The following is a 63,094-nucleotide window of genomic DNA, read 5'->3' as shown; positions in this document are numbered from 1 at the left end:
AACCAGTATTGTTGGCCTTTATAACAGATTCATATAATGCTGCAATATTTGGTTCTCATCTTGTACCAATAATGTTCGAAGTAGCTCAAAAGATTGACTTAAAATCTAACTGGTTGTTTTGTCTTTATTTTTCCTTTTTAAAGTCTCTTTGTAAAGCACTTTAATTTCTCTTGATTTGATTGAAAACAGTTACATAAATAAAGTAGGATTGATCGAGTGATCGGGGCAACATTTATATTAAAACAGTTTCATATTTTGTCGACTTTTTTTGTCAATTGGGGTAAAACATCAGAAAGATCTCTTTAAATACAGTCTTAACATTTTTTTACATCATGAAAATCTGCATAAATGAAAAAGAATGAATGTAATGTTAGATTGTCTGCTCGTCCCAGCCACTCATGCTCTTATTGTAAGCCTGGTTGCATCTCTTCAAAGACTCTGAGTCTGTAATTAACATGTATGGGAGTTACTAATTATGTCCAAACTTTCTTGAATAAACTTTTGTTCAGTTCTAGTCAGACTTTTTCTCACTGATGTCCTTCATGCAGTTGATATGAGTCACTGGACCTGCATACCTGTGTGTGACTCATTTCAGCAGTTATCACTTGAGGGGCGGGTCATTGTGTGTGGATGGGTCTATATATTCTCTTTACACTACTGTTCGGGGGCAGAGTGAAGCACACAGAGAGCTTTCCCCTTCAGTAGTGATCAGAAGTCACAGGTTTGCACACGTGAACACACCTTCCCCTCTCCTAATCCCTCTAAGTAGTTAATCTGTGCAGTTAGCCAGAGCTGTGCTCAAACACAAACATGAAGGTGTGACACAAGTGTTCATCACATGGTCGATGTGTCTCCGTCTGCAGTCCTGTCCTACCACTATAGTTGTTCTGATAACATCACCAGTATCAAATAATTCCTCCAATGCAGCCTGTGATGCAGTATTAGACATCTGCTACTCAATGTACTAATCTGATTCAGTGATTCATCAGCCCTCCTCTTAAACTGCATCATGTTTCCTCTTCTCTAAAACCTATAGAAGCACTGAGCAGACATGCACACAAAATGAAGGTGTTGAAAAACAAAGCAAAAGCACAAGTGCAAAAAATCTGCAGTTCCTCCAGTGTCCACTCGAGGCTCCAAAAGACAAGAAGACCCCATAAAGCTGCCTCTTTAAAACACTCATTTGACACAAAATTAAACATGTTTATAGCTTCATACAACATAGAACAACAACTCTGGTCCCTTTACCTCATTTCTTTATTCATGAACACTGTACAAGGGGGTCATCATATTTTAAAACTTGTCTGTGGATTATTCAAAGGCTGATCAATGCAAATATTTGCATCTTTAGGGGCTGATTTGACAGCAGGTTGGTGTGCTGTAGTTGTTTACCCAAAGGCTTAAAGCACACTTCAGCTTCACCTTTTTGCAGGTATCTAGATTAAGGCTGTGTTAACATTTCCAATATGATAACCACCATCGTTCAGCTTCATAAAACCTCTTCAGAAACCAAGGGCAGCATTACTCAGACTACTTTTACACAGTTCATTTTAGTTGCTTCCTCAAGATCTTGGCTTTCTTGTTATCTTGGGATAACAAAGCTGGATTTATCCAAAAAATGGATTAATGTACACTACCAGTCAAAAGTTTGTTAACATCTTCTCATTCAAGGGTTTGTATTTATTTTAATTATTTGAAAATCATTATTAGATTAATACCAAAGACTTCAAAACTATGAAAGAACATATATGGAATTATTTATTGAACAAAAAAGTGTTAAACAAAGCAGAATATGTTTTATATTTTAGATTCTGTGAAGTAGCCCCCTTTTTCCTTCATGACAGCTTTGCACACTCTTGGTATTCTCTCAGTCTGCTTCATGAAGTGGTCTCCTGGAATGGTCTCTAATTAACACGAGCCTTGTCAAGAGTTCATTTGTAGAATGACTTGCCTTCTTAATGTGTTTGAGACCATTAGTTATGTTGTTCAGAGGTAGGGTTAGTACACAATGGCTAGCCCTATTTGACTACTGTTGTAATCCAGATTATGGCAAAACCAGATTATTTCATAGTTTTCATGTCTTCAGTATTAATCTACAATTCCGAAAATGATTAAAATATATAAAAAACACTGAATGAGAAGTTGTGTCCAAACTTTTGACTGGTAGTCTATGTCTTTATCTTGAGGAAACAAAGCTTATCTTCCCTGGCGACAACACACTGGTTACTGATAGTTATAGGCCAGGCTGCCATTGCCCACATCAGTGCCTGAAGTAAAGTGTATTTCTAGGTCTGTTTTGTGCCTTTTCAACTCTGGGGATGCTTGTTATGATCATCTGCTGGTGGTGCAAGTAAATTAAAAAAAAACTAGTCTGAGATAACTAGATAAAGAAGTTGAGATCTCATGAAAACATCCAGAATATAATTTGTTATTATGAGTAAATACAAAATGTATGGCTGCATGTCCACTAAGGGCTTCTGCAGCCTACACAGCAGCAAATTATTTTATTGCTACGAGGAACTATTGTTTCAGAGCAGCAAAGAAAAACTGATTCATGTTTTACATGAGCAATCCACAGCAATAAGGTTCCAGCACAGAGAGTAACTAAAGATGATCACTCAAAATACCAGCAGTGATTTCACATCTTTCAGTTTAATGTGTTTGTATTTGAAATTCTCAGCTTCTATTATTAGAATCAGCAAATCCCAATATGGAGGAGTTTCAAATTAAAAATCAATGCTTCACAAGAACACAGCTCAGCTTTTTTCTAAATGTTAAACTTTTGATTATTTTTGCATGGGATTTGTTTGGAGTATTGGCTCAGGCCTTGAAAAACAAGGCAAAACCCTAGTACAAAGACCAGATGGCTCAGACCACAGACAGTTTAAAATCAAGTACGGCACAGCAGCTTTCCCCAGATGGAGTCGACATTTTAGAGCTGCCCCTGGTGGCCTGCTACAGTGTAGGTCAACAATCCTGCCTCCTCTTTTATAACCATAGACTATAATTAATTGACGTAGTATCCATGATGACACCCATCTGTTTCTGAAGTGCTGTTTTGAAGCCAATTGGAATAATACAATTCCAATTTTGGAAATGCTGAACTCAACCTAACTTCTGTCAAGCTAGTGTGAGGTAAAGAGGCGGGCTTTGAGCCGCCTCGCTAACAGCTACATTGTTTCTGCCTGTCAGTCAAGTCAGTCATGTCCTTAAACGGGCAAAACTCGTAATCTCAATCCATCTAGTAATCTTCATAATTGTCGCATTATAAAAAATAATTCAGCCCTCATATAGTGTGTGCCGATAGAGAAATGAGCTCTTCAGACTGAAGATGTTTTTTGTTCCAGGCTGTAAACATGTTTATTTCTGCTGCAAAGATTGTGTTTTTTTTTAATTAGTGTGTGTGTGGTTTCTATTTCTGCAGCCAGCCTCAAGCGGATACTCAATGAACTGCATTTTTTTAACATTTCCGCATGGGCTTCATATTTTGAGACCAGAGGTTGCCGCTTGGTAAGAACCCAGGGAACAAGAAAAATATATTTAAAAAATGACATGCTGACATTTTCTTTTCTCAAACGTGTTTTCAGTCAAAGCTGTTAATTATTTTCATACTGATTTTATGTGCAAGTGTTTGTTTTTTTTAGAAAAGCTTAGTATGTTTGTTAATTGATGTTAAAGAGAGAGGATATAACATCATGATTGACAGCTAAGTTGACAAATTATTACCAGAGTTTCTGACACTTAACATCAGAGTAGAGGAGGAACAGAGAGACAAAAGGTAATGCTGACACAACAGTCGATAAACTTTCCCGAGCGTCTGCTTTAAATCAACACAAGAATCTGTTCTGCTGTGGACCGTGCTGACCTGAGGGATCTTTAACATCGTATCTGCAAGTGAAATGTGTGTTTTGGTTAGAGTGAGGGGTGTGACGTCAGTCTCCTGGCTCCACCAGCCAGATCACTCCTGCACATGCCTTCAGCGCAATATGTCAGAGATGTTTCGGCTTCACATCACATCATATTAATATACCACAAATGGTTCAGACGTAAACTCTCTTAGAGGTAGGATAGAAAACAGAGCCTGTTCTCACAGTTTTCGGAGGGTGTCGGGTGTAAACGTGATAAAGAAAGGAGACAGAATCCAGCAGTGGCAGCTCTCATGTTTAACACAAATCAATACAGATAAACAGTTCTGCACAAACAAAGCATAATAAAATACACAAAGTCCAATTTCAATTAATAATTACATCAACATCTCACAAATCACTGTGCTCTAATTAACAGGATCATCTTTTAGAATTGATAAAGCACCTGTCCAATTTTTAAATGATGTAAAAATATATTACTTTAGTGATAGTGCCTCAAACAGCCCCTCGTGCTCCCTACAGAGGCCTGGTGGTGAAATAAAACAGCTGCACAGGTAACCTGTTAAATCAGATACTGCAAGGAGATCATCAGTTTCCTCTGAGTGCGATGCTAAGAGTCATCAACAGTTAATACAGTAGAATAACATCCATCTGGCAGTCAAATTTGGAGAGTTTAGATACATGACGTATTTCTGATCAGAGGATTTAGTGTAAGGCATCTCAGTGGTGCAAACAATAATCAGCATTCTGACAAAAAAATCAAAGAGGAGCTGCACAGACATGTTTCAATTGAAAATATAAACAGAAACCCAACATTGGTTTAAAAAATATATGCAACGGACCAATTCATGTTGATAAAAATACATATGAACTGTGTATAAAAAAGTCCCTGCAAGTTAGTTGTCCCAAAAATAACTGAAACTAGGATGTGTACTAGTGTTACGGAGTAGTGTTAAGGTAACATAACGATGTACAACACCTACTGGAGTAAACATACAGAGAGAGAGAGAGAGCCTGCTGCAGTCTGAACACAGGCTCACATAAAGAAGACTACCTCAAACCTCAAACAGCAACCAACGTGATATTCATCCGCATACAGTGTGTATTGTTTTTCCCAGCAAGTAAAGCATCATCAAGTCAAAGTGTGTCGGTACTGCACGATCCAGAAGGTAAACAGGAGTGTGTGAGTGTCAGTGGAGGAGAGGTAAGAGCTTGGGTTTCAGATGTCTCAGAAAAGAGAGTGAATCTTCAACAAATTTACAGTTTTCAGGCTGATGTGTGAATCATGTTTACAGTTACAGTACTTTCTATTTGTGCTACAGCACGAACACTGACAGGTTGCGCCATTCAAAAGGAACCTGGGACACTGGTTTCTTTTATACGTATGTTTTTTCAAATGAAGCACAGATGATTTCAGAGACGAAAATTAGAAAACACAAACAATCAGGCCGCCATTGTTGTTTACATTGCTGGGTCTGAGTAGTCAGGTCATACTCTTTCCCAGCATCAGATACTTGCCATCCCTTAAGCCAGCTGTGTTAAATACTTGATTCTGATTGGTCAGAACTGAAGAAGTTACAGAAAGGGGAAACAATCTGAGGGTGAGAGTGGTGATGGTGTTTGTACAGTAACTGCTCGTCAGTGCAAAGCAGGAAATATTAGGGCCATGGGATCGAGGAAAGACATCAAGATTTCAAGAATGAAGTTGGCTGGCTGCACTCCCAATAGTCTCCTGTATGTTATTTTACATAAAGATCAACTTAAGCCTGTAATTACAACTTATCTCCATGAAACTACAACTTAACTCTCATAAGAGTATTACTTTCTCATTCAATTACAAGATTTATCTCAGCATTTTACTTTTGCTTTTAAACTTACAAACTATTCTTTTACTTTATTACAAGTTTATTCTAATTTCCTGTCGTAAGAATACGAGAGCGTTTGCTGTAATGAACTCAAGAATGCAATGCAGTGTAAACAACAATGGCAGCCTACAAGTAAAGGCTTCCTTCAAATGTCCTGCAGAAGTTTGGAGGGTTTTGTTTGTTGACATACATATAAAAGACTCCAGTGTTAACCCAATAAGGTCAACACGCGTTACCCTGCTGGGTTCCTTTTAAGAGGAGTGTGCCCTCGCAGGACCCGGCCATACGTCTGCTCCCACAGCCTCTGGATGTTGCTCAAGTTGCAATGCTTTCTTTCAGTGAATGTGAGGGTGATCTGATTCTGACTTGTGCTTGGTCTTTCCTGATGGGGGAATCAGTTCAGATACTAACATAATCATTTCATCACGAAATGGCTTCCTGAGGGGTTGGCATAAAGGGAGGACAGTGCTGCTGTGGAGGCAAACGCACTTCAGGCCGGCTGTTCTAAAAACAAATGCACGCAGTATTTCCTGTTCTTAGTAGTGTGCCCGTGTGTAGTTTGTATTTGAGCTTGGTGTTGCAGGAGGAGGTTAATGACAATAAAAAAAGACAGTGTTGCAGGTTAGGGAGAAGGAGAAGGTTTTTTTTCTGACTTCCATTTGTTTCCATTTTTGCAGGTTAACATAAGAGACCAATGTTGGGCACAAAGCGTTGCTGTGGGTGCAGAGCTGGGCTTAAGGTTCCTCAGTGATGTGCCTAAGGCTCGGGGGCTCCTCCTTCCTCCATGGTGGCTGGTGGGTTTGGATCCTTGTGGAAAGGAGTCTCCTTGTAAATAAACCAGCAGTTACCGCCCCACAGGATCAAGTTCAAGAAGCCAAAGATCTGTGGAAACAGGACAACATGAGATGTTTACAGAGTATTTTTCAGTCTAACAGGTTTCACGAGTATGTTTGTGTTTCGGATTGAAACTCTCTCTTCTGCTGTGTAGACTTCAGAGGGTATTATTACCCAGCCTCCATGTTTACAGAGCTGAGCACAGGACTGTAAATCCATTAATCATGAATTATCGGCGTTACTATTTGTATTGAATTTTTATACGGATATTAAAATCATTATTTTTCTCTCTCCGTTTGAAAATAAAAAAATCCTGTCCACACATATAATCCCTGATTTTAAAGAACTTTTACATTTTCTTAAGTGCAGCATTGACAGCACAGGCTTGTAGGCAGATTACGCTTTTTTATGACATTCTAAATGAAACATAATAAAAAAATAGATACAAAAAAATATATATGTACACTACCAGTCAAAATGTTGGACACCTTCTCATTCAGTGGTTTTTGTTTATTCTAATTATTTTCAACATTGTAGATTAATACTGAAGACATCAAAACTATGAAATAATCTGGTTTTGCCATAATCTGGATTACAACAGTAGTCAAATAGGGCTATCCATTGTGTACTAACCCTACCTCTGAACAACACAACTGATGGTCTCAAACACATTAAGAAGGCAAGTCATTCTACAAATGAACTCTTGACAAGGCTCATGTTAATTAGAAACCATTCCAGGAGACCACTTCATGAAGCAGACTGAGAGAATACCAAGAGTGTGCAAAGCTGTCATGAAGGAAAAAGGGGGCTACTTTACAGAATCTAAAATATAAAACATATTCTGCTTTGTTTAACACTTTTTTGTTCATTAAATAATTCCATGTATGTTCTTTCATAGTTTTGATGTCTTTGGTATTAATCTACAGTGTTTCAAATAATTAAAATACAAACCTTGAATGAGAAGGTGTTTCCAAACTTTTGACTGGTAGTGTATATATTAAAAAAACATGATGCAACATCTGAAATGAATCCTCGCCAAGCGCCAATGGGAGCAGCTTTTCTTATTGGGCAGACAAATTTCAGCAATATTTGTGCCGAAATAATCACGTGATTAAAAAACGATGATGGATTTATACTGTCTTTTGCATGCTGTGTGGGATGCACTCTAGTTTTTCGGTCTGTGTGGGGACCTTAAATTTGAATTACCTTTAGTTCTGTACCAAACTGTTTCAGTATGCATCTGAACTGAAAGTGCCGCATTGAAACAGCTTTGCAATGCTTTTTAATCTGGCACTAATCCTTTAACATTTAATGTTCTTCAGTGACCGTGTACATAACTCATTAAACATAGTTAGACCCACACTGCTGCAGCAAAGAGTGAAACCATCTGATCAGAGAAGTGTATGTCCATTTTCATTTTGAACACCAGATGGCACTGTTTGAGCTCATGTGCAAAAAAAAATCAACAACGAGCCTCCCTCCAGATTTAAGTGGCATATCTTAAATTGGTTTTAAAAACGAATCTGTTAAAAATATATATTTTATCAAGGCAACAACTGTGATCTTCCTGAAAACAGAGTCAGATACGAGCATCAAAAAATGGAGGGCGGAGCTCTTCCTGGGTTAAAGAAGGTGTGAGTTTAAGGTGCTCTTTAGAGAGGAAAAACAGGAACCATTCTAAGCCTCTCTCTTTTGAACAGCTACGATGCTCTTTTCATGTCTTCATCGGGAAGTCAATTTTCACCTCTTGATGAAGGCTCGATGCCGAAACACGTGGAATTTGTTGTTAAGGTCTAAATGTCAAAATACAGCTTCATATATTTCACACCAAAAGTAAACAATCAACTGCAACTCTTCTTTTTCCAGAAGACATCAACAACAGAACATTCGGCTGAATGCAGCCTCACTTTAAAATCACTTACCACAGAGGCGTTGAGGCGGCCCATGGAGGGAAACGATCCCGGGGTACAGACTTCCTTGCAGTGCTCCACTAGGTGATCCGGGTTGACGGCCCATTTGACATCCGTCAGGCCTTTTCCCCAGGCCGCAGAGGACACAAACCACAGGAAGGCAAAGGCAGCAGTCACCACCAGGTCCTGGGGAAGGAGACACAGCAGACATGGAGGATGTTTGCATACTCTCATTGCATTTATTGGTCACGATAACCGTGAGGTGAAAATATGATATTGTGACTAGTCCCAACCCTCCTCAGATCCTGCACGGGTTTGTTTAAAGGTTGTTGTTGGATTTTAAAAATTCTGACCAGAGGTGTGTACTCACTATGACGGGCCCACGGCTGGTCTTGCGGTACACATGCTGGAATCCCAGGTAGAGGACCAGTGTGGCGGTGCAATAAAGGAACGCAAACACACCAACACACACAAAGAACTCTGCGGAGGAGGAGAAGTCACCCTGCAGGTAGAAGGTGTGGGATTCGCTGCCATTACAAAAAGGTATCTTGTAGGATACCGCTGACAACCTAAAGAGAAGTCGAGAGAGAGAGAGCTCTTAAAATATTGCTCCACAGCCCCTGATTTTACAGGTTTTCACAGCTTTTTGTGTGTTGTCAAGAGAAATCGAGTCCTCACCTGGGTAACTCTTCTATCCAAGGAGGCAAGCAGGGAAAATGTAGAAGGGTTAAGCGAGATTTGAGAGATTTTACAAAGACTGTGTGCACAAACTAAGCGGCAGAAGAATGCACCTCAGTGGCTGAGGGGATAGAGACTTCACGAAGCATCACTGAAGTTTTACGACTGACTTCACTTAAGAACCTCAGATGTAGTCATAATGTCATCCATATGCAATCATCTGAAAAGCTGGACTGTTAGATGTCTAATTACTGTATCAGTATTTTGTATTCAGGGCAGGTTAAGAGTTGAATCTACTGAGTACCAGTGGAGTTGACAAACTTTTCACCAGACGGTGGTGGTATTCTACAGCTGTACTGTTTGACAGCTGAAAGAGGAGAGGGGTCTAACGTGTGCTCCTCTTGGAAGTCCTCAGAAGTCAAAAGACTTCCCGGTGTGCTGCAGTACCTGAACGGGTAGTAGAACTCCGGATGGACATTTGACTCCTGACCCTCCTTGCATGTCACTTTGAAGTGTGTTTTCGCAGAGTAACCTCCGGTGGTGGCGAAGGCAAAGATGGCAAAGACCTGCAGAGGCAGAGAGATATGTCAGAAAGTACACACTACCCACAGAGGTCTCCTCACTCAATATCTGTATGTGCAGTAATCAAAGGGAACACAGTTTGATGAGATTTAAGTCCCAAGTTCAGTCAAGATTTAATAAAGACACTCTGAGCAGAAGAACTGCAAACCACAATCATTTTATTTATACTGTACCTTTCTAGACCAGCCGTCAAAAAGTGCTTCACAATAACAGAATGAAAACAAGGCATAAAAAGAAGGACATAAAATTGGGCAAAATACATAAAAACAGACAGGTGGGTCTTCAACTGCTTTTTGAAAATGTCCACAGCTCTTAGTCCTGGTGTAATACTGATCCAAAGTTGTGGAGCAACAACCTCCAAAGCACAGTCACATTAGTTTTAAACTGGATTCTGAACTTAAAGCTGGGGTTGGTACTGTAGACAGATCTAGATACACACTATGTTATACAGGTTAAAATGATCTTTATGTCCCGATGGCAATCAATACATAATGTGTTCTTAAAAAAGAGTGGAAAAAAAGCTGCTATCTACAGCCGGAGTAAACCTGGGAAAACACCAACCAATCCCTGCCACCACGAGCCAATCTATGAATCCAATCAAATCCCGTCCTGCCGTTCTGCCCGCCTCCTGCACATACATTTCATGTTTGTTTGTGTTTTTAACTTTCACTATGATAATGTTTTGGTGTTTTCTTATCACTGAGTGAGTTGACGTAGTGCAAAACACAAACGATGTGCTGAGGACCAGTTTTGAATCAGTCACCATCATATGGTCGCAAATCAGCGGCGCTCCTGCATGTGAGCGGGGAGCGTCGTTTTGGAGGAGCTCAGAGGGGAGGGGTTAGACAGAGTCCTGAGGATATGCTATATTTGAATTCATGCTAGTTTTCCGTGACTACCAACCCTAGCTTTCATGGGGAGTCAATGCAAAGACCTGAGTATGGGTGTTACAATGGACCTTCTGGATGATTTCGTGTGGAAATTAGATGCAGAGTTTTGGACCATTTGTAAACGGTTCATAGACGTGCTGCTGAAACAGTTGAACGAAGAATTACAATAATTCAAACAAGATGAAACAAGCTCAACTTTGTAGACAATGGGCCTGAGCTTTGCAATATTTCTGCTGAAACGAGGAGCGGACCAGATCAAAGATGTACACTTCCGTTCAAAAGTTTGCGGTCACCCAGACAATTTTGTGTTTTTCATGAAAACTCACACTTTTATTTATCAAATGAGTTACAAAATGAATAGAAAATATAGTCAAGACATTGAGAATGTTAGAAATAATGATTTTTAGTTGAAATAATAATTTTGTCCTTCAAACTTTGCTTTCATCAAAGAATGCTCCCTTCGCAGCAATTACAACATTGCAGACCTTTGGCATTCTAGCTGTTAATTTGTTGAGGGAATCTGAAGAAATTTCACCCCACGCTTCCTGAAGCACCTCCCACAAGTTGGATTGGCTTGATGGACACTTCTTGCGTACCATACGGCCAAGCTGCTCCCACAACAGCTCAATGGGGTTGAGATCTGGTGACTGCGCTGTCCACTCCATTACAGACAGAATACCAGCTGCCTGCTTCTTCCCTAAATAGTTCTTGCATAATCTGGAAGTGCGCTTTGGGTCATTGCCCTGTTGTAGGAGGAAATTGGCTCCAATCAAGCGCTGTCCACAGGGTATGGCATGGCGTTGCAAAATTGAGTGATAGCCTTCATTATCTCCCACTTTACCTGCACCAAAGCAGCCCCAGACCATCACATGACCTCCACCATGCTTGACAGATGGCGTCAGGCACTCTTCCAGCATCTTTTCACTTGTTCTGCGTCTCACTAGTCTTCTTCTGTGTGATCCAAACACCTTAAACTTCGATTCGTCTGTCCATAACACTTTTTTCCAATCTTCTTCTGTCCAATGTCTGTGTTCTTCTGCCCATATTAATCTTTTCCTTTTATTGGCCAGTCTCAGACATGGCTTTTTCTTTGCCACTCTGCCTAGAAGGCCAGCATCCCAGAGTCGCCTCTTCACTGTAGATGTTGACACTGGCGTTTTGCGGGTACCATTTAATGAAGCTGCCAGTTCAGGACCTGTGTGGTGTCTATTTCTCAAACTAGAGACTCTACTGTACTTGTCTTCTTGCTCAGTTGTGCACCGGGGCCTCCCACTTCTCTTTCTACTCTGGTTAGAGCCTGTTTGTGCTGTTCTCTGAAGGGAGTAGTACACATCGTTGTAGGAAATGTTCAGTTTTTTGGAAATTTCTCGCATGGAATATCCTTCATTTCTAAGAACAAGAATAGACTGTGGAGTTTCATATGAAAGTTCTCTTTTTCTGGCCATTTTGAGAGTATAATTGAACCCACAAATGTGATGCTCCAGATACTCAACTAGCTCAAAGAAAGGCCAGTTTTATAGCTTCTCTAACCAGCAAAACCATTTTCAGCTGTGCTAACATATCTGCACAAGGGTTTTCAAGATGTTTCTAATCATCCATTAGCTTTCTAACGCGATTAGCAAACACAATGTACCATTAGAACACTGGAGTGATGGTTGCTGGAAATGAGCCTCTATACACCTGTGTAGATATTCCATTAAAAACCAGACGTTTGCAGCTAGAATAGTCATTTACCGCATTAACAATGTATAGAGTGTATTTCTGATTAATTTAATGTTATCTTCATTGAAAAAAACAGTGCTTTCCTTTCAAAACTAAGGACATTTCTAAGTGACCCCAAACTTTTGAACGGTAGTGTACATGCTGATCCAAACTCAAAGCCTGGCCCATTTGGATCCCAAGATTTTGCAGGGTAGGCTTTACAAGATAAGAAATCAAGATGTTTTACCATATTAACAAAACATGCTCTGGAGCAGAGACAAGAACCTTCGGCTTTATTGATAGGACAGCTGAAGAGAGACAGGAAACGTGGTTAGTGGGGGATGACATGACATGCAGCGAATGGCCAGGAGTCGAACCAGCGACCTCTGCGGTGAGGACTATAGCCTCTGTATATGGGGCTTGCTAAGACCACTGGCACCCCCAAGAACCTCAGTTTTGTCTATGTTCAACTGGAGAAAATAATCTTCCATCTAAAGTAAAACAGACAATTTAGAGACACTTCAGAGTAGAATGTCTTCAGCATAACAATGATAAGAGACATTTTTAGAAGTTCTTTTAAAGGTGACATATCATGCAAAATTGACTTTTTAATGGTTCTCTACCTGAAATATGTTTCCCTGGCATGTCTACAAACCCCCCGAGAATGAAAAAAATCCATTCTGCCCCTGTTCTGTTTTCTCCACCTTTCTGTAAATGTGTGTGAAACGAGCCGTTTCAGACTTCCGTGTTTTTGTTACGTAACAACAATATCCGGTCTGTCACAGAGTCAGAGCTCGGAGCTTGTTCAGCCCATAGACTGTATAAAATAATACTGAATCCCCCCTCTGTTTTTCATTACCTGCACAAATGTGTGCTAACAAGGAGCTTAGGAGGGAGGCATGCTAGTTGTAGGCTGTCTTAATAAACACAAAGGTCGGTTTTACTCCCCACGTCTGCAGATTTGAAGATCTAGTGGATGATTTTTATTTATCATGGATAAGTGCGAGCGCTAGTAAGCATAGCTACATAGCTACATGTCGTAGCTGTAGCTGTGTACCAAGACACACGTCTACATACTGACAAATAAAACAACAAGAAACACAGAATCTGTGACCAATCCTTCAGAAAGGTCCCGCTGCCTTTCTGGCAGAGGTCGGTTTTACTCCACACGTCTGCAGATTTGAAGATCTAGTGGATGATTTTTATTTATCATGGATAAGTGCTAGCGCTAATTAGCATAGCCACATAGCTACATGTTCATAGCTGTAGCTGTAGCTGTGTACCAAGACACACGTCGACATACTGACAAATAAAACAACAAGAAACACTAAATCTGTGACCAATCCTTCAGAAAGGTCCCGCTGCCTTTCTGGTAGAGGTCGGTTTTACTCCCCACGTCTGCAGATTTGAAGATCTAGTGGATGTTTTTTATTTATCATGGATAAGTGCTAGCGCTAGTTAGCATAGCCACATAGCTACATGTTCGTAGCTGTGTACCAAGACACACGTCGACATACTGATAAATAAAACATCAAGAAACACTAAATCTATGACCAATCCTTCAGAAAGGTCCTGCTGCAGGCGCCTCTCCGTCAGGATCAGATTCTGGATCAGATTCAGAGGGTTGAAGTAACATGATCTCTGAGCAGCCGTGTATATTCAGCCAACATGTAAACATTAGATCAACGTGCTGGAGAGCTGAGGCACATCCACTTCCGGAGGGGGCGTGGTCAGAAGGAAAACAGAGTGTTCTGAGGGGGGCTGAAGAAGAGGGTTTTTCAGGCAGACCAAAATCTGATTTCAAAGTGTTTTTTTGAGCATAAACTTTAAAGACATGTTTTGGGGACCTCTTAGACCAATATATATTGATGAAAAAAGCGTGATATGTCACCTTTAAAAAAGTTTAAACTGTTTTCCCGCGTGGTGATGTCTTGGTGATCAGCAATGTCTTTTTGTTCCGTTTGTTTTCACTATCGGGAGTTTGCGCTCCTACTAGCTAGAGTACAGTAATTGAGCTCTCAGCCTGCAGGGAAAGTTGTGAGGCACAGACCCCCGAGCTCTCTGCCAGAAACTGCTGGTCACTCTTTAACTTAAATATTGGACTCATTGAATCAAAAGAGCACTCCACACGGTGAATTTACCATAAAACATAAACAATATACCTCCGTTTTCTGTGAATGCATGATTATGACCAAGTGTGGGAGAAAAGATGTGAGAAAAGTTGCATAGCCAGACCGGTCTGTGTCACTATCTTTTCCAGCACAGCGTGCACTCAGCGTTCAATAAATGGGGATGTGTTTTTTTAATCATGTCAGGTCGCACGCAGTCATGGTGGAATAATTTTTCAGGACAACACGTGATTTTTCCAGGACATTTTACTTTTTTCCTCCTTTTCCAGGTGTTTTCCAGTACTGGAAAACTGGACAACTGTTTTCTAGGTTTTCCAGGACACGTGTGAACCCTGCATAGACTGTATAAAATATGGACGTAGTATCCGTGACGTCACCCATCTGTTTCTGAAGCGCTGTTTTGAAGCCAATTGGCGGCGGCGGCAGCCATGTTGCTGCTGTCGAGTGATTGTGACATAAAGAGGCAGAGTTTGAGCCTCCTAGCCAACAGCTACAGTGTTCCCGCCTGTCAATCAAGTCAGCTGTGCCTCTCATTTGAAGACTCGTAATCTTAATATCTTCGAAATTGCAGCGTTAGAAAAAAATTCACCCCCGTACAGTGTGTGCCGATCGAGAAATTAGCTATCCAGACTACACTCGTGTTTTGTACCAGACTGTAAACATGTTTATTTTGTAAGTGGTTTCCGGTACTTCTGGAGCCAGCCTCAAGCAGATCCGCAATGAACTGCAGTTTTTAACACTTCCGCATTGGACTCATATTTTTAGACTGGAGGTTGCCGCTTCGTTCTGGCTCAAAAAACTGAGAAACTAACCCCCGAACAGACACACCACAGAACGCCACAGGAAGTCATTGCTGCCTGTGGCCATCAGACTGTACAACTCCTCCCTCTGATGACTGAACTATATTCTGTACTGTGCAATAACGTGCAATACACTGTGCAATATCCCTGCCACTTCAACATCCTGTATACAATACCTTCATTCCCATTGTTTTTGTACAGTATATAGCGAACTGTAACTATTCTATCTTCTATACTATCTTATTTTATTCCTTCTTTCTATTAATATTTTGACTTTTTCATACTGTGTATAAGAGCATTCTGTAACAACTGAATTTACCCCCGGGATAAATAAGTATTTCTGATTCTGATTCAGATATGGGGATAAAAGCTCAGAAACATGGAGAGGGACGAGTTCAATCTTTTAAGAATCTTAAAAGAGTCTGGTCCAGAGATTTCAGGGAGCATGAGGATGTTTTTTTCAGCAAGCTTCTGTAGAGAGATGGTGAAAGAGTCACCAGGTCCTCCGGTCTGGAGGATCAAATGAGGGAGTGATGTTTGCACTGGTTACATTCATTTGGAACAACAGGTGCAGGTACATTCAAACTGATGATACCATGATGCCGTTTCTCCTCCCATGATTTAAATATGCAACTTTTTTCACTTTCTGCTGAATGAACTAACTTGCCCTCTTCCCTATCACACTCTTCCCTGCTGTTGCTTTATTCAAACAGGAAACTAACCCCCACACAGACACACACAGACACACACAGATACACACAGATACACACACACAGACACACACAGGCACACAACCATCTCTCTTTTTCAACTACCAGGAAGTATGACGAACCATTTAATCTGAACCTTTAATCAAAACATTGCGCTTTAACCTTTTATTAATTACAAAGTGATCTGTGCACCGTTGTAAATGCTTTATAAGCTTTATGCAAACACAAAACATTTAGCATCTACTGCATTTATTGACCATTTGTATGAAATCAATTTGGCCTCAAGATATCTCACATGTGAATGACGAGTCAGCATAAAGTACCAAGCAGTTACAGGACACATAATTGAGACTTGAAATGCTGCACATTAACTTTGAATGACTTTTTTTCCTGAGCGTCAGTTTTTTTGCTTATTACATCAGAATTGATGTCCTCAAAATACTCTCCTCCAGAGAGAAAAACATGCTGATATGTGCTGACGGAGAGCAGACACCAGCAGGAAAATGGAAAGTGAAGAGGAACCAAGACACTTCCTCAGACACGCAACACAAACTGACTGTGCAGAAAAGCTGTGATAAAGTAAATCCTGCAGTCCACATCTTACAAAGATTTATGAGCCAGTGAGAGAAAAACCCCCCAGAGCTACTTTATAACCGAGGCCTTTGGAAAACATTTATCCAGGAACGAAACAGTGAACTGAGAACAACCAGACAACAATGTTGTTAAGACCCTGACTGCTGCTGTTTTATCCTATTTTTAAAGATGACACTACACGCCAGAATAGAAACACAGAGCAGAGTGGGATTTCTGTTGTGTAGCCAGCAGTGACATTATACACATGCCGCCCGTGTCGCTAATATCTGGACGGTAGGAAAAAGAGTTTCATTACAGCACGGATACAGGACTGCTTACTGTAGTGATAGTCCAGCAAACAAAGCTTTCCACATACTGTTTGACCGTTTACAAAAATGAATCTGCTGATTCCACGTGTTTGAGACATTATTACTTCATCATGTTTGTGGCCTCTCATTCAAAGTGAAGCAGGATTAGCACATCGGTTAGTTTTTAGTCCTGTCCCTTTAACTGCTGACTTACCCGTGAAGACGTCATGAACATCTGTAATTAATCATGAGTATTGATGATCTAAACACCGTTGTTAATGCATTAGTTCATGTGATGTGCCATCATGAAGTCAGGTCAATGCGTTATTTCCTAGTATCGATACAATCGATTTATTACCTTTTGAAACTTTGTTCGATCGATATATGTCGTCCGGAAGGCCAACTTGCCGAGCACAGATTAATGTAGTCGGATCACAGGAATATTAATCAATACATCAATGTAGTAGATGAATCGTTACACCCCTACCAAAATGTGCCAAACAGGCGACTTGTTGCTTCATGACAGCTCATATTTAATATTACACAATCTGTTCTGATGAACCAAAGCGGTTTAGAAAACTGCTTTGAGTGCATGAAATCCTCAAACTGAAACCAACTTCAAAGAAGAGTTGTTCCTCTCTCACAGTGAGACTACATTTCCCCCAAAGCATTGGTGGTGTTGCATTAACAGTCTCGTAAAGTATGTGCACTTAAGTATGTGAACAGTGAATGTCAAAGGGCAGCTCCCTCCACACACACCTCTCCCCCCTCCCAGGACATCCTCCTCCTTCCAATAAAAAGCTCCTGATTACTGCATGTGATTCCTGCTTCCGCTCTTTCTCTCAAGAATAACGTCCTTTGTTCACTCACACCCACATCTACCCAAAGCAAGCACATTCCCATATCATCAGGCTCCTTTTCAACTACATAACAGATGTGTACAATAGGCTGCAGCACAGCAGGGGGGCTGCAGAGCTAGCTGGTTTGACAGCAGACATAAACATACGCGCAGGGAAACAGAGTGCAGTATTTAGCAAGCTTCACGCCCTCTGAGGATTTCCAGGAATGGGTTTCATCTTTCAGGTGTCTCTGGGTCCGCACAACATTTCTCTGCTATCATTTGAGCCTTGTTTGACCCACCCAGACCAATATGACAGCACCCCAAATAAGACCTGCTGATGGAATGGGGTGGGGGTTCCCTGTCTGGAGTCCCAGTCACACCCACTCTGCCTCTCCTGTTCAGGGAGCGGCTGACAGATAAGAGACAGCAGCAGCCAGTCACGAGGTTCTGACAGCAGCAATAACACATTTTATACAGCAGCCTTTATTTGTCTGAAACAGGTCACCATGCAGATATGAAGCTTTAGTGACCCAATGAGATCCAAAAGTTCATGATTATGGAAATAATCACATGACCAACTCCCTGAGTGGTGACCAGCCTCCACCTGACACTGTGACAAACAACTGCTCCTCCTTAATGTTCATGTTTACAGGCTGAGGCACACACACCAGTCTGATCCAGTCCTATCATACTAAACATCTTCCAAATAGCATTACAAAGAGAGAGGGGGGCAATCTGTTTTCCAAGAGCTGGGATACTAAGAAAAGCCTCACCCTGGAGGAGGGCTCTCCATTTTGGCCTTTGAAACCGCAAAGAATTCAACTTTCTGAACTCCCTGGAGATCCCGAAAAAGGCTCGGCTTTGAGAATTAAAGCACCAATCTCTGCAGGCTCAGAAAACACCACAAAGTAGAAAAATCCTCAAACTCAAAAATCAGAACCAGATCTTCATCTTCACCAGGGGTTCCCAGTGTGGGATGTGAGATGTCTTCCAGAATGTTTTTTTTAGTTATCCAAAAATAGTACATTTGACCCATTGTAGTAAAAAAAAAATAGTAGCTAAACTTGAAATAAAACATTGAAAGTAGAAAATGTAATGAGCTTTCTGCCTTTCTTTTTGCCAGATGACTCCTAAGTTTAGAGTTAGTGAACAGTTAATTATCAAAAGCATCAGTAGCAGCAGGTTCATTCATAACAGCACATGAAACACAGACACATGCTGATATAGGTAGGTTAATTTTCTGCAGACCAGCTAAATGAAGCCACATTAAAACACTTTGAGGGACTGTAGGAGCCACAAGTCTTAAAAGTTTGGGATCCTCTGATCTAGACAATCAGTAGTTCCACTGAAAACAAGGGGTCAAATTAATTCACAGAATTTAACCAACCATCACCTCACAGAGGGAATCAAAGGAAGTGAGGGACTGCAGAAGACAACACTGAAAAAATGAACACAGGAAGTTATAGTGAGGAATGATAAACCTGAGAATTACTCCTCACATGATGAAAGGAAGAATGAAAGTGGAAGATGTCATTTCTTGTTTCTGTTTTCAAATCTTTGAGATTGGTTTCACTTTGACTGAGGAGTGTATGAAAATCACTATACAGTGAAGTCTCTTTAATAGTATCCATTACAATTAAAAGGTCTTTTTCTTTGTGTTGGGTTTAAAACAAGCTTCAACCTTCAGTGTTGAAAAATGATGCAAATGTGGAAGCACAAAAAACTGCAGTTCCCGCGAGTGCTCTCTTGAGGCCGGCAGCAAGAGCCAATGAAGCTCTATGAGGTCCCCTCCTTACAGCAGGATCAAACATGTTTGAAGCCAGTTATTAAAAATAGCTTGGTATCTATATCTCATTTTTTATAGCAGAAAACTGTGCAGGGTTAACTTTTTATAAAGCATCTATTTTGAATTTACAAAGTTCAAGATCTGTGCATAAATCTGCATAATTCAGGGTGTGGTTGACCCCATTCAAGCTATCTGCCTCATAAAGCTTCTCCAGCAATGTGTGGCGTCACTGAGACTACGTCCATGTTTTAAACAGAGCATGATTCCAACCTGACTGCTACATGGCAGCTGTACTATCTCCTCTGCTTTTTGACTCTTCCTCAAAGAACACAGAATGTTGGAGCAGGTTGAGCCAAAGGGTCTCTAGCATAAAATACTAAAGTATATCACAATATATGTAGCTGCATTGAAACTAGGCCTACACAATGTGAATTACTGTGATAAAAATGTGAAGTGCAATTTATAAACAAAATTACGGAGTGCATATTAACCAAAATATGAAGCCCATGCGGAAGTGTTATAAACTGCTTTTCATCGAGGATCCGCCTGAGGCTGGCTGCAGAAACACCGGAAACCACACACATTCAAAGAAGACGATCTTTGCAGCAGAAATAAACATTTTTACAGCCTGGTACAAAAAATGAGTTCAGTCTGAGGAGTCTGAGGAACACATCGGTCGGGGGGGGGGGGGGGTGAACTTTTTTCTAATGCGATGGTTCAGAAGATATTAAGATTACAAGTTTTTGCCCAAATAAGGACATGACTGACTTGACTGACAGGCGGGAACACATAGCTGTTCGCTAGGAGCTTCAAACCCTGCCTCTTAACGCCACACTCTTTCGGTTGAGTTCAGCATTTCCAATATGGCTGCCGCCGACTGGCTTCAAATCAGTTCTTAGGAACAGATGGGTAACGCCACGGATACTACATCCATTATTTATACAGTCTATGGTATTGACTTTATCATGTAACGTACAGTCCGTGTTTGCATCATGCCCCTCCCCTGCCTGTCCACAATGCCTCCTCATTAATTCAGAGAGAAGTTTTTTTCTTGACCAAATGAACATTATTAATTGAGGGGCGCTGAGAGTTAGCTCATCTGACTCAAACAAAAGTCTGTGAAAGCAGGGACATTACACCCTGGCCTCCATCTCAACGCAAAACTGCATACTCTGCTGATGAGTGTGAAAGCAGTGTGTCTGCAGAGAAATGTTTTTCTTATTTTTTATAATGGATTCAGACTTTTGCAATGTGTTTATTGCAAACAGTCATATTGCAATAATTTACTAGCTTTGTTTTGTGTACTTTTACTTGTAAAAATCTGTACTTTTACTTTTACTGAATCAGAAAAAGTTGTTAAATGTTGTACTTTTCTACATTTTACACAGCATCAGTTGCTGATTAAAAACAGTGAAAAATAAAAAGGACAAGCTTTCTGCAGGTTGACTGGCTGATATCTACCTGGTTTGTCCTTCCCAGGTCAATATCTCATCAGAGAAACATTGCTTTACAAAACCAGAGTGGTATACTACAAAGCTGGACTTGCGGTTATCAAGGTAACTTCTGGGTTAACTCTGAATTTTCAGGACTACGAAGGTGGTTCCCGTTTTACCAATCAGGTCGCTCGATCAGGGAGCTCTGAGCTGATCGCAAGGAGAGAGAGACGGGCAGGACACTTTGTCTACCTATAGGTTTGTATATATAAAAAACTGATGACAGTTATTGATTATCTTTCCTGACGTCATACTTAAACATAGTCTAAAATAAGCTAGTCAGATTAAGTTGTTGTAGGACTACTGTATTAAATATAACACTGTGTGTGCTTATCACTTTGAATCATGTTCTGATTTTTATTTCTCCACAGCGATCAGTTTGATACTGTCAGGACTGCAGCTGAAATATTATGTCTAAAACTGTCACACACACGACACAAGATTAAATCAGAGAGAGAGATCACTGTCAGGGAAAAAAGAGTGTTTAGATACGTCAGATATGTCTGCACTAAATGATGAGAAATAGGACGTGATTTGCGCATTCAAACTGTGTTTTTGTCTAATCTCTCAGTTCTTCCTTCATGTTTCAAACTCATCTGTGTTGAAGTTAATCTGGATTATGTGTTTAACTTCTTAATATTTTTCTTATATCAGTGCAGTGTTTGAAATTCATGTCGATGTGCTTACGGCAGACTGTCCATGTCTGTGATTGGTCACATGTTGCATTCTCCGCCCCGTTCATGTGAACGCGCTCAGGGTAATTCTGGATTGACTCATCATGTTGATAACCAGCTTCGTGTGACAGATTAGCGCGATCTCCTCTGTCAGGTTCAGTGAAGCCGGATCATCTGGGATATATTGAACTCGCTTCGTAGTATACCCCTCTGGTAAGGTACAATGCTTTTCATCAGTACGACCTGTCTTGCAAGCTGGACAATTCATGGTGAACTCTTTGCACAGCTGTGACTTGATGCAGGGGGCTACAAAGTGACAAACCAAAAAGAAAAAAGTAGCCAATAACCTCAACCTTGATAGGTGTTGTGTCAACAAAATCTATGCACACACACACACACACACACACACACACACACACACACACACACACACACACACACACACACACACACACACACACACACACACACACACACGTCTCCTGTTTGTTATACTTCAACAGATGGCTCAGGAAGATAGAAAGATATGCTTTTACATAATATGGACACATCTCCCCTCAATAGTTTTACTTCACTCAGGTAAAATGATCTCAAAGCAACGTCCCTTTCACTTTAGCAGATTATGTCAGTACCTCTTCCTGGGTACAGTCCATCAAAAATACTCCTGGTAAAATCAATACTGCTGTCTTACATAGTTTTTACAGAGCTTTCTGCAGGGCACAGACTGTTACTACGCTGCTTGAATCTACACAGCTGGCCTTCATCACCAGAGCTGCATATAAAGCTGGTCTGCATTAGCAATAACACACACAGCATCAAAAACACTGAAATTGCGCAACGACTATTATCATAGCTTGTCTTTCTAATAAGGCCCTGTCTCGGGGATTTACTGGGATGTTGTTTAAGCTCACTGCTCTTCACAGTCAAATCTACTATGAAACAGAGCTCGTGGCTCACAGTGGAAGGTTGACATCATGATTTGGGTTAACATTTTACTAAGGAAATCAGCAGGTAACCTACATCATGCATTGTAAACCGACCAACCCTGGCCTGATTTAACTCAGAGAACCAGGCCAAAAGCCAAGACAACATAGTTACAGATAAAGGATGCAGAGACGGAGCAATCTGCAACCTTTAAAATGTTTTACTGTCTTTTAAATAAGAACGTTTACTAAAATATCTTTCCACCAGTACTAAGAGTAGTTTGCACGGTGTCCTAACAAGGACCAAAAAAGTAGATCGGATCACTCCTGTTCTTAGATCTCTACACTGGCTTCCTGTCTGTCAGAGAATAGACTTTAAAATCCTGCTGATGGTTTATAAAGCACTGAATGGTTTAGGCCCAAAATACATTGCTGATCTGCTGCTACTTTATGAACCACCTAGACCTCTGAGGTCATAAGGTACTGGTCTGCTTTCAGTCCCAAGAGTCAGAAAGAAACATGGTGAAGCAGCGTTCAGTCATCCACACATGTGGAACACACTCCCTGAAAGCTGTAGGTCTGCTTCAACACTCACCTCTTTTAAATCAAAGATTAAGACTTTTTTATTTGCCACTGCCTTCCTATCTTAGCTTATTTTAACTCACTTCAAATGCAAGTTTTAATTTTACTTTTAATATATTTCTAATTTTCCTTTTATTTTCTGTTTTATTATATTTGTCATTTTAATTGTGTTCTTTTATGCTTATCTGAATGTTTCCAATGCTTTTAATGTTTTAATGTAAAGCACATTGGGTTGCTCTTGTGTATGAAACGTGCTATACAAATAAAGCTGCCTTGCCTATTACAGAGGACTGATATGACACGAATAATCTGCAACCTTTTAAACGGTTTGCTGTCTTTTAAATAAGAATATGGACTAAAATATCTTTCCACCAGTACTAAGAGTAGTTTGCACGGTGTTTGGTATCATTACTGAGGACTGGTATGAGACGATATGAACATCGGGGAATAAATCATGACAGGAATGATGAGTGGAAAACATATTCATAAGGGAAACAAGGTTAGGCATCTACAGTAGAGACACTTAGGTGTGTTTTTTACTCACCCATTCTAGGACTCGAATAAACCCCAGGGGTTCCTTCAGTGGTCCCAGATCCAGAGCAAACAAAGACGTCAATGTCTGAAAACAACAAACACTGTTTTTGAAAGTCGCCAACAAATAACCGAAAACTGTCGCGTTAGTTTACCCAGTTGATTCACTGTTTCCCTGTGCACCAGAATACCTTTCGGTACCTGTTTGTCACCTTGCAGCAGTGAACTGGCCCTGCCCTTGTTAGCTAACCCTGCTAGCACGAGCTAACGCTAACTTACCTGGTAAATTAAGCTAACTCACCTACCTGAACAGTAGCCATGGAGACGCGCAACAACGACACAGGAGGTGGTGTTTCGCTCCTAAACTTCTTAGTTTGTTGGTTCAGTTCACTTTAAGTTAACCTCTCCGTTTGCATTCAACAAGTGGGGAGTGAATCGACGGTTCCTGACAGTCAGCAGGCGGCAGACTAACCCAGTTTAATAAGGGACTTCTGTCAAACCCTGAACACCCGGACCTGTCAGACCGTCGACTTCCGGGATGACTTTTCAAAATAACGCGTCAGTTTAACGAAATATTACTTTTAGATTCGTTTTATTTTTTAATTATATATTCTTACGAACAGTGCAGTTTCGGTCATAAAAGTAAGCCATCTTTTTATTTTTATACATTTTAATTGAAAAGATTTCTGTTTTTACATCTGGACCATAGACTGTAAAAAATATGGACGTATTAGATCCATAGACTGTAGATCTGGACTGAGTGTAGATCTGGACTGAGTGCTCCCAACCAGTGGCGTGTCAGGGGGGTGGTCTGTAAGGTGGCCCTGAAGGACAAAACAAATTTACAAAGTTAGAGACAAATTTACATATTGGAAAATATTTTTACATTTTATAAAACAAAATTACATCAGCAAAACACTTTTACCAAGGCCAAAACGAATTTTCATTTAAGAAAACAAATTTACCAAATGAAAAAACACATTTGAAAACGGCAAGACAATTTTGCAAACGACGGAACACTTTTGTCATTCCTGAAACAAATCGAAATTCATTTTTAATGGAAAGGGAATGTACCAAACACCAGAAGTGATCCGGTACCAAACGGAGTACCAGTACCAAACGTTGTTCTGTTTGGTTTTTCTCCATCCAAACAAACTAAATGACCCCTCACTCGATCACTCCCGGATCACTTCCGGTGTTTGGTACATTACCTTTCCGTTAAAATTTAATGTAAATTTGTTTCAGGAATGGTAAAAGTGTTTGGTCGTTTGTAAAATTGTCTCACCACTTGTAAAAGTGTTTTTTGATTTTGTAAATTTGTTTTCTTAAATGTAAATTTGTTTTCCAAAATGTAAATTTGTTTTCCAAAATGTGAATTTGTTTACCAAAATGTAAATTTTTCTCCAACTTTGTAAAAGTGTCATCTTTTGTAAATTTTGTTTTGTCCTTCAGGGCCACCATAGAAATGGGGTGGCATGGGTCCCTCTTAATATGTGATTAGCAACCAAGTGGCAACATACGGTCTAAAAATATCAGTCCAACGTGGAAGTGCTAAAAACTGCAGTTCATGGAGGATCCGCTTGAGGCTGGCTCCGGAAGTACCAGAAACCACATACACACCAATTAAAAAAAGCCAATCTTTACAGTAGAAATAAACATGTTTACAGCCTGGTACAAAAGACGAGTGTAGTCTGATTTCTCGGTCGGCTCACACAGTAGGGCGGTGAATTTTTTTCTAACGCTGCAATTTGAAGATATTGAGATATATTGTCTTCGAACGAGAGGCACAGCTGACTTGGTTGACAGGCGGGAACACTGTAGCTGTTGGCGAGGAGGCTCAAAGCCCACCTCTTTAAGTCACAATCGCTTGACAGCAGCACGATGGCTTCCGCCAACGATTGGCCTCAAAACAGCACTTCAGAAACAGATGGTTGACCTCACGGATACTATGTCCATATTTTATACAGTCCATGTTAGCAACTCCTAGTGCTGTCTCAAAATCATAGGCTACCATTGGCTATTTTTCTTTACAGATTTTCTTTTACATCAAAATGAAAAAAAAACATTATAACTGTGTTGCAGCAGGCTGTTTCTACCTTTCTTTGCATTTAAAGCTGGGGTTAGTAGTCAGATTTAGATACACACTATGTTATCCAGGTTAAAATGATTTTTATGTCCCGATGGAAATCAACACATAATGTGTTCTTAAAAAAGAGTGAAAAAAAGCTGTTATCTACAGCCGGAGTAAACCTGGGAAAACACCAACCAATCCCTGCCATCAGGAGCCAATTTATGATAGCAATCCCATCCTCCCGTCCTCCCGTCCTGCCGTTCTGCCCGCCTCCTGCGCATATATTTCATGTTTGTTTGTGTTTTTAACTTTCACTATGATAATGTTTTGGTGTTTTCTTACCGCTGAGTGAGACATGAGTTGACGAAGTGCAAAACACAAATTATGTGCTGAGGACCGGTTTTGAATCGGTCAAGATCATATGGTCGCAAATCAGTGGCGCTCATGCATGTGAGCAGGGGCGTTATTTTGGAGGAGCTTTTGGTTTGGGGGAGGATTGGGAGGGGTTAGACGGAGTCCCGAGGAAATGCTACATTCAAATTCATGCCAGTTTTCCGTGACTACCAACCCTAGCTTTAAAATGTTATCAGCAACTCCTAGTGCTGCCTAAAATCCAACGCTACGATTGGCTTTTTCTTTACAGATTTTCTTTTACATTAAAATGAAAAAAACATTATAACTGTGTTGCAGCTGGCTGTTTGTACCTTTCTTTGCATTTAAATGTATTACATTTTATTTTATTGGTTCTTTGAGTCACAAAAATAAATGTTGATACTATACAATATACCTGTATAGCATTAGACAGATGTGTATAGAGGAATCAGTCCATCAAAAATGTAAAAAATCTCCTGCACACTGTCTGGCTATCAAAAATGTATTCATCTGAAACATTTGGGTATGTTGCAGTTTTCAAGTTCTTTAAATTTTGACTTTGGACAAACATTTTTTTTAAGTCCTTAATGAATGAAACATAAAAATGTATATGTATCCACAAGCTAAAAAAATACACTAAGGAATGTAACATCACATCCAGAGGCTTAAGTCCTCGTCGCAGAGGTCGCTAGCTCAACTCGCAGCCATAACTATTTACTTCATGTCTTCCCCCACTCTCTACTCCCCACATTTCCTGTCTCTCTTCAGCTGACCTATCCACAAAGGCCAAAAAAGCCCAAAAATGTAACTTTGAGGAATGTAACATCTTTAATATCGTACTTAAATATTAGTTGCCAAGTAGAAATCATTGGTAGAGACATAAAGGGACAATAGATCATATTGATTTGTAAGATGCACCATTGGCAGAATATAGAATGGACTCCTTTCTTGCCCATTGTGAGTTTTGAAGCCAAAAGATCGCCTAAATGGGCCCTGACATATTGTGTTGGTGCAATCAAATCCACCTGGCTAGCAGAGCTGCAAGTGCTTACATCGCACCCTTTCTGCTAACCAAAACATGTATTTAACTTACTGATAAAACATTAAGGATCCCACAGGTGGTGACAGTCCACAGCAGAACAGATTATTTTGTTCATCTGCAGCAGGCTATGGTGAGTTCAGTGACTAGTGATGTGTTAGTTTTTGTTATGTTAATCAGTCAATTGTTCTGTCCAAGTCAAGTCACAGTGCTTGGGTCCTGCAAACAAGGACTCCAGTCCAGGACGCAGCACAGAACCTTAAGGTGACGCCACAAATGTGAAAGTTTTGACCTCTGAAGTTGTAGCATGAATTTGAACAAAATTTGGTTTGGACAATCTGGGGTCATATCTCTGTCAATGTATAAAACTTGTTAACGATTGATAAGGGGGACTTATGTTGACTTTAGATAATTGTAGAGGGAAGAAAAAAAAATCTGTAGTCACATATGCTGAATTGGCTAATGTGAGTTCCAGTTCCTCTGCTGGCCAAAGATAAGTGAGAGCCATTTATAGTTTCCTGTAAAGGAGACACAGGTAAAGGGGAGGTTGAATTAAGGGGAACTCCAGTCGGCTGTGAGGCATCTGAAAATGCAGCTGGCTGGGATACAAAGAATTAAGGCTGGGGATAGATGGTTGGCAGACATGCTAAAACTGGTATGAAGCTGTCTAAGCTGCTAAGCTGTCTTGGAAGGTTGTCAGATGGCTGTGAAATTGTTAAGGGGGCTTGAGGTGAGGGGATAGGAGGAGGTTGTATGGCAAATGATTGAAGTAGAATTCCTCTGAGCTGGTTGTAATCAACTGGGAGGACCATGGCCTGCTGGAGCTGCTCTTGAATCCCCCCTGGTCCGTGCATTTGGTGAGAAAAAAAACACAGGAAGAAGAAACTGGTGGCCCAGGAGGCATGGATTGGTTGCAGACATAAACTATATGAAACATGGATGTAGTCTGTGTAACATCATCCATTGGTTTCTAAAGAGTTGTTGTAAAGCCAAATGATGGCGGTCGCCATATTGGGAAAGCTGACTCAACCTAACTTCTGTCAACCTAGAAACAGGCAAAGAGGTAAAGTTCAGGTGGGTATTTAGTCTCCTGGCAAAGAGGATAAGTGGAGCCTAGTCAACTCAGTCATGCCTTAATTATAAAAATCTATATGCAAGAATTATAGCTGTAATATCTTAAAATGGGTGAGTTAAAAAACAATCAGCCCATACAGTGTGACCAAATTAAAAAGAGAGCAATTCAGACAGAACACTTTTTGTATCAGGCTGTAAGCATGTTTCTTTTTGCTGTAAAAATGGACATTTTAACATGGGTGTTAATGGGACTTCCGTGGCTTTTGGAGCATGCCTCAAGTGGTCACCTGTTGAACTGCAGGTTTTGGCACTACCACATTTGCTTCATCAGGGTTCCCACTCTTTTCCAGAGATCATTTTCCAGGACATTTCCAGGACATTTTCATTGATGATCACGCTGGTATGACAGTCTAAATTTAGTTCCTAATTTAGTTCCTAAATAGTCTAATATGTTCCTCTCAGTGGAAGTCTACATTGAAAAACATGTAGTCTATGGCTATCAATGAAATCATCTCTTACATACTTAAAAATTATGGAAAATTGATGCAGAATAATGCAACCCCTGTACAGCACTTCACTTAATTAGTGCAACCAAGTAACAATGATGGGCAACATCTCAGCTTTCTCTTTTCTCAAAAAATATAAAATGAGCCAAGAAAAAAACTAAAGAACCAGCAAAGGAATCAGGAAGCTGCCTTACTGAAATAATTAAATAATAATAATGATCAGAGGATCAGTGCTTTAATGACCTAAATAGATCTGAATGACAAAATTGGCCACAAATGTTACTCAACTCAACTCAGACTCAAAATATACCTGCTTAATCATGATATTCATCCTGCTAAGTGGTCGATATAAAACAAAGCAAATGTCACGTTTTTTATTTGAGTTACCGTAAACTCTGAAAAAATCGCACCGGTGTAAAGACGCACTCTGTATTTGAAGATCTCTCAGAGGTTTAAAAAAATTTAAACTGTCTTCCTGCATGGCGATGTCTATTATGAACAGCGATGTCTACAACGTGGAGTTTCTGTGCAGTTGTGTCGCTCTTTTTGTTCAGTTTGTTTTCACTATCGGGATTTGCACTCCTACTAGCTAGAGCAGGGGTTCTCAAACTTTTTGGAGCCAGGGACCCCTTACAGGTGAGAAAATTGTTCAAGGCCCCCTCATAATTGTAACACAGATTAAGCACATTAGTGATGTGTCATGATCAAAAGCTGCGTCTCTGAGAGCCGATGCTTTGTAGTGAATCAGAAGAGCCGGCTCGCATCGAGAGAGAGCTGGCTCCCATTTTTTTCCTTTCGCTGCTTAGCTCTCACAATGCTCAGCCCCAGCTCTGCTCACAGCAGAACTTTGTTTTGATTGGTCAGCATGGCGGCCATGTGGCCAATCATATGTGAGGATATAGGATACAGGTGATGGAGGGGAGGCTGTGTATCCTGGCTACATCTGTTCCTTCACAGAGAGACTTCTTGAAGACCGGGCAAATACTCACTGAGAGGAGAAATTGGATCAGCCCATCAAAGCTGAGGATTCTGATATTCTCAATGCCAACCTGAGGACGTTAATAATGTTTGCTTGAGTTTGGTTCTGTTTGCATGAGTTTGGTTGTGGTTCTGTTTGCTTGAGTTTGGTTCTGGTTCTGGTTCTGTTTGCTTGAGTTCGGTTCTGGTACGATTCGGTTCGGTTCTGGTTCGGTTCTGGTTCAGTTCTGGTTCGGTTCTGGTTCAGTTCTGGTATGGTTCGGTTCGGTTCTGGTTCTGGTTCTGGTTCTGGTTCGGTTCGGTTCTGGTTCGGTTCTGGTTCGGTTCTGGTACGGTTCGGTTCGGTTCTGGTTCGGTTCTGGTACGGTTCTGGTTCGGTTCTGGTTCGGGTGTGGTTCGGTTCTGTTTGGGTTTGCTTGAGTTTGGTTCTGGTTCTGTTTGCTTGAGTTTGGTTCTGGTTCTGGTTCTGGTTCTGTTTGCTTGAGTTTGGTTCTGGTTCTGGTTCTGGTTCTGGGTCTGTTTGCTTGAGTTCGGTTCTGGTTCGGTTTCGGTTCGGTTCTGGTTCGGTTCTGGTTCGGTTCTGGTTCTGGTTGTGGTATGGTTCTGGTTCGGTTCTGGTTCTCCTTCGGTTCTGGTTCGGTTCTGGTTCGGTTCTGGTTCGGGTCTGGTTCGGTTCTGTTGGGTTTGCTTGAGTTAGGTACTGGTTCTGTTTACTTGAGTTTGGTTCTGGTTCTGTTAGCATGAGTTTGGTTCTGGTTCTGTTTGCTTAAATTTAGTTCTGGTTCAAACCCTAACCCTAATCCCAACCTTAACCCTAATCACAACCCTAACCCTAACCCTAACCCTAGTCCTAACCCTAATCCTAACCCTACCCTAATCCCAACCCTAATCCTAACCTAAATCATAACCCTAACCCTAATCATAACCTTAACCCTAACCCTAACACTAATCCTAACCCTAGCCCTAATCACAACCCTAACTCTAATCACAACCCTAACCCTAATCACAACCCTAACCCTAACCCTCATCCTAATCCTAACCCTAACCCCAATCACAACCCTAATCCTAACCCTAACCCTCATCACAACCCTAACCCTAACCCTAATCACATCCCTAACCCTAATCCTAACCCTAATCACAACCCTAACCCTAATCACAACCCTAACCCTAACCCTAACCCTCATCCTAATCCTAACCCTAACCCCAATCACAACCCTAATCCTAACCCTCATCACAACCCTAACCCTAATCCTAACCCTAATCACATCCCTAACCCTAATCATAACCCTGATCCTAACCCTAACCCTAACCCTAACCCTAACCCTAACCCTTATCATGACCCTAACCCTAATCACAACCCTTACCCTAATCACAACCCTAACCCTAACCCTAATCACAACCCTAACCCTAATCCTAATCACAACCCTAACCCTAATCCTAACCCTAATCATAACCCTAATCACAACCCTAACCCTAACCCAAACCCTAACCCTAATCCTAACCCTAATCACAACCCTAATCCTAACCCTAATCACAACCCTAACCCTAATCACAACCCTAACCCTAACCCTAACCCTCATCCTAATCCTAACCCTAACCCTAACCCCAATCACAACCCTAATCCTAACCCTCATCACAACCCTAACCCTAATCCTAATCCTAACCCTAATCACAACCCTAACCCTAATCATAACCCTAACCCTGATCCTAACCCTAATCCTAACCCTAATCCTAACCCTAACCCTAATCCCAACCCTAATCCTAACCTAAATCATAACCCTAACCCTAATCATAACCCTAACCCTAATCATAACCTTAACCCTAACCCTAACACTAATCCTAACCCTAGCCCTAATCACAACCCTAACTCTAATCACAACCCTAACCCTAATCACAACCCTAACCCTAACCCTAACCCTCATCCTAATCCTAACCCTAACCCCAATCACAACCCTAATCCTAACCCTAACCCTCATCACAACCCTAACCCTAACCCTAATCACATCCCTAACCCTAATCCTAACCCTAATCACAACCCTAACCCTAATCACAACCCTAACCCTAACCCTAACCCTCATCCTAATCCTAACCCTAACCCTAATCCTAACCCTAACCCTAACCCTAACCCTAACCCTTATCATGACCCTAACCCTAATCACAACCCTTACCCTAATCACAACCCTAACCCTAACCCTAATCACAACCCTAACCCTAATCCTAATCACAACCCTAACCCTAATCCTAACCCTAATCATAACCCTAATCACAACCCTAACCCTAACCCAAACCCTAACCCTAATCCTAACCCTAATCACAACCCTAATCCTAATCCTAACCCTAATCACAACCCTAACCCTAATCACAACCCTAACCCTAACCCTAACCCTAACCCTCATCCTAATCCTAACCCTAACCCTAACCCTAACCCCAATCACAACCCTAATCCTAACCCTAACCCTAACCCTAACCCCAATCACAACCCTAATCCTAACCCTAACCCTCATCACAACCCTAACCCTAATCCTAATCCTAACCCTAATCACAACCCTAACCCTAATCATAACCCTAACCCTGATCCTAACCCTAATCCTAACCCTAACCCTAACCCTAATCCTAACCCTAGGATCAGGGTAAGAATGGTTCTGTAAAAGAATAAATGCACAAAATTGGTCAATTATAAGTATTATCATTAAAACACTGTACGTAAAGGGTTTTCAACACAAACCATTATTTTTTTCAAAGTTAAGGTAAAACTTACGGCTGTAAAGATCCTAAATTAAGAGCTGTTGGGGAGTCGAAAGAGCCGGCTCTTCTTTGGGAGCCGAGTCAAAAGAGCCGGCTCTCTGAAAAGAGCCAAACCTCCCATCACTAAAGCACATGCTTACTACCATTTGCACTCTTAGTTGCCCTTGGAACTATTTCTATTGTAAAACGTATCAATGTAAATACTTCAGACCTGTACCATAGTGATAAACAGAACAGATAACACTTCAATTTGAATCAAGTAAATACCACTTGTATACTTTAAAACAGAGGGTCATTTCATTCCTTGTGGACTCAACATGACAGCATTTATACTTTTCAAGTAATTGATCTTAAACACTTTCAGAAAATTAACAGTAGCAAGACTCACATATCCCTTCGAGCCACCAAATGGTATCATAACAATGGTGTATATGCTGTTTTGTAATGACACAGCACAATTTAATAATTTATTAGAAATTTATTCAAATTATGGACCCCCACGCTATGGTTCACGGACCCCCAGGGGTCCCAGGACCCCACTTTGAGCGTGCACTCAACTTTCAATGAATGGGGATGTGTTTTGTTAATCGGGTCAGGTCAAATGCAGCCATGATGGAATAATTTTCCAGGACTATATGTGATTTTCCAGGACAATTTTCTTTTTCTCCCATTTTCCAGGTGTTTTCCAGTACTGGAAAACTGGTCAACTGTTTTCCAGGTTTTCCAGGTTTTCCAAGAAGCGTGGGAACCCTGCTTCATTTTTCAAAGTTTCAAGGTTGGCACTTGGCCGCAATTTGAATATTTGAGATGCTGGTAGACATATAAAGAGATAAATTGAAGACCACGGTCATCCACATTGCATCACATTATAAATAATAGCTCTACTGTGCAAACACTCACAATCTGTTGGACCCCATTTCGATTATCAAAAAGGTTGGATCACTCCAATGCAATGTTGTATTGCACACATCCCTTCTTTATATAACTCTGTATAATGTTTTTTCCTTGTGAAATATTCATAATGCAGTTAAAATTGGCCTGACCTGATTTGGTTACAAATAAATATAAAAATGTTATGGATTTTATAAGTTTGGTCCCAAATGTTACATATAAACAAACCTTGTAGATCCCACTTGTATTCAAGTCAGCTAAATGAAGCCTTCATAACCTTAAGAATAGCAAAAGTGATCATGCTTAAGTTCTACGTTACAGTTAATAGTTATATTTTATTGTTTGCTATGTAGCCTAATATCTTGATGGATCACTAATGCAGTACGTTTTCCTTTATAATTTTGTTTTTGAGTAGCGTAAACTAATGTGCAAAAGGCATTTCACATTTTCAGTAGTAAGTGTTGCAGGAAATCGGAAAAAGGGACTTTCCGACTCTCCCAAGTCCTACCACAAACTCGTAAAGTCCGAGATAATTGAGCTGCCTGACTTGTCAAGCTTGCACAATTGACGTAATTTTACGTAGAAACCAAACATGGAGAACGAAAGTGTTGACCAAATGTTGCCTTTGCGGTCCGCAACAGTAATTGTAACTTTTACTTATGTGCTTGAAACACAAGTTTCTATTATACCCATTTTCCACCAACGAGACCTGGATCAGTTTTATTGAATTACACGCTTAGCTTATAGCGTCCGTGTTTTTTTTTTTCCTTTTTAATTTCTCTTAACGTCGATGCAGACAAGGCTTGGCGAGAAGTTAATTTACAAAGCGCAGTTCATACATAGAGGCAACTCAATAGGCTTTACACAAATAAAAGAAACCCCCTAAATGATAAAAAATATATACTAAAAATTAGAGTATAGATTGAATGCTAATTACATAAAACACAGTAAAAAAGAACAAGATATTGCTTTGTTGTAAACAAACAGGTACAAATTACGTACGACTTATTGTGCAATGCATTATAAGAAAGCTGAAACTACTGTCAATTGTAAATGATATGCAGGTTGTATAAGGTCATTCAAAAAAAATTAAATCAATCAATCAATCAATCAATCAATCAATCAATCAATCAATGAATCAATCAATCAAGCTTTATTTATATAGCACCTTTCATACAAATCAAATGCAACCCAAAGTGCTTTAAGGCGATGGGAAAAAAAAGAAAGAAGCAGAAATAAAACAATGGCGAGACATATTAGGGGAAAAATAATAATAATTATAATGATAATAATAACAACAATAATAATAATAATAATAATAATAATAATAATAATAATAATAATAATAAATTGAATTGAAATTAAAATTAAAATTACATTCAATTAAAAAAAGAGACCAATGCACACCAACAATAAAATATATGTAATTAAAAATAAGTTAAAGAGTCAAATTAATATTAAGAATACAATAAGTTAAAATAAATAGATTTAAAAAGGTTTAGGACAACAGTTGAAAATAAAACTAAGCCTAAAAATATCAATAAAACAGAGTAGATAAATGAAATAAATAAATGAAAAAAAAATAGAATAAGATAACAGTTAAAATTACTAAAATAATAAAGCAAAACATTTAAATCAATATTGCTATAAAAGAAAAAAGTAATAAAATGTTTAAACCCTACATAAAAGCCAGACTGAATAAATAGTACTTGGAATCAGCAAGGAAACCTGAAGTCGGAAAATGTTTTAGCAGCCGGCCGGGTGTTACAAGAATCAACAAGGACGAAGTTGTCAAGTTTACTATTTCCATCGGACGCGAACGCAGCACGCTGGCCCACCCTCGTATTTTTGTCTCATCGCCGCCATTTTGCTTTAGTCAAGTGAACAAGTGAAGCAGCGGCGGTCAACTCTCCGGGACGTGTTTTTTCCTACAATTTTTAAGTCTTTTTAACCTGAAACTGGTAATTAACACGACATACACGGTTTACACGACATAATCTGTTATCATATTGTGGAGTTTTGAGTTATTATAAAGTGAATACGTCGTTTATTACGAAACGAGCAACGTGACGATAAGGTCGCGAGGGAGCGGTGGACGGGCTAGGCCTCTGTTAGCAGCAGCTAAGAATACCACATAACTAAAAAGAACACTACAATACTAAAATAAAGGGCAAAAAATACCATATCATAATGTGTATTTAACTTATACTGTGTTATTGTTTCCTCTTACTATAACGTACAGTCGTGTTTTATTACTCGTAGTACCCCGCAGCCATTTTTAGGCTGCTTTCTGTTACTCAGTAGTAAGTATGTGGTTAAATTCAGGACTGTTTTAGTATTTACACTTTACTTTTCTCTTGATAATACATTCTAGACTTTGATAATTCATTGTTTCTGTGTTAGTGTGAGATGGAAGCCTTAGAGGTTTCACAGTCTGATCATCATTGTCCGACTCAGGCCTCCATATTAACAGTAAATAAACACACACTGAAAATGGAACATGTAGTTCTATTTGATCCTGGTTAAAACAATGCAGAAAATATAATATAATAACACGACTTGTTAATCCAGTCTAGTAACAGTGAGTTCTCCTCATAGTCTACCATGGGCTCGCAATGGAAAGGAAATGTGCTGTACCTGTGTGTGGAAATGTCTGCTTGGTGTTTGTGCACATCTGTCTGTCTCCTATTAACCCTTTTCAGCTCTCTGGGGAGTGTTTTTGATTGATTTGTAGGTTTAAAACCATCCTCTTGGGCCTTTGGGGGGATCCCTGGATATGGATAGCTTTCCCCCCTCTTGAGAATTCATTGGCAGAAGATTTTTCTCTCTTCAGCATTCAGCTGAAACCCCTAGAAGCTCGAGTACCCTGCCCAGTTTTTTCTGCTGCAGCCACCAAGTGTGCAAAATGCCTGCGAGCCCAAGAAGAAGCTGAGGATCTTTTTCAACTCATCATCCCTCTGCCCCCCCGTCTTTTTGCCACACCAATCTGAGCGTTTTTGAAAGCATTTTTCTTTTTCTCTGGCTGCTTATGTCCCCTCATTTTTCTTCCTCCGGTTAAACCATTTAGAAAAAAAAAAATAGTAATAAAAAAAAAAAATCCCCAAAGGACTCAATTGCATCCACCATCAGTAATGGTTAGCAGTCTCAGCGGAGATAAAGGTGTCTCAGAGAGTCTCAGAAAAGGGATGTCGTAGGAAGACAAGTGTCTCTGGGCGACCCATCCCCCTTTTCCTCTTATCTCACGGATCAAGTGTTCCTTCAGGACTCCATACCACCACGGAGACACCCTACCAGCACTGCGTTCACGAGGGAGACCGCTTCTCAGCCACCTCAGGTAAAGGTGGTCACACGATCAAAGTGCCAAAATTCACATTGATGCTCATTGGTTGTCTTATGTGACAATTCTGTAAAACCTAAATGAATTCCCAGATAAGATCCAATCACTGTTTGGTCAGTAGGTCACATAATTATCTAAATAAACATGTTCTCTTGTTTTGTGTGATTGTGTTGCGTTCATCAGAAACAGAGCGTGAGTTTAAGTCACCTGAATATGTAAGACAGATGTTATTCACTTCTATATTTGCTCCTATGCCGTTGCATGTTCTTGTCAAAATACGCAGCATGTTTGTGTTACCCAATCAGGTGCTTTGGGCTGTCACAAACGAGCTTGAGGTCACAGTAAGGACACAAACTTTGCACAAGATCAGTTTATTCAGAAGTGAAGTACTGACTTAAGATGACAAAGCTTTCTTTTTCACTCAGAACAGCACAGAAATCATAACATTTATCCATCAGATAACGAGGTGAACTTAAAAATCTACATTGGTTGCGTAAAGCCTGACAGGATGTTGAGTACAGTCCAAAATGTTTGAGTGGTTTTTTTCCTGCAAGTGGAGGAGGAAAAATGTCTGTCAGGCCTCTTGGTGTTAGCGCTACGTGTGCAGGCGTGTTGGAGAGTCGTAGTGGTGATGATGATGATGATGATGATGATGAGGAGGAGGAGTCTGTTCCTGACTTGTTCCTGTGCTCTTCATCGTCAGGGAGAGTCCTGTTGGCCTTGAAGAGAACCAGCTGCTGGATTTGAAGACCAAACCCTCATCACCTCTGCTACTGAAGACGCATACCAGCATTACTATGACCAACAGTGGAGATGACTGCTACTTCTTTTACTATTCCACCTGCTCCAAAGTAAGCAACGTTAGACACACGTTGGAAAGCACCCACTGAAGAGCAGCAGGTTCTGACTGTGTTCTGATTCCCCCTGCAGGGAGACAGCTGCCCCTTCAGACACTGTGAGGCAGCTATGGGCAACGAGATCGTCTGCAACCTCTGGCAGGAGGGACGCTGCTTCCGTAACGTCTGCAAGTTTCGCCACATGGAGATCACAGTAAGCAACACTCAAACATTACATGAATCAAAGAAACCTGAAAAATATCCCCTTCTTGCTTTGCCCATTTGAGGCTGTTGGTGTCTTTAATGGCCATTACTGGAGGGTAGATAACGTCTCCCTGTAAACCTGGGACAGGAGCTCCACTCCTGACTCTGGACCTGTCGGGAGGAACACTTTGTACACTTTGAAGGCAATCGCATAACATGATGAGCATGATGCAAGAAGTGAGGCAAAAAATAACTTACTGAGAAGTTGTAACTAAATCAAATGATTGACATGTTTATAGATTGTCTGTAAGGTTTAGTTGAATATTAAGAGTTCCGTACACGTTTCAAACTCCTTTTACCCAGAAGATTTCAAAGGCTGATGGAAAAGTTGCCGACTCTCCTGTGAGAGAAAATAGTCGTAGTATTTGTTATGATTAAAGATAAAAAAAAATTATGTAGGTGTTCATCAACAATTTCTACAAATGGACATAAAGAAAATAAATAAAGAATTGACTCTGATGCTGTGGATAAGATTATAATAAAAATACTGATCCAAAAGTTGTAGACTGAAGCTTCAGCTGATTATTCACAACATTTTTAAAACATGTACCACTATACATGTTTTCACTACAACTTGTTGCAAATATTACCCCCCCCCCCAAAAAATAAGATCCTTTACTCCTTCATCCAAAGATCTAAAGTTACAAACCAGGGATGCACTGAAATGAAAACTCTTGGCCGAAACCGGAAATCGAAACACCAAAATAAATTATTATGCCAATTATTAGTACCATTGCATTTCTGGCTATGACTGTGTACTAACCTCACTAAAATCAAGGACCTCATTGAACATATCAGACAACGAGGGAGCATGCCCCTCATCTGGTTCAGAGAGACGAGTCCTTTTTTCTGTGCTCTGTTCTCCTTCTCCTGCGCTGTGCGCTTCTCCGTCTCAAAACGGGTTTTCCACATCCATCGTGGCCTGGATCATCAACGTGGATCAAGTACAGTCGCGATTAAGTGCAAAGGATCCGAATAGATCTCAGTGAAACGTGTGCTGACAAACTCTAAGAGTGTACTTTTCGTTGTTTTCACTCTGTGGTCCGTCTCAACCTCTTTGCTTAGAAGACGCTTAAGTGCTGCAATTAAAGGAATCACGGATGCAGACATGTTGGCCCTTATCCAGATAAGCGCTTACTGGCTGTGTTATTGCTTGCGTCATCACAACATTCTGTTTCGGCCGTGTTGTTTCGGTGATAAGTCTTTTGGCCGAAAAATGAAAATGCCCCTTTAGGCCATTTTTGGCAGAAAATTGTCAGTGGGCGAATTTTCGTTGTATCCCCATTACAAATATTTCATTCACAGACATGTTCAGGTTGCATATCAAAATACATGTAAGGGCTTCTTTTTAGGGCATTTTTCAATTTTATTTGTATTTATAGCTCATCTGTCTTTCTATTAATATGTTGGCCTTCTTAAATACTGTGTATAAGAGCATACTGTAATAACTGAATTCCCCCCCTGGGATAAATAAAGGATTTCTAATTCTAAAGTCAAGGGAACTTGTTTTTATATAATTAGTTGTCATAACTATTGCACAAGTTACAGGATAAACATTGCAGTAAAAATAATGTCTGTACCAAGTGGTCAATGTTTTCTGCTTATATTTGTTAAAGACAAACAGTGTTGAGGAGAATGAGATCCTGAAATGCAGTTTTTATTTTGCCTCCTCATTTTCAGATTTGCATTTTAAGAGCTCATTTTTTTGTTGACGTGGATTTGATCTCTGTGCCTGCTTTCAAACGTTGTTTCTTTCTTTCTCCCTTCCAAACAGAAAAACCGAAAGCAGATTGCTTGTTATTGGGAGAACCAGGCTGCCGGGTGCCAGAAGCCACACTGTGCCTTCTTCCACGAGAAGGCCCGCTACATCGATGGCGTGTTTGTCCCACCCAGTAAAAGTAAGCAGGCTCTGTTTGCATTAAAGATCGTTTCACACCCGCTCCTGTGGAAGACGGCGCTAAGAGATGATGTCATTCTTACAGGTCAAAGCAACAACGAGGAACAGCCGCAGGAGGAACCAGCTCCCCCGCCAGCTGCTCCTCTCCCTCCTGCTGCATCCAACCCCCAGCTCAGAGGAGTCATCAAGACCGAAGCTCAGGAGCCGGTACCCAGTCCCACACACCCACCGGTGGTGATTAATCCAGCAGATGATGACGAGGATGAAGATGGTGAGCTGGAATCAATCTCAAAACAACTTCTTTATCTCTTCTAGTTCCTTTCGTAAGAAAGGATGTTTGTTTTAGTCTTTTCCTTTAATAAGTGTTCATGTTTTACAGACCAGTTCTCAGAGGAGGGCGAGGACGGCAAGGGCGGCCCGTCTCCCAGGAAACTCTCCAAATCAGGTGAGGATCCGTGACTTTGTGACTGAAGCTGTCATCCTTTCAAGCCCTATGTCACCTTCATCTCAAAACTCTGTGTGATGGTGTGTTAACAGGCGAATCACTGAACTTTGGAGTGAGCACCCTGGAGGAGATCCGGCTGAGGAAGGCCCTGAAGGCCAGCATGAAGAGATCTGGTTACCCCATCCAGAGTGCCGACAGCTCCACAAACGGAGAGAAAGAAAACATCCGCTCTCTTTTTCAACCCATCATCTACGAGCCAAAACATGGTAAACAAAAACAACAACAACAAAACCTGCAAGAGTTTTTGAAATGTCTCCAAGGTTCTACGAGTATTAGGCTGATAATAATGTAGATTATGATTACTTTCAACTTAGACGCTGTAAGAATGACCAGCTCAGAGAAGTGTCAGTTACTAACATTGAATACTTAACTCTGATTGTTTCTCCCTGGGTCCAAGTGACGTCTTAAAGTTGCGTCTTTTGTCAAATCAACATCCCAAAACCCAAAGACCTTACAGTTTCCACCATGAATGACAAAAATGGCAACAAATTCTTACAACTTAGGAGTCTGAGGCAGAAAGAAAGCTTCAACAAAAATTCTGATTTCCTTTAATCGACCAATAGTTTAAGTATAAACGTAGACACCTTTCATACGTGCTCTCATATGTGCTCTCTAGTTGTCCAGCCTGCAGACTAATGATCTCACTGTTCTTAATCAGCGTTTGTTCCCTCTTTCAACCTAGAATCGTTTGACTTTGAGGAAACAGGAAGACCAAGAGGCAGCTTGGCTGACAGGTTAGGAAGGAAGATGTCAAACACAGGTAAATTAGCACTCTTCTTTGTGATTCTAATTATAATAACAGTGTTAGGGACACAAATGATAAGCTCCTGATTCATCTGTGCTGCAGATGTCAGGCGGGCAGAAGGCGTGTCCCTGAAAAGGAGTCTTGCTGATCGTCTAGGCAGAGTAATGGAAGAAGAGGATCCTCTGATGCCCCCTCAGAAAGGTGAGTAAAGATGAAAACAAACTCACTGCCTGTAGTTTTTTACTCTGGACTCTGGACTGTGAAATGTGAAAACAAACAGATAGTTCTTTAGGTGTAGCCGTCTTTACAAAGTCTTACATTTTTTTCCTTTTGCTTCTGCAGCACTTAAGCCCATAAGAGAGAGACTGGGGTTGTCTGCTGGGTCTGTTTCACCCTCTCAACAAGGTAAGAAGAGGAGAACGTGAAGGCTTGATGTTGTACCATAGTTTGTGAAGAAAATATGTATCATGTCCGTTGATTTAAAAGTGGTTCATTGTTCCTCCCTGACTTTTTCCACAGCTGAGACCATCACGGAGAAAGCACCCGAGCAGATCCAAATCAAGACTCTGGAGCAGATCAAACAAGAGAAGGCAGCAAAGTCTCAAAACCAGAAAGATGACCTTTCAGATACGGCTCCAGAACCAAACAGTACAAAGACCATCACTAATAAAACCACCAGGGGTGGGAGGCGAGCCATCACAGTCAAAGGGGGCTCCATCAGCGAGGTCAAGACCTTTTCTGAGATCCTCCTGGCCAAGAAGAAGAGGCAGGAGGAGGAGGAGAAGCAGGAGCAGAACTCCAGCCCCAAGAGAGCCAAGCACAAGGTAGATAAAGCTCAAGGCAGGAACTACGACACCGCTGGATCTGGTCCTGAGGGCGAGGTTAGAATAAAGACCCTGGAGGAGATCCGCAAAGAGAAGGCAGCAAGGTTTCAGACTCAGCAGACGACAGAGACTGAAAATAAGAAGAACTCTGACAGTGAGGAGAGCAGCGAGGGGAAGAAGCCCCACCTGCTGCGCACAAAGAAACCTGCGCCTCAAAGTAAGACACGGATTCACACCTTTGTTACTTTGTGTTGACAAACAAGTGTTTTGACTTCTTTAAATGCAAACGTTGAACAGTTTGAGTCGTATTTCAAATGTCCTCATCATTAATAACGTGTCTTTGATTTTAAACTCAGCAGGCGACGCCTCTCCAGAGATGACCCCTGAAGTGACGAAGCCTCGAACTGTTGCTCTTGAGGTAAGGTCTCTTAAGAGACTTCTGTATTTGCTGTTGTTTGTTGTTCTCTAGACTTATTTGGACTTATGTGAACTGATGTTTTTGTGTTTTGTCTTTGTAGACCAGTGCTGCCAACGGCACCAGTGTCAAGGTGAAGACCTTTGAGGAGATCATGCGGGAGAAACGTCTTCGCAAGCAGGAGCTGGAGGAGCAGGCCAAGAGCGCTGCCGAAGCAGAACCCTCTCAGAAACAGATCCCTGAGGAAACCCTGAAGAGGAAGCTTCCTGTGAGAGTCAGTCTTAAACCCCCCGGCTCTTCATCACCTTCCTCCACCACTCAAGCCCCCGACTCCACCATCTTCACCCAGAGGCTTCCTGTTCGTAAGATGAGCCCGCTCAATTCCAAGGCTGTTTCCCCTTCAAACAACATAACCGGTGCAAGAGGAGCTGCCTTTACCTCAGTCCCTGTGACACAAGAGCCAGAGTCCAGCTCAGAGAGCCCCAGCAGCTCCAAGGAGGGGGTGGACAAAAACACAAAGACCCGAGTCACTCTGTCACCAGCCAAAACAGGGAGAGCAGCTTCTAGAGGTCCTGCTGCAGAGGTCCCGACTGCTGATAAAACCCTGAACAGTAACAAGAAGACAAGTCCGGAGAAACCTGCAGACACCAGAGGTACTTCAGCTCTGACATGATTTAATTTGAAACCTGGGTCATCTACCTGTGATGCTTTCTCCACAAAGGGACATGACCTCCACAGGAAGGTGTGTCTTCTGTGAACTGTCTTTAAAACTGTGTTTGTCTTTCAGTGAGGCCCAAACTGAACGTGAAGCCGTCTGTGGTGAAGCCGGCCGTGCAGGTGAAACCGGGCCAGAAGAGGAAGGCAGCAGAGCGGTCTGCTGTTGCTGCTGTTAAACCTCTGAACAGCGCCTCCACAGTGCAGGAGGAGCCACTGCAGGAGACTCTGTGCAAAGACATACCGGTAAGTTTGTCATGTGATGCCAGTGGCTAAAACCTCATCATGTAACGTGATTTATACAAGTTTTTTAAATCTTCCTGGTTTTGTAGTTTTTAGTAGAATCTGGTCCTTTAATGACCTCCCATGTCTCCTCTTCCCTGTCAGGTGTTCTCGTCCTGTAATGCAGAATCTCTGCTGAGCTCTGCTGTTCCCAGTAGTCCCAGCTCCCTTCTGGACCCTGGCTGCAGCTCCAGCCCTCAGAGGGAAGAGCTCCAGACCGTCCCTGTTTTCAAGCAGAGTCTGAGCCAAGAAACCAAGTCCACAGTCAGCATTCCTGCTGCCAGAGAGACCTGCACAGTCCCCAAAAGGTAAACAGAGAGAACAACTTAAACTTACAATCAAAACACACAAAATGTTATCATTAGATTGAAGTGAGTCTGAGGGCTCAGAGAAACTTTAGTGTTGAGATAAATCCAGACTGTGCACAGGAAGGAGTCAGACCAGGTGTAAATAGATCAAAGTTGTGACATGGTTGCAACAGTTTTTGTTCCTTGATGATTAATAAGTCTCTGTTCATTTCAGCCCCGTCCTGCAGACCCCCTCTCAGCCAAAGTCCAGGAGATCGAGCGCAGCTGCCTCCCGTGCCCCCTCCACCTCCAGCATTGCTGCCTCCACGTCCGCTGTGGACGACTTCGACCAGCTGATCAGTGAGTTCACGGACGACCATCTGGAGGAAGACATGGACCCCGCTATCGGAGAGGACGACCTGCTGCAGGAACTCTCAGAGATGATTGACAGCTGAGGAGTGTGGAGTACAATCAGAACCCTGCCCTCAGCCTCTCACTCACACACTCATCTTGAGACTTTTAAGAGACTTTATTTCATTTCAATTTTTATCAAGTTTTAAGTTCGTGTTTGTTTCTGCTCATCATGTTAGGAATCTTCTCTCCTTTGATTTCCCACTCATGTGATCATCCGGTGGAGTTTTCCTGCAGGGCTTACTGAGATCATGTCTGTTCATGATCATTTCAAACTTATCAGGTTCTTTAAACAGAGAAGTTCTAAAAGCTGTGATGGTGACCGATATTAGGAGAATCCCTCATCTGAAGATGTTAAAGTTTGGGAATGATGATTGTGTTGTTATAGAGAGGAGTTAAATCTGTATACTGTGTATGCAATGGGGAAGAGTGAGCTTTGTAGAAATAATGAATGCTGCTGCACATGCAGTAACTTGCCCTCACCTGTTTGTTTTTATGTGTCTGTTTCTCTGATTATGACCTTTACATTTGTGATATTTACTTCCTCGTTGGTCCTGTTAACAAAACTCAGGTGGGAACCTGAGAGATGAGATTTATTTTCCAAAGTTCATGACTCATTTAACATTTAGGACAGTCAGATCAATTGGGTGGACAGAGTTTAAAGAGTCTCCACCTCTGCCTGTGTCTGTCCCGTCTGTTTTTTATAATCTTTGAATCGTTTGTTTTTAAAAAGAGTTTTTGGTTCAGAGGGAAAACCTTGAAACAGCCGGTCTAGTCTTTGTTAACGTACACCTCAGGGACTGTTTCTGATCTTTCTACGATAACACAAACACTGTTCTTCAGTTACACAACGCTGTCTTTAGTTGTCCTTTTCTATTCAATGTGATGTTGCTTTATAAGTGTGGTCTGAGAAGAGATCGACTTGTTTTTGGTCTTAATATCTGTTTGTTCTGTCCCCGCTCTTTCCCACAATCTTACTGTTCAAAGTGACTTGTACAGATAACGCTGTAAATAAAGAATACTTTTAATGACCAGCAGGATCCAAGACTGATGATTTCAGTCAGGGCTAAGGTTTTAGTGCTGCATCGGCCTCCATGCACAGCTCACCTGACAGATAAATAGATCTTTATTGTCATTGCAACAAGTACAACCAAACAGGATGGCAACCTTTCAAGTGCACAAGGGAACTGCATTAATAAATAAATAAATAACAATAATAAAAATAAATCAATCAGTAAGTTAAAAAAGAAGCAGGCAGGGAAAGAAATGCATGCATAAAAGGGAGAAGATGACAGGTCATCCTGTGTGAAATGAAACTGTTCTGCTAATGAACAGGAGCATGAGCTGCAGCAGCTACTGTATGTTAGTCCTATGATATGATGCTTCCTTATTTGATTTCATTACTTTAAATGTATAACTTCTTTTTAAATCTTTCTTTTATTCTAAGGATGTATACACATTTTTTTTGTAAGAGTTCATTTTTACTCTGCAAAGAAAATCCAGTAATGCTTTGTATCTCAACATTTAAATAAAAAGGATCATTTTATTTAATAGAGAAAAGAGAAACTAACATTTCTCTTGCCTGAGAATCAAAAAATCATTCCAAATTTGCCTTCAATCTCATTCCCTCAAAGAACATGAATCGGTCGTGAGCTCAGTGTTGTAAATCCCTCCATGTGGTGAGTTGAGTGTACGTCACATCCCTAATTCAGACTGACTTGGTAAGTTCTTTGTACTAGAAATGATTTAATATCAAAATCTTGTATTTCTTTTTTTTTTCTTCCAAACTTCACCTCTGTCCTTGAGTTCATCAATCTTTAATGGACAGAATATCTTAAAGCTCAGTTTTAAGAGATATTTGGAACACTCACCAAGGGTGAGGTAATGGTTGTCAGAGATCACTCTTAAAAAAACAGTGTTTGGACCATAGAAAATATTCACTAAATATGACCAATCAGAATCAGAAATATTTTATTTATCCCTGGGGTGGGAATTCAGTTATTACAGTATGCTCTTGTAAACAGTATATAAGAAAGTCAAAATATTAATGGAAAGAAGGAATAAATAAGATAAATATGAATACATTGTAAATTAAATAAGGTAAAATCAAATCAAATCAAGTATATATAGAAGCACAGAATTGTTAGTATCTTACACAAATGTCTGAAAGCATACAATCACAGCTTTGTCACTCTAAATTTCAAAACATCAGCTTTTCTGCTTCATCGTTTTCTTCTTAAAAAACACTTCTCTGGACATTATTCTTGCGCAGTTCATTCACAAATATGATTCAGGAGGTCTGGAGGGGAAATCTCCACATCTGGGACGAGTATCAACTGAGACTCACGGATTAAATGTTTGAATCACTCAACTGTCATGTGTATAAATATGATAAATGTATGTATAACAGTTAAATGATGATCATGATAATCCAGTAAACAGAATTAAAAGTGCCTGTTTTATTTAATCTCAGGCTCTGTGTCCTCCCTTCCAGCAAGGGGGCGCTGAACACCGAGCTTCCCTCTGCACGCTGTCATCAGGCAGCAGCCGGTACTCTTGTACTTCCGGGTCTGTGGATGTAAACAGAAGGACGTTCCTCCTCTGGAGACAGCAGCAGCAGAAAACATGACCAAACTGGAGATGTTGAACGTGTTTCTGAACGACAGGTTGACGGCGGCAGCGCAGGAGATTTTCCGCGCTGTTAAAGACACGGTGGCCGAGTATCAGAGCGAAATCCTGCGGACGAAAGAGGAGAACGAGCGGCTGAAAAGGCTCCTGAACGTCGCCGTGCAGAGGCTCCTGCTGCAGCCAGGTGAGGACCACATACTGAGGACTGAGCTGCGGCACCTGTCACTCAGGTTCTCTGTATACTCAGACAAACAGTGTCATCAGTGTCTCACATTATACTGAGGTTTTACACACGGCTAAGCTTTGTATGGTGCAGCAAGCGCCCGGTGTTTCGGATTAACAAGTGACCCTGTTAACTGACGACTTACAGCTCAACGCATCAGTGGTTCTCGTCTTAACAATAGCTGTTTAAACACCGAAAGAGTCCTCACTAACTCATTCTATTTTATATATCATTATTCTGTCCGAATATACTCATCGGATATGTATTAAGTATAAAAACTGGGCTAATAGACTCTCGCAATGACGTTTTCAACAATGTTGTTACTACGGCAACCACTGACGCGTTCGACCGAGAGTCTCCAGTTAACCGGGTCACCCGTTAAACCGCAACACCGGCTGACACTCAGCCTGTTCCTTACATTAAAAATAAACTATAATTCAATAGTAATTCCTATTTACAACATCAACAACTAAAGTGTTTGTTAACAAAGTGCAGTAATAACATTTCAGAGTAAACATGAGATACTTTTAGCCTCAGTATGACGGATGGTCTACAGTTACTTTTATAACACCATTAATCTTCTGTTTTTTACTATTATTATACCAAGTTATTTATACTATTTTTTTTTTACCTTATGAACAAAGCAAAACTAAAAATCTGCTTATCTAGATCAGGGGTTCCTAAACTTTACAGCCTAGGACCCCCAAAATATAGATGCTAAAGACTCGCGACCCCCACTGTCCCTCTTTAATGTGGCTTCATTTAGCTGGTCTGCAGAAAATTACCCTACCTATATGAGCATGTGTCTGTGTTTCCTGTGCCGCTTTGAGTTACTGCTACTGATGCTTTTGATAATAAACTGTTCACTAACCCTAAAGTTAGGAGTCATCTGGCAAAAAGAAAGGCAGAAAATTCATTATATTTTCTATTTTCAAAATTTTATTTCAAGTTTAGCTACAATTGATGTCTATATTTTTCACTATAATGGGTAAAATGTACTATTTTTACATAACCTTAAAACAAAAACATTCTGAAGACATTTCTCGACATTTGTGTCTCACGACCCCCAGGGGGTCCTGACCCACACTTTGGGAACCCCGATCTAAACCATGTGATTCACAAACCAAGCATTATTTTTGTTTTTGATTAATCTTTTGACTCTTTCCTAAGTAATTAATTTGATGTTTGAATGATAAAATGTGTTAGGAATTGTGCAAAAAAAAAATTGGGGTTTCTCAAGCCACAGATAAATAAATACAAACACATTAAAAAAAGCACAGCTTGGGGCGCTGGTGGCCTAGTGGTCTAAGCGCCCCACGTTTAGAGGCTACAGTCCTCGTCGCAGTGGTCGCTGGTCGATTCCCGGCTGGTTGACCATTTGCTGCATGTCTTCCCCTGCTCTCCATTCCCCACATTTCCTGTCTCTCTTCAGCTGTCCTGTCATTAAAGGCAAAAATGGCCAAAAATACAACTTAAAAAAAAAAAAAAAAGCCAAGCTAAAAGGCTGGAAATATCGATTGTTGAGGGAAAATAATCTCAACTCATTTAGTATTAGAAGATGTAATAGTTGACAGCAAACCATTACTCAACTTATAGTTGCAGCTTTGTTTACAGTCCTTGCTAATTATTCAGACACTAGAGCATAATTACAACACCTCAACACCTGTGTAGCAAATAGGATGACTTAAGACTTGAATGCTTACATGTTTTGTCGTCACACATGTGATAATTTTTTTTTATTTTTATTCTCCTACACAGATTGATTTTCTGTGCATGCATTAACAAAATACAATGACTTGTTAAAGAAGTTATCACACAAAGGAGCATAAATACTAGTAATAAATCAGGGGACTGTCTTAAACATGTAAACACACTTTGCTATAGTATAGATTTTTAAACGATCTTGACAGAAATTTTTCTCTTATTTTAGATAAAATCATGTTGGATTTTTATTTCTATAAACCAAGGAGAACACAAAATAGCTTGTGTAATTTAATACTTTGTATATTTCACAACACAATGAAACATGCTTTTGTCCTGATGACTCCATTCTGTTGATACTCTAAACATGAAACGAGGTTTGAGTAAGTCTTTAAAATCTTTCTGATTTCCCGACTAAAGTTTACGGAGTCTGCTTTTCCCACTTTAAAACATTTCACATGTCATTCTTGGTTCCTTTGAAATGATTTTTGAAATAAAGAAAAAAGATAAAAAGATTTTTCTGTTGGAGCTTAAAATTGTGAGTAAATGCAGTGAAACAGGTTCCATGGTACGCTTATAAAAACTTTTGTTTGTGATGTTTGTAACCTTTCAGAACCTCGCTCTGTCTCTCCCCAAGAAGCTCTTCAGCCTTCTGAGTCTGAGTGGAGGAGCAGTGTGGAGCTGCTGCCAAGAATCAAAGAGGAACCAAAAATCAGAGACCTTCAAACAGCCTGTTCACAGGAGGAGAGAGACTCAGAGGAGGGGAACTGTAGTCACTCTGAGCCGCTGCAGAGGTCACCGACTCCTCCAGCCCAGACTGTATGTAGCAGACAGAGTGTTTCTCCTCCTTCAGTGACATCCCAGGAGATCAAAGCAGAGAGCGACAGCAGGAAACAGCAGCCAGCACACAGCTTACCATCCTCCGTTGTGAGTGTCTATTCGAACTGCAGAGCAGCACAGAGCGACTTTAGTGACAGCACTGCAAAAAGTCACAGGACTGAGAAAACAGACCCGCAGGGGAGAGGGACACTTCGCTCAAATGGGAAACAGAGCGCACACATACTGCAGGTCAAGAACGTGAGGTCCCTGAAGCCGCCTCTGCCTCGCTCCTCTCACCAGAGTCCGAGCATGCAGAGGTGGCACAGCTGCAAAGAGTGTGGGAAGGGCTTCAGCTTCGCCTGCCAGCTGGAGGTTCACATGCGCTGGCACACCAAGGAGAAGCCGTACAGCTGTGCGGTGTGCCGAAAGAGCTTCACAACAGTCAGCATGCTGAAGAGACACCACCGCATCCACACGGGGGAGAAGCCCTTCAGCTGCCACGTCTGCGGGAAATGCTTCAACCAGTCAGCCCACCTCAACACACACTTCAGACTCCACACCAGAGAGAGGGCCGGCTGGAGCCGAGCGCCACACTCCAAATGAACCACACCAACCTGACCATGTTTCAACTCAATACTCTTAAAGCCAAATGTCAGGTTCAATCTGTACAGTAATGTGTTTGACTGTGTGTGTTGAATGTTGTGCAATAAAGTGTGATACTTGAAGATTTATCATCCACACACTCATTTGGATTAACGCTCTTGAAACAATTAATAATATAGATAGCAAAAACATTTTACCCAAATAAAAAATAGTTCCTGTCGCAACTTACAGCTCTGAGGAATTCAAAAGCAATAATGTGTAACAGGTAGCGCCATCACAGTGATCAGAATGACAAAAGACAAGTACAGCAAAGTAAATTCAGTGATTTAGTTGTCCCTCATATTCCGTTTTCACCCCAATCCTCACCTGACAAGATGATTCAAGACAGCATTCAGAAACAAAACACCCTTCCAAATGTTCATGAGAACAACAAACAATTATAGAACTCATAAAACACCTAATCCTCCCAATAACAAATCATTACACAAGCAATAATAACTGACCATAAAAAAGTGGAATAGGAGCTGTGCAGGCAGATATTTTTGTCTATTTAGGTCAATTGTTTTGTTTCTTTTAAGAAAAGAATAAATAAATGCTTAGGCCTTTCATTGTCCCTCTTACAGCTTTGGTCGCAGCTTAAAATGATTCACAGCTCAAAAGTTCATTTCAGCCTGTATCTTACACGCTTCAGCTACTGTCTCTTGAAGACATTTTAAAGCCCTCCTAAATTGTTGCCATGCTCAAAAGTCATCATCACACCAACAGTGGAGGAGGGTTCTAGAATGCTTTCAACAAGACTTGAATTTTTCTGGCCAAATGTTTTGGACCCAAATCTGACCCCCCAAAATTGGGAAGTGACCAAAAAAAAATCTGCAGCAACAAAGAACAGGTAAGTGTTAGGTTTACTATGCCCTTATAGGGAGATCCACTGACTAGTGATGTCATGATTTGAGCAAATCTTGTTTGGATCTCCGGAGACTTTCTGAACAATCTGTGCAGAGCAGCCTGCAGTCTCATCCTGGGATAACTCAAACACACGTCTACCTCACAGTATGAAACTTAGTCCATGTTTAGTGTTGACATCTAACATTTTAACTTCATGTTTGTTTGTAAATAGTTTTTAAGAGCATTATACCACCTCAGTTAACCAACTATTTCATTTATAATAATTTACCTTAAAAACCATGTTAAATAACAAAAGACTAACCTTATGATCTACTCACAGGTTTCCACACTCAAAAATACAATAATTTGAGTAAAGGTGTGACCACAAACATCAATATTACTCATTCAAAATATGTCAACAAAACCAACAAGAAACTTTGAATACATAAATATATATTTATGTTCATTTATGAGGTCAGTTTCTGGAAACACTGAAAACATGAATCTAGTTGTTGAAGCTGTGATGTGCTCCATAGAACATTGAGGCAGCAGGAAGCAGGGACCATCATCAAACTCAGGATGAGCTTTTAACATCCAGTGTGTCATGTTAAGGTGTGTGAGTTTCCTGGCCTTGGTTTTCAGAACAGACAGTTTTGCATGCCACAGTTTTATAAAATGACTCCGATCCTTTTAGGTTTAAGAGATAATTAGTATACATTCCTCATGTTTCTACACTGCATTTTTTTAATGTGGAAAAGATTTTAAATGTGTTCATGTAAATGTACTTTCAGTGTTGTTAACAGTGCATGCCCCTTCAAAGGTACAGTGTGTAGTTATGGGAATATTGAGAGATGTCTTGCAGTCAGATTCTAGATTGAGACGCTTCCTTGATCACCCCTACGGTTGTTGAAGCTCCTGAAGTGACAGCAGACTGTGAGGACAGGAGTGATGATAAGTATGATTCTGCAAAATGTTTACATCTATCAATACTGATTATTTGCAAACACCAACAAAAACCATGTTATCTTCCAGCTGGTGGTCACCCACTTTATGCAAAGACACGTATGGCATAGTGAATACCAGAAGAAAACTGGCAAATGTTTCCTGGAGGGAGTGAACGTGTTAGATTCTTGAGCCATGCATGTGATGTATGTAGCAACATTGACATCTACTGGAGATTTATTGGAACTACCAATATGACATTACAGTGAGTAAGGTTCAAGAGATTTCAATAACATGTTCCTTGTGAGTCTGATTTTTAAGCATCTAAAACTGTTACTGATTCTGATCAGATCTTACATTTCATTGACCTCGGCAATATGTTTTGTTTTTCAGCACCAAGCAAGATTATTGAGGACGTCATCTTAACATTAAATCATGGATGGAGGTGGTGCTGTCTGCAGAGTTTATAACAGAGTTTTCTCCAGGCAAGGGTTTGTGGTCAGAAGCAACCTGAATCAGAAGGGGTCTAACCATCAATACACACTGTAAATAAGTTAAAAATCCACGTATAGAGGGCTAGGTCCATGTTTACACAGGATATAATCAAAGAATGTAAGCAAAGTGGACGAATAACAAAGTTAGCTCTGTAAAAAAGTAGACTTTGATATTGTGACCTTGGTAACAGCTGATACTGAGGCCCGACTGAGACTCTACGATAAGCTGAGGAGCTATCACTGTATCACTGTACCACTGTACCACTGTATCACTGTACCCTTAAACAGGCTTCAATACAAACTGTATGATACAATAAGATACACACCAGTTTGGTTCAATACAAAACAACAGAATACATTAGGATATAAAACAAAGCAATAAGATACAACATGATTTGATACAATATAATAGGACAAGATATGATATGAACTTACTGTTGTTCAGCAGTTTGTGAACGTGTTTGAATGAGGTTAGCTAATACTGATGTTCCATATAGCAGCCTCTACCATCAGGGAGTGAATGTGGTGTGAATGGGTGTAACCTTACTCTGATTAAACTCTTTTAATTATTTTCTGTCAGCCTGATACAACTAAAATGGGATACTTTAGTTTGAACAGATATGTGTGGTTGCATAATATTGATAATAAACAGACTGGGTATATTCATAGATAAAGAGTGAGGCTCGAAAATGTACATGGATGCTTTTTGTGCTTACGAAACATCAGAGGGCCATAACAGCAGCTTTTCAATTTCAAGATGAAGCTACAATCCAATTTGGAGCTATTTTTTAGGTCAGCAGGGCAGATGAGGTGAGTCTGAGAGGTTTGGTTAAATTCCCTGAAATCTGCATGAGATTTGATGGTGTGTGGGCTTACATTATGGAAGACAAAGAAAGACCTGCACTCTTTTTTCAAGGAAGTTTACTAACCTATTTGTGGACACAGGCCTCTGCAAAACAGTCCAAGAAATAGTATTTGGAAAGTAAATGAGAGGAGGATTTTATTTTGTGCAAGCGTCAAAATATTGAGAACTAGTGTCTTCGTTAGAATCCTCCAGACATGTGTTTGCTAGCTTCTGACATACATGAAAAAACTGCATCTGTAACACCAAGGTATATTTCCATATTTGTTTGATGTCTTCCACAGGATTCATCAGCCAGTGCATCCTCCACCTGAACGCCAAACCCCTGGTTACGTGAGGAGCGTGTGCACGCGTCGAAACATCCGGGGATGCGCGTTTGCAGACCGGAGAACAGCTGAAGGAGGGGAAGAGTGCAGAGAGTCCATCAGAGAGAGAGAGAGAGAGAGAGAGAGAGAGAGAGAGAGAGAGAGAGAGAGAGAGAGAGAGAGAGAGAGAGCGCGCTGCACCGCATTGACAGGAGACAGAGTCAGAGGTCCGGTACCGACAGCACAGCGGAGGTGGATAGTTTCTCATGCCGCTGCGGAGCTGACGGTGGCCGGTGCAACAACGTGGAGAGGAGCGGCTGAGCAGCGCAGGTAAGCGGACACTTTCTACTTTCTGCTGAGATGCTCTGTATAGTTGTAGCTCCATCACACTGACGCAGCGGGTGGTGTCCCGGTACCGACTGGGCCGGACCGGGCTACTGATAAGAACCGAGCCGGGGATAAATGAGAGCAGGGCGGGATGCCGCAGCACAGGTTCTGTGCAGGAGGCATGGGACGTTACTACCCCGGGTCTCTGCAGTGTTTTCCGGGCAGCCGGTGCACACGGGCCCCCGCCTCTCTCTGCGCATCTTCTGGATGATGCTGCGGTTTCGTGGGATTTTTTGCTGCTCTGCGCAAATCGCAGATAAAGCTCTGAAAGTCTGGGGGAAAAGAGCGGGCCCGGGCTTGCTGTGTGCATCTGCAGAGGCCCGTGTGTGTGTGATGTGTGAGGAGAAGTGTCATTGCGGAGGACGAGTGAACGGGGACGTTTAAAGGGCTGTCAAGTTGGTGTTGTTTGGTTAGGCCCCGGGGCTGCACACAGGGTGAGTCAGGTCTGTCTGTGCGCTGGATGTGGATCAGAGCTCATCAATGTGAGGGAGGAGACTCCAGGAAAAACAAGAGCATTTATAGGCCATCATATTATTTCAAACAAAAGACGACACACATAAACACACACTTGAAAACAACACACACTTCTCCTAAAACGTCCCGTGTTAACATGGCTACCCACCGTGTGTTACTGTGTTCCATGAGGAGCACATTTACTGGTGACCTTGTTGTGTTTGATGGGACTTCAGACTCTTATATCATCAGTAGTGAGTGAATGGTTTGATTTTTCCTCTAATATTCACACACAGTCCCTCTGTAGTCTGTGACAACTTGAAATCAAGATTTATCTTAATGTGTTGAAGTCATTGAGTCTCCTGAGGGGATTTGTTTCCTGAGCTCATTGTGAACTTACAGATGTTGCTTTATGATGTTCCATGTTCTTACCCAATATTTTACCCATGACTGTGAAATATGAGAGGTGTTATATTTACTCTTGAGTGTGTTTTAATCAGTGGTGCATGAGTCATGAATAGATGTCCTGCACACCCCTCATGTGGCTCCTTGAGTTTGAAATTATTTGTGTTCCTTGAGTGAAATAATCTGAAATAATCACAACTTTATCTCGTGCTCACCTCTGGGTAGACACTCCCCTGTAATGTGAACCTTTGTCTTCTTTCATGGATTACATTATTCTCACACATTTGTTTTATAACACTTACTGGTTCAGTGACATGCAAGTTATCTTTTCTGGTCATGTTGTAGAAACCTCTACATCCTCTATATGATTTAATGCATCACATTTTAGCATGGTTTACCAATACAGCATATGTTTTTCAAATAAAAGCATCATCTATAGATTAAAAAACAAGTTATATGGCTGTTAAATGAGTATACCGAGAGCGAAAGAGTGGATTTCACTCCCAGTGTGGTATAAGGGAAGTTTAATGTATCACAGAAGTATCAGAGAAATATAAGTAATGATAATAAAAATCATCTAATTTTATCGCACTTTTGAAAAAAAAAACGGTTCACAAAGGGTTTTCCACTGAACAACCAAAATAACAGCAATACAAGACACCAAGCAAAGAATGACACACTTCAAGTGATGCAAGTAAACCCATGTAACTTAACTTATTCAACCCACACACTGCATAAACGTGACTCTTACCAAGTGTATTTGGCCAAAGTTTATTCAAAATATGTCATTACACAAAATGTAAGTCACACTCATCTAACTAGTTCAGATAAAACATCTGATTTCAAGATATTACGAGCAAGGTATAATGGCCCAGATCCTTTTATATGAGTAAAAACAGCGGCTACATTTACATTTTAAAGCTCCTGTGAGGAACTTTTGATTTATGATGATTTCAGTGCCCCCTGTTGACAAAGTAGTATCTCTAACCCCTTGCTGATTTTGTCCTGTGTATGTAGAAGCTGTTTTTAACAAACAATGTCATCCTGCTTTCTTTTATCAGACAAATGTTTCACGTATTGAGAATATGTGGTTAGGAAAACCTTGGAAAATAACAAAGCTTGTTTTTGGGTCGTGACGTCTGTCACTTCAACCTACCCATCACCTGCAGTGTCACACAACACAAATAACAGCACAGAAGTATCCATTCTTTACCCTGATGGTGTTGTTCGCTTTTTCAAGGACATAAAGAAGTTTTCTTATTAGTTTTAGTCTAATCTCCTCACAGGAGCTTTACGTTTGTTGAAATAAGATCTTATTACACTCTGCTCCGAGATCTTACTTGTTGAAATATTTGTTGCACTTGCAGTTAGTTTTCTCGCTACAATTAATCCAGGACTTAATTTTGTGTTTGTTATGTCTTGAATGAAGATGTTATAGTTGGCATGTGAATGTGGCTTAAAGTGAGTCTGATGAGATTTTTAGACCAGAAGTTAGACAAATAGACACGTTTTTTGCTGATTTGGAGACTTAATGACCCCTCATTCAAGATTTCAAGATTCAAGATTCAAAGGTTTTTATTGTCAATTTTCACTGTACATACGAGACATACAGGAAAAACGAGATGCTGTTTCTCTCTTCCAGCTTTTAAATATCTAAAAATTTTAATATAAAATATAATAAAATACAGTATTAAAAAACAGCCTATGTACACAGTGCAGGTAGTGCAGTGACAGTTTAAAAATGGACAATGTAAATAGATAACAGTGCAAATGATATTAAGGTGCAGACAGTATTCGAGATAAATAAATGGTTAAGTAAACAGTTCATACCTGCAGTGCCTCTGAAACTTCTTCATGTGACTTTGATGATCCCAAAGTGATCTTATTAAGCTCTGTGTGTGTTTTTGCTGTGACTGTGAAACTGTTTAGAAGGGTTTGCGTATTGACTTGTGTAATGAGAGCCTAATGCATGTACCCAGCCATGGTAAGAGTGTGTGTACGTGTGTGTCTGAGAGTGTATGTCCCAGCTGAATAACAAAGAGATTAAAACATAAAGCCTGCAGGACGGCAAAAGGAGAAAGGGTTGAGCTCATTGAATGCTCGTTTTCCCAGTAGAGGACAGAACAGAGTGAAACATCAGTTTGAAAGTTAACTCACAGTTGTACACTCTTTTTACTTAACTCTGGATTGATTAATTATATTGATCACTGGATGAAACTCGACTAAAAGATGTCAATAATGCAAAAATCTATTAGAACCATCTGCAATGCAACAAGATAGTTTTAACAACTCCATGCACTGAATTATAAGGATAAACAAAACCTTATTTACATTTTGACTGATTTAATTTTAATTTAAAGTGAAAGGACACATTCAAGACATGCAAAAACATCTGTAAAAACATAACTGTTTATCTTTTTTCTTTAAAATCAATGAAGAAATTGGGCGTAAATGAAGCAGAGGATATGAAGAGCAGTCGGTTTGTTCAGGAGAGAACGTGAGCAGCAGCTTGGTGAAGAGAGAGCTCGGGTCCTGCGGATGTAGAGGACTGTAAAGGTGAAACTGGCAACTCAGCATTATTCACACACCAGGCCAAGTCATCAAGTGTTGAGCACAGTGAGGCTGTCTGCAGCAACACATAAACACACCAGCTTCATCACCATCGTCTACAGATGGGGAGTTTAGTTAACATCACCCTGATGCACCTGGATGATTCTTCAGTCTGATGATAAGCTTTGATAATCACCGGGCATGCATTGGTGTGAACTGATGTGTTGCATTTAATTTAGATATAACTGAATCTTGCATCCTTAATGGCTGTGATGCTCCATGTCTTGTTGAAACGAGGAGACATGACGAGCAGAAAGCACTGCTGTACCTGTGAAAGCAGCTGTTTGATGCCTTATCAAGGGACTTAAGCATAACACACATGTTGTCTTTAGTGTCATCTCTCATGAGGGGTTTGAAAAGGCAGGCATTTATGAGGGAAGAGGTCTGAAGATAGACCTTAGTTATAAGAAGTTAAACGATAGCAAGGCTCTGTTGTCTAGACATACTGGTGACAGAACTTCTGGACTTGTAAGCCCCAGTATCTTCAGGATTTCCACCATATTTTTGAAGATCTGTCTGTTGTCGGTCAGTGAACTGCATGAGCCGGACACACACTGTGCAGAGAAACAGCAGCCAAAAAGTAATCCCCACACTAAGAGGAGAATGAATCACAAGTCAAAATGTTCTTCTTCCATCTGTGAGGCATGTGGCTCAGCACAAGCAGGAAGACTGCTCCAAATTTATTCCTCATTCACTCACATCCCTCTATACTTCTGATTCTCTCGTCACCGTATCATCAGTGTCCTCCATCAACCAATCATCCTGCTGCTGCTAAACTTTAAATCTGTCCTCCTCTCTATACGTCAGTTTGACATTTCAGCTTCAATCATTGCGACCCTCCTCAACCTCAGTCACCTCTGCTCCTTACTTCAGTGTCTAGGTCAAGTTCCTCAGATGTCCACCCTTCATCACACCCTGCATCCTTCCTTTACCACCATCATCAGTGTCTATGCTTCATCATGGGGTTATCCTACCCTGCAGTCGGCCACATCACCCCTTTGAAGATTTACAGACGCCTTGATGGAGTCTAATCGCCAATGACATCGCTCATAATCATACATAGAATATATTATTGTTCACTCATAATTAAGTAGCTACTGAAAGAAAAGCATAGAAATGTCTCAATCTTTTAATCCAGCGTGTGCCAGTCAGTTCACTTCATTAACTCGCACCACTCTGGTTGCAGCAGGAACATCTTTTTCTTGACACGTTGACTGAAAGTGCAAAATCAGTTTACCTGCAAGGCAGATGTTCTCACTCAGGTTTAGCCTGACTCTCTGGTTCTCTGAAGAACGTCTCAGCAACAGTTATGTCCTCTGGAGGATCTGATCCCTGAATTTTGACACAGCTGACAAGTTGTAGGCGTTTGCGGCTCAGGGGGTGGAGCGGGTCATCCTGTTTCTGACAGACTGGCTGTTTGATATCCTTGTCAGGGTGTCTTCAGGCAAGATACTGAACCCCTAATTGCTCCACAAGACTGATCTATGAGGGCATAAATGTATGATTACTTGGGGTTAATAGGATGCAATTAGAATTTTTTAGTGGCAGGGCAGATTTACTGTTTACTGTGAATGCATCATAGAAATGCAAATATTTCCATTTCTCATCCCAGCCTGAACAATGTCTGCATGAAACTCAGCTAAGAAGAATCCTGAACAGGAAAAAGAAGACACACGTTCATAAAAGTGTGTTTAAATACAAAGTGTTAGATAACACCCAGCAACAGACTGTAATAAGCACGTTAAACAGATGAATCCCCCTCTGTCCTGATGCTCTGTTATTGGCTTTCATACTGAAAATGGGCCACAGCGCAATGGGAACAGCAGATCTACATCCACCACCGCCTGCCCTGCTTCTGAATGTAATATGTTTTTCCATCATGAATTAAAGATGGCAGGGCAGTCAGAGCATCTTCAGTGTTACTGTGACCTGCAGCCATGCTTCACGTGGTGGGCTCTGGTGGGTCTGTGCCGTCTGCCAGCAGTGCTTTCATGGTTGGTGGGCATCTGTAGGAAAGACGACACGCTAAAAAATGCACCACTCACATATCCAGCTGCAGGATGATGTGTGTTTTTCCTTCTCTTGGAAACCTGACCCTGTGGTGTCAGGTGTCAACACTTTGACTGAATCTCTCATGACTGACAGGAGAGGAAGCAGAGAGTTAGTGAACCCTGAAGAAAACCACGAACAAACATGTCAGGCTTTTTAAATCACCTGAGGGAGACGAGCCTCACTTTTCTTCAAAGGAAAGACGCTCTGTGATGTTCACGAAAACGTCTTGAAGTAAAATGTAGCTGCAGTGACATGTCTACTTCGTGTGTTGGTGCTTGGTGTGTGATCTGTTAAGGTCTAGTGTTGAAAGAGCCCCTTACTGGAGATGATCTTATTTAGTATTTGTATTTAAGAAATATATATTTTTGGGTCTCTCATGCCTTATCAAGGACAGACGTGAACATGCATGGGAGAGAGAGAGATAAAGGGCAAATGGCTGAGGGTGGGAGTATGATCTTGGGGCAGCTGCTCTGAGGGCTGAGATGCAAGACTGAACAACAGAACTAAAGTAGCACCCCTTAGCACTTTTAAAAACATCACTTTAATTTTCTAAATAAGCTTTTCTGAGCATGCGTGACTGGATTGGGTTTGAGTATGGAAAATGAATGATATAAAGAAACTTGAACACTCTAAGGATGTTCAAAAGAGTCTAATTTCTGATGATTTAAACTGAAATTTTGCAAAACATTTTTGAAGCAGAAATCCAGTGATCCCTTGTCAATGCAGCACTTTCCAGGAGCTCCACTTTGAATGCTTTCACTGTTTCACACAGCTCCTGTTTGTTTAAAACTATTGTTACCTGCAAATGTAAAGCTTATAACTGGTAAAATCATGCCAACCTGAGAAAGTCCCTCAGGTCTGTGGGGATTTGCATGCGCTGAAACAGAGATCTGCTGGCTTTTGTGATGTAGTTACCAGATTATCTGCACCTGTATGCTTAGTTCGTAGGTGGCAGCTCAAACTCAAAGTACAGTGGTGATATTTTAACTCAATTTGACACAAAGCGCAGATTACTTTGACTTGTGAACTGAACTGAGCTGTCTGGGAGTCTTTAAAGTGAAACGTGACGTTCAAAAGCACAATGGTGTCGTCATTTTCCCCCTCATGATGGCAACAAGAGCAGGGAGAAACTGCATTGTCTTAACTATGGCGTGCCAAAAGGGACAAAAAAGGGTATGATTCGAACACAAAAAACTCTTAATTCAAACTTGAGCTGCTTTTGAAACTCAGCTGCTCATGAATGGCAGCCTCCAGTCTCTTTTAAGCTCTTCATTGTGTGCTGCTCAAAGCTGCATAAACAATGTATCCTGGCACAATGCTTTATTATTATTTATTCATTATTTGTGCCTTCTATTTCTGATTGCATATGTAATATTTAATAACCACCAATATTGTTATCTTGTCATATTAAAATCAGAAATTATTCATTACTGCAAATGTTTGGGGGAAAATGGAGATGATGTAAGTCATTAAAATCTGACACTCTTATTACAATACCACATGAATGTAGAATTAGAGCTCTGGGACTAACTGAAGAGAGATCAGTCAAAGACTAGGAAACATACAAATGAGGAACTTCAGTGAGGAAAACGAGGGAGGTGGAGACAGGTGAGCTGGATGGTGAGGAAGGTGCAGGTGTCTTAGAGAATAATGATGAGGTGGAGAGTAGTTAAGAAGAGAAAAGGTGCTGCAGAGATAAAAAAAAAAGTTACAGCAGTGATTTTAAACTGAAGCTTTGAGCCTAAATGTTAATGGTGCTTGACATGATTAAGTTTTTCACCCTGTGATAAAGAACAAAGAAAAGGAGAGAGAGGTCCCATAGATTTAAAATATCTAAGTGTCTTAAATCCAGTAATAATTTCTCTTAAGCTTCTCTTTAAACTCTAAGCTCTTTCCCAGAGCTCTTTAATTTAACACGGATGCAATTCAGCTGTTTGTCCAGCAGATGTCAGTGTCGTAACACACAATGAATGTAATCTCCAGACACCCAGACACATCACGACTCAGTGAGAGCAGCTGTGTCTGTCCTTCAGTCTGGTGAGTCAGTCATAATACTTTGTCTTAACATGATGGTATGGATCTGCACAGAGCTGGACCATTTCAGCTGGACTTAAACTGATACATGAAGCATTTTCTTTTCTAATTTCACATCAAGTGTATCATTATTAAAGGTTTTGTAAAGCCGTGCATTACAAAACTATTTATAATCAACAAGCCCAACAAAATCATCTCACTTTATACTGAAAGATAAAAAAGTCAAATAAGAAATAACACATTTTTCCATTGAGGGGTCCGACACTCTGGAACGATCTACCCGAGGAGATCAGGTCTGCTGAGTCAGTGATCTCTTTTAGATCCCTTCTTAAAACATACTTTTATTGCAGAGTCTTTCCCAATTTACCAGAACTTTATTTTATTTTACTTGAGTTTAACTGTTTAAAAAATATATTTTAAAATAATTGTATTCATTTAGAGTTCTTTTAGAGGATTTTATGTCTTTCAAAATATATTTTATTTCTTCATCTTAACTTTTCTGGTTTCATGTGTCCATGAAAAACACCTTGTAAAGCTTTTTTTAAAAAGGGCTCTATAAATAAAATGTATTATTACTATTATTATTATTATTATTATTATTATTATTATTATTATTATTATTATTATCATTATTAACATTATTATTATTATTATTATCCTGGAGCCTTTTATGCTTGCTGCTTTGCTTACTTTTTCAGTGCCGTTCAGATAATGAAGGTATCTATGGCTCAGCAATGACCTTAAAGAAATGAGATCATGTTAGCCACAGTTTAACGCGCAGGTTGTGTCTGCAGAGAAGAGGCAGAAAAACGCAGCTTTTTAACAGTAAATTGTAAACAATAAACCAATAACCTACTTTGCTGTAAGTTTACAATATTGTCAGGTCCAGGATATGTGCTCAGTTATCCTGACTCCACACGACTTTACTCATGGATATTAAAGCTATGAGCCTGAATGTTGAATTAGAGGTTCTGCCTCGTGCTGGTGTTCATGCTGTTTGAGAAGCTGCTCGCCTCTTTATAAGAAGACACACTAAACACATCAAACACATTAGTTACACAAATGTGAAACTGGCACAGAAATAAAAAGGAGCCTTTAGAAACCTTTATTTGATCATAGCGTGTACGTTGTGTAGTGCACAGCAGCAGCAGGAGCCATATGGCTGCGTTCCCAGTGATCCCCTCTCCTGGCTCTCAGTCAGCCAAACAGAGCCGCCAGTGCAGATGGGACTCAGCCAGCCCAGGTGGATTGTGGGTATTGTGGGGCGGTGCCCAGTTATGGGTAAATTAATTCTGGATTAGGGAAGCCCACTGGCATCACTATGATCGCTTGGCATGTTGTTTCTGTTCAGGTATGTGTGAGTGTGTGTTGGTAACCTGGCGCAGGTTTCAGAGCAGTCTTCCTCTTGAGTTTTAATGTTTCACCTCAGTGCAGATGTAGTCTGAACCGCAGGTCAGCATCCAGTCTGACTCTGCCTGAGGCGCAGACAAAGAGCTGAGAGCTCTCTCTCAGCCAGAGAACAGGAGGAAGCTGGAAGGTTCTTCATTCAATCCTCTGAATGTTGAATTAGTTTCAATATGTTCAAAATTACACTAACATTAGTATGTAGATTTAAACCCAAGAACAATGCCTCCATCACAGCAGGGCAGCAGGAGAAGAAAACCTTACTCATGCAGCCACCTGTTTTCTTTACACAGTTTTAGCCATCACTGAGCTCATGTAACCTCCCGACTGTGTTAAAATGTGTCCAGTCACCATGTTATCTCACGTGCAGGGTGTTGTTTCCAGGATAAACTCATTCAACTCATAAACAATCTTCAAA

At 40.7% G+C, this 63,094-nt stretch overlaps 3 protein-coding genes and 1 non-coding gene across 6 annotated transcripts; 3 read left to right on the top strand and 1 right to left on the bottom strand.

The window, feature by feature from the left end:
- Nucleotides 1–4,140: 4,140 nt before the first annotated feature.
- sypl2a (synaptophysin-like 2a) lies at nt 4,141–24,238 on the bottom strand. Its single transcript, XM_034693394.1, has 6 exons — nt 23,982–24,238; nt 23,690–23,764; nt 9,601–9,719; nt 8,846–9,044; nt 8,488–8,661; nt 4,141–6,613 (listed from the first exon to the last, which is right to left on the bottom strand). Exons 1-6 carry the CDS (start codon nt 23,994–23,996, stop codon nt 6,488–6,490), a joined length of 708 nt encoding a protein of 235 aa, XP_034549285.1. The 5' UTR covers nt 23,997–24,238; the 3' UTR covers nt 4,141–6,487.
- Nucleotides 24,239–35,187: 10,949 nt separating this feature from the next.
- zc3h11a (zinc finger CCCH-type containing 11A) lies at nt 35,188–44,903 on the top strand. Of its 3 annotated transcripts, none has more exons than XM_034693307.1 (17): nt 35,188–35,313; nt 36,615–36,686; nt 37,393–37,540; nt 37,620–37,739; nt 39,564–39,687; nt 39,772–39,957; nt 40,066–40,131; nt 40,224–40,397; nt 40,874–40,951; nt 41,039–41,137; nt 41,279–41,341; nt 41,456–41,977; nt 42,117–42,178; nt 42,279–42,828; nt 42,963–43,135; nt 43,277–43,479; nt 43,694–44,903. In XM_034693307.1, the coding sequence occupies exons 3-17, from the start codon at nt 37,487–37,489 to the stop codon at nt 43,911–43,913; spliced, it is 2,694 nt and encodes an 897-aa protein (XP_034549198.1). In that variant the 5' UTR covers nt 35,188–35,313; nt 36,615–36,686; nt 37,393–37,486; the 3' UTR covers nt 43,914–44,903. The 3 variants fall into 3 exon arrangements, with proteins under 3 accessions (XP_034549198.1, XP_034549190.1, XP_034549207.1); XM_034693299.1 differs by having other exon boundaries at nt 35,205–35,313; nt 36,186–36,686; XM_034693316.1 differs by lacking the exon at nt 35,188–35,313 and having other exon boundaries at nt 35,320–36,686; nt 42,120–42,178.
- Nucleotides 37,800–37,918, top strand: LOC117823401. Its single transcript, XR_004633396.1, has one exon. It is a non-coding gene; the product is annotated as a small nucleolar RNA SNORA26 (small nucleolar RNA).
- Nucleotides 44,904–46,394: 1,491 nt separating the features above from the next.
- On the top strand, nt 46,395–49,969 carry LOC117819875 (zinc finger protein 3 homolog). Its single transcript, XM_034693381.1, has 2 exons — nt 46,395–46,681; nt 49,035–49,969. The coding sequence occupies exons 1-2, from the start codon at nt 46,495–46,497 to the stop codon at nt 49,841–49,843; spliced, it is 996 nt and encodes a 331-aa protein (XP_034549272.1). The 5' UTR covers nt 46,395–46,494; the 3' UTR covers nt 49,844–49,969.
- The last annotated feature ends 13,125 nt before the right edge of the window (nt 49,970–63,094 follow it).

Source organism: Notolabrus celidotus, chromosome 1, assembly GCF_009762535.1.
Source record: "Notolabrus celidotus isolate fNotCel1 chromosome 1, fNotCel1.pri, whole genome shotgun sequence".
Classification (NCBI taxonomy): Eukaryota; Metazoa; Chordata; class Actinopteri; order Labriformes; family Labridae; genus Notolabrus; species Notolabrus celidotus.
The sequence above is the reverse complement of the archived record's forward strand: the minus strand, read 5'-3'. Positions and strand labels throughout refer to the sequence as shown.

Coding starts and splice junctions, on each gene's coding strand:
- zc3h11a (XM_034693307.1), top strand. CDS start 37,487: ATGACCAACAGTGGAGATGACTGCTACTTCTTTTACTATTCCACCTGC. Junction 39,688..39,771: donor GTTTGTCCCACCCAGTAAAA/GTAAGCAGGCTC, acceptor TCATTCTTACAG/GTCAAAGCAACAACGAGGAA. Junction 42,829..42,962: donor GAAACCTGCAGACACCAGAG/GTACTTCAGCTC, acceptor TTTGTCTTTCAG/TGAGGCCCAAACTGAACGTG.
- sypl2a (XM_034693394.1), bottom strand. Junction 9,045..9,600: donor GAGTTCTACTACCCGTTCAG/GTACTGCAGCAC, acceptor ACTTCTCTTTAG/GTTGTCAGCGGTATCCTACA. Junction 6,614..8,487: donor GCCGCCTCAACGCCTCTGTG/GTAAGTGATTTT, acceptor CTGTTTCCACAG/ATCTTTGGCTTCTTGAACTT.
- LOC117819875 (XM_034693381.1), top strand. CDS start 46,495: ATGACCAAACTGGAGATGTTGAACGTGTTTCTGAACGACAGGTTGACG. Junction 46,682..49,034: donor GAGGCTCCTGCTGCAGCCAG/GTGAGGACCACA, acceptor GTAACCTTTCAG/AACCTCGCTCTGTCTCTCCC.